General features: G+C 42.4%; 2 protein-coding genes across 3 annotated transcripts; both read right to left on the reverse strand.

Moving 5' to 3' along the window:
* Window positions 1-20,337: 20,337 nt before the first annotated feature.
* LOC147254460 (uncharacterized) lies at window positions 20,338-21,467 on the reverse strand. Its single transcript, XM_086215876.1, has 4 exons — window positions 21,454-21,467; window positions 21,279-21,372; window positions 20,614-20,985; window positions 20,338-20,362 (listed from the first exon to the last, which is right to left on the reverse strand). Exons 3-4 carry the CDS (start codon window positions 20,904-20,906, stop codon window positions 20,338-20,340), a joined length of 318 nt encoding a protein of 105 aa, XP_086072002.1. The 5' UTR covers window positions 20,907-20,985; window positions 21,279-21,372; window positions 21,454-21,467.
* Window positions 21,468-57,006: 35,539 nt separating this feature from the next.
* LOC147254461 (uncharacterized) lies at window positions 57,007-59,709 on the reverse strand. 2 transcript variants are annotated; one of them, XR_015118048.1, is made up of 4 exons: window positions 59,494-59,709; window positions 58,259-58,408; window positions 57,865-58,145; window positions 57,007-57,591 (listed from the first exon to the last, which is right to left on the reverse strand). XR_015118048.1 is itself a non-coding variant. In XM_086215149.1 (4 exons), the coding sequence occupies exons 1-4, from the start codon at window positions 59,615-59,617 to the stop codon at window positions 57,272-57,274; spliced, it is 753 nt and encodes a 250-aa protein (XP_086071275.1). In that variant the 5' UTR covers window positions 59,618-59,709; the 3' UTR covers window positions 57,007-57,271. The 2 variants fall into 2 exon arrangements, 1 of the variants encoding a protein (XP_086071275.1); XM_086215149.1 differs by having other exon boundaries at window positions 57,865-58,023.
* Between the last annotated feature and the right edge of the window lie 12,380 nt (window positions 59,710-72,089).

Genomic DNA, 72,089 nt, shown 5'->3' on the forward strand with positions numbered 1-72,089 from the left:
CCAGTGCTTTCAACACCATCAGGTCGGCTCTACTGGGTAAGAAACTGAGTGCAGATGGATACCCCCCTTGTGTCCTGGATTGTGGATTACCTGACAGGCAGACCACAGTATGTGCGCCTGCAGCACTGTAGGTCAGACAGACTAATCTGCAACACTGGGGCTCCCCAGGGGACTGTCCTCTCTCCCTTCCTCTTCACCTTGTACACCAGCTACTGCACCGAGACCTGTCACCTTCAGAAATTTTCTGATGACTCTGCAGTAGTTGAGTGTATCAAAAAGGGTGAAGAGACTGAGTATGGGGCTGTAATGGACAACCTTGCCACATTGAGCTGCAAATGGCTCTGCTCACACCATGTGACAAAGACCAAGGAGCTGGTCGTGGACATGAGGAGAACTAGGGCTCCAGTGTCCCCCATTTGCATACATGGGACCAGTGTGGAGAAGGTGGAGGACCACAATTACATAGGGGTGTACTTGGACAATAAACTGGACTAAAATCACAAACACCCTCTATAAGAAGGGCCAAAGTCTCCTCTATTTTCTGAAGCGGCTGAGGTCCTTCAACATCTCTTGGATATTTTATGAGTCTGTGGTTGGTAGCGCCATCCTTTATGCTGTTGTGTGCTGGGGCAGCAGACTAAAGGTGAGGGACGCTGACAGACTTAGTAAACTTATCCACAAAGCCAGCCACATTGTAGGAGGGGAGCTGGACTCTCTGACAGCAGTGTCAGAGAGGAGAATGTTATCCAAGATTAGGACCATTTTGGACAACACCCTCTCTATCACATGCTGGCTAGCAGGAAAAGTACTTTCAGCCAGAGACTCATACCCCCACATTGCACCACTGAGTGCCACAGGAAATCATTCCTCCCGGTGGTTATCAAACTGTTTAACTCCTCCCTCTACGATGCAGCCCATCTTATGGAGTGGTTTTTCTCTGGAAAAATTGTGAAATAAAACAAATATCTTATTCACTAGTGTAAAAATGCAAATATGTACAAAACACCTCCTTATCATCTTGATTGTCTATTTTTTTTTCTCATTATATATTGTTTGTATTCCTATTTTTAGTGGGAAGTCACCCCCTACTTCACTGGTGAACATCCAGGGAAAAGATATCGAGACAGTGGACTCGTACTAGTACCTGGGTGTTCACCCCAATAACAAACTGGACTGGTCCACTGACACTGATGTCCTGTACAAGAGGGGCCAGAGTTGACTCCACCTTTTGAGGAGACTGAGGTCCTTTGGAGTCTGGACTCTGCTGAAAATTTTTTATTACTCTGTTGTTGCATCCGCCATCTTCTATGCAGTAGCCTGCTGGGGAGGGGGATGCACAGACAGAGACAGGAACAGGATCGACAAACTGGTGTGGAGGTCTACCTCTGTGCTAGGTTGTCCCCTTGAGTCTGTGGTTGTGGCGGGTGAGAGGAGGATGTTAGCAAAGCTGACATCCATCATGGACAACCCCCATCACCCTCTGCATGAGACTGTGGGTGCGCCGAGCTGCTCCTTCAGTCAAAGACTGAAACATCCTCGCTGCAGGAAGGAGCACTTTCGCAGGTCATTCATCCCAACAGCAGTGAGACTCTACAATGCTTCATGACGCTGAGAGTCACTCGGGCACTTTGACCTCCTCCGTCACCTCCCTTATATATTTACTTATTTATTTATCTAAATACTTCTAACCCTCCACCCATAATTGCAAACTGTGTATATTTGGTGTCTTGTATATAGTGTTTTGTATATGTAACTCTGTATATAATGTTCTTCTCCTCTCTTTGATATATTTAACTTTTCTTTTTTTTCTTTCTGTAATTGAGCTGTGGTAACACAAATTTCTCTGTCATCAGATTAATTAACATTCTTAAAATGAAATGTGTCATAATTGAGTTAGCAAACTGAATAATATTTAACATTGCAAATAAAGTTAGAAAATCATGATGTAGCACTTAATCAAAACACTCATCAAACTGTCAGCAAATAACAGTCGTTAGTTCAACCTTAGTTTTTCTGACAAATCTAGCTGTTCAGAATTTCAGCAGCTGCATATAAACAGAATTACTGTAGGAATATTATTTGTACTTTCCTTGTTTCCTTAACCATGTAACCAGCTAAGATGGAATGTAGTCATTTTCAGAATAAGGGCAACAACTGGAGTAACATTGATTGACTGATTCGGCTCTGCTCGGCTGGCCTGCAGTGTGAAAAAGCAACCGCCATTGTCTCAGGTTTCCCGCGACCTTCCTGTTGCATTCTGATTTTGTCACTGTGCTGCCCGTCAGGCTGTCATTGTGGAAGCTCCAGAAAAAAAGTAAATAAATAAAAAATTGGGCTGGGCTGCACTGCGAGAGCTGCTCACTCATCTCTCAATAAAGTTTTGGCCTCTGCCATAAGATCAGTCTTCCTGTTGATGTCCCCAAGACTCGATTTCACTCCTTTTTTTCAAACAATTTACATGTGCATGATCTTACGTGAATTAATCTGTGCTTGGGAACTCCCACCAATCGGGAACCCTAACGTGAACTCCACAGGCGTGACCGTCTTTATAAACAAGTCGTATAGCGATGTTGCACATCTTTTTTATGGATCATGGCATCGCAGTGGCAAGATCATGAAGTCCTCGAGCTGCTCATCATCCGCGGTGAAGAGGAGATCCGGTGCCGGGTTTCTGGAACCATATGGGACACAGTGATTTATGGGAGCATCACCGGCATTTTGAGACACGGCCCATTTTTTTTGTGTAATGATGATATTGTCAGCGTGATGATGTACGAGAGAGAAAAACAGGCATGCCGCCCTCACAGCAGGAGCTCAGACTCTGCTGGAAGCTTGAATGTGCCCTTATGCCGAGCAAACGCGGGTACAAAAACCTGCTTTGACATGCATGTGTCAGTGTGAAAGGGGTATAAGATTTGGACAAGTGGTGGAAGAAGGGACCGGAGTCAAGCCTCACCTGTTTTTTTTCTTTTTTCTTTATAGTCAACATTAAAGTGCAAGTGCTGAAGTATTGTAGCACTGAAGCTAACACAACAACTCAAATACATAATCTGTATCCAAATCAGGAAATTAATTCATCCTTTCTTTCAATTTGTATTCAAATTCTTTGAAAATCATTTGGGGAGTTTCTGAGTGATTATTCATCGGAGAAAGCCAACAACCACAGGAAAAGGAAACAGCAGTAAGAGTTAAGGGTTTATTTCAGTGAAAACAGTCACACACAAAAGAAACATCCCCAAACAGAAAACGCCTTTTCTGTTTTCGACCTATTTTGTAACATTAAATACACCTGAAAAATGCACCTGAAAAATGTTCAAGTTCCTAAAACCACATATTGTCACCTTCTTAAAATAATTGCCTCAGTCATTTTTTGACATTTTTGTGCCTAAAACAACTACTTATGATGTTTTGTCTAAAGGTTTTTGTGTTTTTTAAAAAAAACTTGAGAAAATGACTTAGTTGATTATTTTCAGAAGACAACGATATGGTTACATAGATGCTGTCATGGTTGTGTTTGTTTTTCAGTGCTTAGTTTGGCGGTGGGCAGCAAAGTGGTGCAGTGTCTGAAAAGGCACAGGCTGAAGTATAATGCTTACATTGAAGTCTGTCCTATTTAACAAATTTAGCTACCCATCAGCATATGTTGTATACATAGTAATATCTTGCTGCAAGCAGGATATTGACATGAGCAATCTGGCACTCATTGCAGTCACGATAGGCTCAGCAGGGCAAGACATGTTTTTGCAACAGACATGTTGTTGTAAGTATGTTACCTCACTTCCTGATACCGATCCTGTGTGTTGCTGAATGTAGTGCTTTGTTGTGTGAGTTAAAGTCTTATCCATGTTGATTTGTAATTACACGATTATATCTACCAGTTAAAACAACATAGTTATTTACATCACTAGGCTGAAGCATAAAAAGACCATCTGTCTCGTTGTGACAGTCTCCATCCATCCATCTTCTTCCGCTTATCCAGGGTGAGGTTGCGAGGGCAGCAGCCGAAGCAGAGAAACTCAGACTTCCCTCTCCCTGGCTACTTTGTCCAGCTCCTTACAGGGGATCCTGAGGCATTCCCAGGCCAGTTGAAAGACATAGTCTCTCCAACATGTCCTGGGTCTTCCCCGAGGCCTCCTGCCATTGGGACATGCCCTGAACCCCTACCCAGGGAGGCCTCTGGGAGGCATCCTGACCAGATGCCCGAGCCACTTCATCTGACTCCTCCTAATGTGAAGGAGCAGCGGCTCTACTCCGAGCTCCTCCCGGATGACAGAGCTTCTCACCCTATCTCTAATGGAGAGGCCAGCCACCCTCTGGAGGAGACTCTTTTTGGCTGCTCGTACCAGCAATCTTGTACTTTGAGTCAAAACCCAAAGCTCAGGACCATAGGAGAGGGTAGGAATGTAGATAAATCGGTAAATTGAGAGCTTCACCTTGCTGCAGAGTCTGCATCACTGTAGATACTACACCAATCTGCCTGTCGATCTCACGATCCATCTTTCCTTCACTTGTGAACAAGACTCCAAGGTACTTGAACTCTTCCACTTGGGGCAGGCTCTCATCCCTGACAGAAAGATGGCACACCACCCTTTTCCAGCTGAACACCTTGGATTCTGACTTGGAGGTGCTGATTCCAATCCTGGCTGCTTCACACTCCGCTGCAAAGAGATCCAGCAAAAGCTGAAGGTCATGGCCTGATTAGCCAGCAGGACCACGTCGTTTGCTAAAAGCAGAGACCACAATAGTTGGAACACACCCTCCAGTCCCTCTTCTGAAAAAGGGGAAACACTACCACGGTCTACCAATCCAGAGGCATCACCCCTCTATATCCACACGATGCTGCAGACTTGTGCCAGCCAAGACAGCCCCACATTATCCAGGGCCTTGAGGAACTCCAGGTGGATCTCATCCACCCCTGGGGCCCAGCCACCAAGGAGGTTTTGACCACCTTGGCAACCACAGTTCTAGAGATAGGAGAGCCCATCATAGCGTCCCCAGGCATTGCTTCTTCATTGGAAGATGTATTGGTGGGATTGAGGAGATCTCCGAAGAATTCCTTGGTCCACAAAATCTTGATTCAAGGACAGCAGCACATCACCTGCACAATACATGGTGTTGACAGTGCACTGCTCCCTCCTTCTGAGACAGCGGATAGTGGTCCAGAATCTCTTTGAAGCTGTCTCAAGGTCGTTCTCCATGGCTCCATGCCAAAGCTGCACACCACTTGGCCTGCCAGCACCTGTTAGCTGCCTCTGGAGTCCCATTAGACCTACAGAAGTTTTTGAACCTAAAGAGTACGTAATTCCCAACTCAGGCATTTGAATATGCTACAGTGAATCACACATCAAAATCAAATATTTCTCAGAATGTCTGTAATTATTTCATTTTACACAAAATGGATTGATTAAGCAGCATTATAAACAAGTAGCTAGCTAAGCTCTGGAATACTGGTCGCTTGATAAACTCCTTTACACTTCTCTTGGGTGTTCTGCAGAAAAGGTATCTGCCTTCGTAACAAAGACCTCCGGAATGTGTAAAATCCAATGATGTTCACAATAATGAAAAAAAATCTGTGCCAGGTGATTAATTGGAATGCTGTAGCTAAAGATGCCACAAAAACAGAACTTTGATGCAGGAGATGTGTTTAATTCCTGCTACAATTTTAGATTGCTGTTTTATGTGTTGTCATAGATGGCTGTTCAGGAAAAAAAAAACACATACATGATCATCTGAGCGGAGGATTTTTTTGCAGCCTGGGAGTGACCTTGAAGTCCTTCCTTGAGCTGTCCTGCAATCACATCCCTGTTTTCTATAAAGATCGTCTTTCTGCACTGGAAATATTTGTATTAACCTGACAGAACAGATTGAATGATTATATGGTACATGCACAGTTTAAAAGGTCAACTCACTCAAATTGCTACAAAATATCACTAGTATATTTCCAGTTGTGGTTTCTCTGTATTCGTATACTTTGTTCCAGGCTGGAAAAGCCTGTGGTTTAAGTTAGAATATAAATATGAAATTGGATAGTGAAGTCATATAAAATAATGTAGTGTGGTTTATTAACCATAATTAAGGAAGTAAACCACCTGCAGATTAATTTTAATCTTTAATTTTATTCTTTTCTAGCCTTAATCTTCTACAATCTTTTGCCCATGAAAATGTCTCATTCCTCTCTATCTGCCAGGGTTTTGTTTTAAGGTAGAACATATTCCCCTGTGCCTGAATTCCAAGGAAGACAAATGTTGACCTGGCCCATTAACAAGTCTTCAGTATGATCGAGCTGGCAGATCACTGCACTATCACATCAGATGGAATATAAAAGGTCAAATAATAACTTAATTCAAGGACACAACATTCTAGGATTTGTATTACATACGAGGACCTACAGCCGCTATAAATTGTATACCTTCCCGCGATAAAATGACAGTTTTTTTTGTGAAGTACATAAATGAGACCAAGATAAATTATTTCAGAACTTTTTTCACCATCAATGTGGCCTATAACCTCCATCCATTGTCTTCCACTTATTCCTATTAAGGGTTGGGGGGGGGGGGCTGGAGACAAACACCTACCATCAACTTAGAGTATCCAATTAGCCTGGTTCCCAATTGCACGTCTTTGGACTGTGGGAAGAAGCTGGAGTACCCGGGGAGAACCCATGCAGGCACGGCGAGAACATGCAAAATCCACCTGAGCCAGGACTTGAACCCAGAACCTTCTTGCTGGGAGCCAACAGTGTGAACCACTGCACCACCGTTCAGCCTGGACTATAATCTGGAAAGTCAAGTCAATTTTATTTGTATAGCGCCAAATCACAACAAAAGTTATCTCACAACACTTTACAAGTAGAGCAGGTCTAGAACCACAACCCGTCAATGAATTTACACCCAACAATTCTCCATGAACTAGGCTTATTGGATACTCTAAATTGACCGTAGGTATGACTGTGAGTGTGAATGGTTGTCTGTCTACATAAATTGGCCCTGCGATGGACTGGCATCCAGGGTGTACCCTGCCTTTCACCCGAAAGCCAATGGGATAGGCTCCTGCCCCACCGCGACGCTTAACAGGATAAGCAGAAGAAAATGGATGGATGGATGAATTCTCCATGAGCACGCACATTCTGCAACAGCAGCAACAGCAATATTCCTTTTAACAGGCAGGACTTGATGAGGACTTGAGCATGTGATGCTAAGGGTGCCATCTTGAGCCTATTGAGGTCTGGAGCCTCCTCCAGAAGCACCTGGGATCTGGGATGTGGGGAAGCCCAAAGGCTCCGGAGAAGAAGACGAGTTCGTAACACATTTGGGAATGATTTATGTATTACACATTCAGGAGGATAGAGAGGAAAGACAGGAGGAGAGAGAAGCCCAGTGCACCATGGGACATCCTCTGTTTAACTCATTTGATAAACAAACTGAAATCTAGGGAAAATAGAAAATTAAAAGCTGTTTGCATAAGTCCACACACGTTTGCACACCCTTGAACTCATACTTTGTTGAAGCACCTTTTGCTTTTATCTCAGGAGTCTATCAGCATGGCACATCTTGACTTACCAGTATTTGCCACTCTGCCCAATAGCCCAGGCACATGAGGAATACAGGAGATTGTTGTCATATGTACTCCACAGCCAGCATTTGACAAAATTCCTGCAGCTCCTTTAATATTGCCTCATGGCAGCGTCCCTGACCAATTATGTTCATGTTTTTTTTCATCAATTTTGGAGGGACATCCAGTTCTTGGCAACATATGTGCCACATTTTCTCAACCTGATGATGACTACCTTCACTGTGTTTCATGGTATATCTAATGCCTGGGACATTCTTTTGTACACTTCTCCTGACTGATACCTTAAAAATGAGATCTCCCTAATAATTTGAAAGTTCTCTACAGAACATGGCTTTTGCTGTAAAATACAAAAACAAAAAAAAAGGAAAAGCCTTGAACTTCATTTGGGGTTAATCATAGGCCTTTTAAATAATGGCAGGCTGGTACTGACTCCTATTTAAAAGGACAATGAAAAGTCACATGGAATCTTGCATGGCTCGTTTAGCAATTTCAGACTTATTCTTTAATTTTCACAAATGTGAAATTGCTAAACGAGCCATATGAGTTTCCACTTGACTTTTCAGTTCAAGTTGCATAGCGTTCGACAATTGACTGGCGATGTCTAGTTTTCCAAGGTGGCCACTGCAGAAGCTGTGTACTGTCCCTATGAACTTGTTTTTTTTAATAAAATTCCTGTACACTCTAAAAGTTCTCAGTTCTTTGGTTTACATGAAGAGGCTGTACTTATGTTACCACTGAGGTGTTTTGCTATTTTGAGTGTACGTTATTATTAAGATTTGTGTGTTTACCCACTACCCCTACAACCTGCGTAAGGAGCCAATCAACGGTATGTGCCAAAACCGAGGTAAATTTGGATGCTGTAAAACCAAATCCTGTTTTAAGATGTGGAGAGGGGGACAGAACCACAGGCAGGCAGTCAGAAGTACACTTCAACAGTGTTTATTGAGGACAGAGCTAGGGGGGGAAGGTGAGGAGAGATGGGATCCAAGGAGGGGCGTGAGTCCAGAGAGAGGGGGGAAGAGAGAGAAGAGGGGGAGCACAACAAATCCCTACTATCGCTCAAAATCCTCATAATATATGAACACACCTTAGATTTGTTTTGCATGGGAATTGTTCTTTAACTGTAGAGTTAATGTGATTTGTTAATTCTGAACACAGCCACATGGCCAGTTATGAAAAAGTTGTGCATATTTATGCAACCAGGTTGTTGCATTTTTTTTTTCATTTTCCCCCAAAAAGATATCATTTTGTTATTCAATTGAACAGGTTATAGCTCACATTAATAGTGGAAGAGATCTGAAGTTATTTATCTCAGTCTCATTTTTTTTACATCACAAAAACCTGTGATTTTTAACAGGGGTGTGTAGACTTTTGATATCCACTATATATATATATATATATATATATATATATATATATATATATATATATATATATATATATACCATTTTTTATGGCTGGTGATTACTAACTCCCAACATAATGTGTTTAAGTTAATGTTATGTTCTTGTCTTTGAATATTTTCCTCCCTGTATCTGCATCACAGCAGTTCAGACAGCAATAAATGAACAGATAAACCAATGTACACTCAAAGAACTGATAAAAAAACAATAGGAGAGAGAAAGAGAGAAATGGGTGTGTGGGTGGTGTGATATCTCCCCAGAGGGTCCAAATAACATACAGCCTTCTGGATTCTGTTGCCTCATATTGCTGGTGAATGATGATAATATGCTTAAACACAATAGGGGCTCCAGACTTGGTTTCAATGAGGCATGGAGAGCAGGTTTTCTCTGTGAATGGAGAATTGTCCCCCAGCAGGATCTCCTCTGGTTAATCTAGTCATTCTCAGCCCCGACAGTCAGCTTCAGGGATTCCTGCCAAGAAAATAGCCAGGCAGACGCCTGGGGTGGAGCATTCTGCTATCGATCAAATGAAGATTTGCCCTTACACTGCAATATCTCCCAGAGGCTTGTTCTTTGTTCTGGTTAAACATGTGATGAGTTGCTGAAAGCACAACCTTTTAGTTCAGGCTTCTGTGTCCACATCATGCCCTACTGTTTCTTTTTTAACCCTGTCTCTTCCACGACACGAATCATCTGCTACCTGTCTTTCATCCATGGGTTTAATGAACAACCTGTAGAAGACTGTCATGTCAAAAAATTATGTCATTTATTAGCCACTGCTTCCCTGCCATTGACAATATATTCCTGAAATCTAGGCTGCATGTGATCTCCACATTTTGTGTGTGATGAAATTAAACCGCATCATCTAACAGCTTAACAAAGCATTAATGTATTCATGGCAACTACTTCAGCTTTTTATGTTGGTTGAAAACATAGATCAGGAATATGATGAATGACAAAAGATTGTAGAGTGGACGTACACTGAATTTCTGGCTTTTTATGAATAGTATAAGTATAAGCCTGGTTTTGTGGGTTTGTGATCTGAATGACTGCTAAATATTATCATGGTAAATTGACTTCATTAGATGCGCAGTTGCACTTTTTCTCCACAGTGCTTTACAGTTGTTTGCTCATTCACTCATACACTTACACACTGCTGGTGAAGACTGCAATTTTAGGCGCAGACTTTCTCATCAGGAGCAATTAAGGAAACTTTCTATGGGACATCAGATGAGAAAATTAGCTGCCTGCCAGTAAATAGACAGCCAGTCTACCACCAAGCTATGCCGCCCAGTTGATGAAGCTGATGAGCTAGATGAGGAAATTTGGTGTTGCATAATGTTGACTTCTGTGTGTTCCTCAGGCCTCTATTCAATAGAGTAGCTTGGGCACGGGATCTTTCTGTGTGGAGTCTGCATGTTCTTCCTGTGCCTGCATGGGTTCTCTCCAGGTACTCTGGCTTCCTCCCACAGTCCAAAGACATGCAATAGGATAGGCCGGGATAGGCTGCAGCCCCCCCCCCCCCCCCCCCGTGACCCTTAACAGGAATAAGTGAAAGAAAATGGATGGATGGATGGACTGATGTAGTAAGACACTAATAGACATTGCTATGTTTTATATGTGTTTGACACCTACCAGTGTTTCATTATGTACTGTAGGTCAATCTTTCCCTCCTTGAATCACTTTAAACAAATAATAATCTAGCTAGATCATCCAAAAAAATTAATCAGATGAAAATTAGATTAAATATCCATGTAGCTAAAACATATATGGACTTATTGGACTTTCCAGCAAAAATAAATAATATAGCAAGTAAAATCTCAGCATTTTTTGGATTTTCTGAATATGTCAAGTAACATTTTTTTAATGATTCTAAAACATAATCCACATGGTTTATAGTTTTCTTCAAGACGAAACAAAACAGTTTTCTTGACACTACAATTCTAAGAGAAAGGATTGTCACTGAATCTGTTTCACAGTAGTACAGCACTTCAGGAATGCGAAATGAAACCAGCCCTGGAGGTAGCATCACCACAGGTTACCTTGGCCAAAATCAGATGGGAAAATAAGGCTTGTGACAAATGATCATCACAAACCACTTATACTGCAGGCTGATGACTTCAGTGTTATCACAATAAAGCCTGGTTTATGCTTCTGCGTCACGGTGACGCCGTACCTGCGACGTTGACGCAGACCCCTACGCAGACCCTATGCTGTAGCCTGACGTGCACCTCCAAAAAATCCTGACTAAGCGTCGCATCAACGCATTGTGACGTGAACGTTAAGGACTTTGATTGGTCCGCTCAGTACGTAATTTCTGGTTGAGCACAACAACACCGCCATTTTTAAAATTTCTGTGGTGAGAGCTACACGCAAAAATGGACCAAGCGTAAGAAAGGGTTATCAAGGAGGTCCGCAAGTACGACCACCACTTCCTGCATGTGACGGTGCTTTTATGGTAACGTGTTTACCATCGAGGCTTCCAACGCAGTTTGGGAAGTTCCATAGCGACCAGTAATCTGCTGCCATGGCTTCCCACTGGCTGGTTGAAGGACACTACAAAAAGTCGGGCTGGAGGGCTGTCCACAATGCTTTGCAGACGTCGGACAAAACACTGGACACAGTGCTCAACGCCAGTTTGTAGCTAGCCACCACAGCCGCCACCTGAGTTTGTAGCTAGCCGCCACGGCTTCCACCCGAGGCTAAAATTCCTAATGTCACTGCCAGTCTCTGGGCGACATCAACAGGCCTGCTATGCGTTGTGTGGTGCCATATCAAAGGCTGTATACAGCGAAGAACATCAACAAATCGGTCCGTTGACATTAAAAAATAGTGAAAGTGCATTTCCTTATCGAGGCTCCCCAATTGGCGAACCAGTGTGGTAAATTCACCCATTCTCAACCTCGACTGCTTCAGTGGTCGGACAGACCACCTCCGCAAACGTCTTCTGCATCGCCTGCGCTTCAACATTTGGAGTAACAACATTTGTTGTTCAATATCAATGAGCTCCATCTTCAAAAACACCTGCTCCATCTCAGTTGCCATTATTGTCTCTGACCAGAAGAAAACCAAGGAATCTGACAAGAGCCCCCTGAAACCATACAAAGACATACCCCCTTAGCGGCTTGGCAGTGAATTGCAGAGCAACGCGTTCCCTCGACGCAGAACTTCAAATGCTCAATGACAGGGTAGGGTCTACGCCGTCGCTGCGACGCAGAAGCATAAACCAAGCTTAAGCTTTAAGTATCTTCTGTTTTTGCTGTGATGACAATTGACTGTCCAGACTATCTCTGTGGTGTTGTTTAGTCACCTGTTAGCTTCCTGGTATTTACTGACCCATTTTAGGCTCTACTGTCACATAAAACATTGTTTTATTTTTTGCCAGTGTGAACCACTGACCTTATTTCAGACATTTAATCAAAGGTCCCTTGACTTTGGGAAAAGTGACCCAGACGTTCAACAATACTAACTTGAGTTCAAGGTTTTAGGACTTATTCTTACACCACTTATCACAAGTTTTCATCCCAAATCTCCCTTGAGTGGCTTACAAATTTGTCAAAAATTCAATGAAATACTTGTGAAAATATGGTGTGTCTAAGATGAAAACAATCAACTGTTATATTACGTGGCAAAAAAACTAACAACTATATTCTACAATCCTAAAGGATTAACAGGAAAAAGGTAAAACAAAAAAAAAAGACTTCTGAAGGAGGAAGTAATATATCGTGTTAATGTGACTTTTTGGGGTTATTTATTTATTTATTTATTTAATTATTTTTGCATAGAGGAAGCCAATCCTATCTTGTCCCCTCTTCTCTGATCAGTGCCTTCAGTACAAATTTGTTTTGTATTCCTCCTTTCTTTTTCAGTGACTGCAGAAAAATCATCTGCATTGAAGAGTGTACCACAGTGGATTAAACTTCCAGGTGTAAACAGTTGAGGCCACATATTAGAATATTTCCCTACACTCTGAATTCTGAACAACCACATCCCAGCAAGCGGTAGTATGTCTAGCATAGATTTGCAGTTGTGAGTCTGACACCATATGTGGGGGGTGTTGAAGTGGCAGACACTCTGGTTTAACTAGCCCTGTGGGAAGCAAAGACTGAGCGTCACCTCCAAGCTTCATCTAGCAAGAAAGTGTCCATTTTACAGCTCCTTCCTGTCTAATTTATTTGCTGTCCAGGGAAATAAACTACTTTCCAGCACAATGGTGGTCACAAATACTCAGGGAGACTGACACATGGACGTACTTTTATTATAGCTAATCAGCTCTTCAGCCGCAGGTACTATGAAGTGGTAAACAAGTAAAGGCTGAGTGTAAATGAATGGTGATGATTCATCTAACCATCTTCCTTAGCTTGGTTGATTACAACTTACCTCTTTGTTTATTTATGGTACATATTATTGTAAGTGGCTTGTCATGTGCTTCATGTGATGCAGAGGGAACTCAAAGTTCAAAGAGTCTGAATAATCCCAAATGTAAAGTCTCAATAAATGTTCATAAATATATATGTCTATATGTCTAAAAGCACTTGTGATTCCCAAATGCAGAGCAGAGAGCAGGAGAAGGTTAGAGACACAATGAAATGGACACCATTCTGGACTAGCTTCTGGAAAACTCTGTCTGTCTCTGTCTCTGCCTGTTTTTAATGGCAGTTTCAACTTGTGCTAGAAGTCATCAACATCAAGAATATAACTTGCGGAGACCAAGACAAGATAAAATCTTCTCAGCCCTCTGAAGATAATATACAACGATTAACTGATATTTCTTTAATCATTAAAATTGTGGTTTCTGTAGAAATCCTTTAAGATCATTCACTTTTGAAATAAGACATTCTATTCTATTCTATTCTGAGTTCCAACTTGCATAGGGCTTGGATCCCGTTCATTCTTGTTTGCCATTGTAACTCTATTATTATAGAACCATTATTATATACAGCTCTTGGTATTTCATTAGTGATATATCAAGTCACAGTTGGGGAATGCAGTGGTTTGTACTGTTGTTTCACAGTATCTTGGTTTGGACCTGCTATGTGTGGAGTTTGCTTGTTCTCCCTGTGCCTGCATGGCTTCTCTCTGGAGCAAATGGATTTTAAAATGGCCATAAGTGTGAATGGTTGCCTGCCCTGTGATTGACTAGTGATCTGTACCTGGCCTCTCACCTCACATCAGCTGGGATACACTCTAGCTCCCTGCCACTGTGTACAGGATAAGAGTTCTAGATAGTAGATGGATGGATTTCAGCAAGGCTTCTTGTGCCTGTACAATTGCACCTTAGGGTCAAATAAGGCAATGTAAATTAAATATTAATCAGAAGTAACACTAAAATGGAGGGGCCAAAGGGGTTGGTGCAGTGTGGGAAGGGTGGCGCCCAAAAGTGGGGAGCTTAGCAGTCTCTGATCCTCAGCTGTAGAAGATGGCTCTGGGTAAGTGGAATGTCACCTCTCTCATGGGGAAGGAGCCTCAGATGGTGCGTGAGTTTGAGAAGTTCCAACTGGACATAGTCAGACTCACCTCAACACACGGCAATGGCTATAGAACCAGTCCTCTTGAGAAGGGTTGGACTCTTTTTCACTCTGGCATTGCTAGCAGTGAGAGGCGATGGTGAAGGGGTGGCAATATTTGTTCCCCCTCAGCTCAGTGCCTGTACGTTGGAGTTTAACCCAGTGGACGAGAGGGTAATCTCCCTCCTCCTTCAGGTGGGGGGATGGGTCCTGACTGTTGTTTGTGTCAAATAGCAGTTCAGAGTACCCCCTTTTTTGGATTCCCTAGAGAGAGTACTGGAGAATGCTCCCTCTGGAGATTCCCTTGGTCTGCTGGGGGACTTCAACACTCACGTTTACGATGACAGTGAGACCTGAAGAGACGTTCTTGGGATGAATGGTTCCTCAGATATGAACCCAAGCAGTGCTTTTCATTGGACTTATGTGCTCATCACAGATTTTCCATAACAAACACCATATTCAAGCATAAGGGTGTCCACATGTGCACTTAGCAATTACAGAACCCATGAGTGGACATCGGCAGTGAGGTATGCCATCAAGCTGAGGAAGGAGTACTATCAGGCCTTTTTGGCCCATTGGACTCTGGAGCCAGCTGACAGGTACCGGCAGGCCAAGTGATGTGTGGCATTTGTGATCACTGAGGCAAAACCTCTGAGAAGTTCGGCAACACCATGGAGAATGACCACCGGACAGCTGTGAAGAGATTCTGGACCACAATCCGCTGTCTTAGGAGGGGGAAGGAATGACTCAGGACTCAGGTGACTCTTTTCCTTAATTAGGTCTAAATTCTTGCTTGTGTTGTACATCGCTTTGGACAAAAGCGTCTGCTAAATGAAATTGTAGAATTGTAGAATTGTAGAAGGAGTACACTGTCAACACCGTGTATGGTGCAGACAGTGTGCTGCTGACCTCATCTCAAGATGTTGTGGACCGGTGGAGGGCAGTGGCGATTGCGCTAAGACTGCAAGGGAAGCTCAGCTTCCCCGACAATGTCACCAAAAAAAAAAAAGTGGTGAAATATGTACTGCTGTGTGTACATTTATTTCATTTACTAAATACGCTAGAAAGCCTTCATCTTTTGTTCAGAATCAGTTCCTTATCACAGGTAACTGGCGCAACTTCCTTCTCAGTAATCCCCGCAGCGCCACAGCACCTCACACAGTTGGACGCTCAGCTTCTACTGACTTCAGTGGGGAAGCATAGAGCAGGTTGTTCCACTGCAGTGAAACTAAACGGCCATTGGACAAATGCTGGGCTTTGTCCCGCCCATCGGACACTCAGTGTCTCTGGGGGTCTATGGGGCAGTGGGCTGGCCCTGACGCTCAGCTTCTGCATGATGATTGGATGAGCTGTCTGAGGCGGAATCCTTTTTTGATTGACCGCTAAATGAGCCAATCAGCGATCTTGAAGAATAAACATCCACTGGAGCATTTTCCAAGTTTTTCATTCCGTTGTTCTGAACTTATCCGGAGACTTTACCGATCCCCAGCAACTTTGTCTTTGTTAAAAATGACTAGCATTGTGTTTGGCGACTCTGTTCTGTCTATTATGATGTAGACCGGAAAAATGAGCTTCACCTCTTTGAAAGACCAGCAGCCGCCACTGGTGGAGGGAATACTTCGAAGACCTCCTCAATCCTACTGACATGTCTGGCAATGAAGAAGCAGTGCCTTGGGACTCTTTGGTGGGCTCTCCTATCTCTGGGGCAGAGGTTGCCAAGGTGCTAATGTGGCAGCCACGAGTGGAGGGGTACAATGCAGTGGTTGAGGGTACCGTACTCAATTATTTAAGTTGCAACAATGCCACATTGGGAATTTCACACAGATAATTTAAAAGATACACAGGTTTGTACTCAGGGCCAGAGATATGGTTCCACTCAAATAAATTTTATTGTTCACACATGATTAAAATGGTGAGTAAAACATCATTCACTCGGGGAGAGGAGGGGGAAAACAAATAAAACTGGATGGGGAAGCTAGTGAAGATGAGGAGGGATCCACCAAAATAAAACCAAACAAAATCCCCCAGGCTCATGTGACACACACACGGTAGTGAAGAACCAATCCCAGGGGAGCACAGCACACCGACAAAAAAACGGGGGAGATACCACCACCACAAGCACCACCACAAGCACCACCACTGGCCCTCAGTCACTGAAAGGGGGGTAAAACAGTTACTGCGGTCACACCAAATACACAAAATAAACCAGGGCAATGAAAATAACTAAGGAGAATCAGAAATTAGCAAACAAACCAATTCAAATGAAAGGAACTAAGTAAATGAAACCAAGAAAAACAACTTTAATTTAAACACAACAAAATGAAATGGAAACAAATACCGGTAACCAACAATCAAAAACTGAGCAAAACAAGAGAACTTTGGATGCGAACAGAAGACCAACTAAATAACACAAACAAAAGTAGCTCAATAACCAAAACAACTGAATTACTTAACACAAAGTAAAAAAAAGAAACAAATCCAAATTAATCTAACTCAACAAGAAAAGAATACAGCAGAACCCCACTAACGAATCACAGGTACACCATTAAAAAATGGGTTAGCATTAAAATGCAGTGTGTCTCCAGCCACACCAGGTGAAGATGAACCAACAGGGGAGCTGGAAACAAAGCAGTAGCAGTTCTGGTGACATCACTTCACGGCGGTGTTTTTAAAAGTGGATGAGTTATCCTGTTTGCGACATTAAAGTTAGCAATGGGGCTGATAATAATATGGCTGCAACCTGCACTGATGCTGTACATACTTTATCCTCGTTGGAGATCGACACACTTGTGTTTGTGTGCTCATGAGATTGATGAGTGGATTGGTGTGGCGTCTACAGTGATGCGGACGCTGCATCAGTCCGTCATGGTGAAGAGGTAGCTGAGCTGAAAGGCAAAGCTCTCAATTTACCAGTTATCTATGTTCCTACCCTCACCTATAGTCATGAGCTTTGGTAATGACTGAAAGTACATGCTTGCGCCCAAAATGAGTTTCCTCCAGAGGGTGGCTGGGCTCTCCCTTAGAGACAGGATGACCCGGCTCTGGATAAGTGGAAGTAGATTGATGAATGGATGGAAGTAACAGTAAAAAAAAGAAGATTTTAAATGGATATAGTATGGGAATGCATGTTAATATTCTCAGTCATTTCAGACAGAGTTATCCAAGGTGGGTTTAATCAAGTGCTGCTGGATTTATTGTAGATAATTCTCACCTTTCATGAATAACTCTGGTCAACCCTATATTAAGTGCATTTCGTCTTGCTCTATAATCTACAGCTGAGCAAGTATGACTCACTTGAGTTTAGGTTTCGGAAATGGCAGTTGCTAATAAATTGCTAAGCAAGATTATCAAGGTTGTTGTTGACATTAATTATCATCATGCTGAAAACAGGAGAATGTTGAAGATAGTTGCGGTGACATCTAATACATACCTCTGTTTTTTTTTTGCATCATGCATCAAAGTAGTGTTCGCCTCAGAGTTTATTTTCTGCAATAATCAAAAAGGGGAGTAAAAATCCAATTATTTTTTGTTTGAGGAAACCTAAGGGGATTTTGTTGTCCAGGTAGACCTGCAGAAATACATCACCTGCGGCACTGTATTTTTTTCTCCAGAATTTTTCCCCCATTTTCAAACTGACACAAATGAAGGACAACAATAAAACCTAATTAATGTAAATGGACTCAATTTTATATAGCGCTTTTCTACCTTAGCAGTACTCAAAGCACTTTACAGTGTCATCTCATTCACCCATTCACACACTGATGGTGGAGGCTACCATGCAAGGAACCAACCTACTCATCAGGAGCAACTATGGGTTCAGTATCTTGCTCAAGGACACTTTGACATGGTCACCGGGGTCGGGGATCGAACCAGCAACCCTTTGGTTGCTAGACTGCCACTCCACCCCTGAGCCATGCCGCCCACATGTATAATGTATAAAATTCACATGGATGATATACTTTAAAGTTCAAATAGCGCAGTACAATAGATAAATTATCTGTCAGTGTTTACAGTCTAATAAAAAGACAGAAAAATTTTATATACCTCTGGGTTAAAGTGATAAAACTGTTCAGCTGAAGCCTCAGGAGGACACACGAGAGAGGGAGAGAGGTGTCTTAAGGTGGTGACTTAGAAATGGGATCCATTTTACTAATGTCTTCTACCTTTGGAGCAGAGGAGATAGACAAAGGTCTGGATATGTCCTTCAACAGCCTCATGGGTATGGCCTCCATCCCTCCTTGGCTCTTGTTCATAATTTGAGCAACACTCATAAAGAGCTCTTCAGGGAGGGCAGCAAATGGCTGTTTTATCACCTTCAGTCTAATAGGATTCCATGATCCTCATTAAAATCCATACCAGAGCTTTCTCTCTGCCTTCGCTCTCTGTCTGGTCTTTCCCGTGGTCTCATCCATGTCCACTTTACATGTCCATTGATGCAAATGAATGTGCTGTGAACATTTAAATTAATGTAACAACCTCCTCTGTGGCTCACCAGGTACTTGTCACCAGCCACCACTCTGCCTGATCCTTTTACACACTCCTCCCATTTGCATTCATGTAGAATTGTCTCTACTCTCTTTGTCCATATCTGCTTTTTCATTTCATTTTCATGCCTCACCATATCTCTTTTTAAGACAGGGGGCAAACAAGGACTAAAGACAGGCAAGTTGATACCTCCAGTAAGCCACAGCCGAGATCTGTCACCACCTCCATAAATACTTCACCCCACACTTAAAGTGACAGCTTAACTGCATTTGTCACAGCCCCCCATGTGAAAAGGGAAGACACGAACTAGCACACAAAGTTCCATCCACCAACTGCCTGGCACATTAGATCGCTTAAATAGGGCCCAATATCTTTCTGCTGGTGAACTATGAGTCTGAATGTACATGCTTTTACCCTAAAGAGTATCATCAATGTTTCCTTTTGGCCCACAAATGCTGTAGAGGAACATATCTGCAGAAACCCGAGTTGTTCAAAATAAAAACCTTGTGAGGTTTTTTTGAATGATGCCATTTCATCAACATTTTCTGACGCCTCTCTCTCTCTCTCTCTCTCTCTCTCTCTCTCTGTATATATATATATATATATATATATATATATATATATATATATATATATATATATATATATATATATATACTTGAACAGGGTAGGCCGAGGGTTTTGAATCACAATTATGGCAAGGGGACATCCAGTAAGTGTCTTTAGACAAGACATGTAATGCTACACTGGCCTACCAAAGAGCATAAGTGATACAGATCATATGGTGTGTCCCAAATCGCATACTTCCATACTGCATACTTAAATTTTCAACTTGAGCATACTAAGAATACTATGTACTCAATCGCACAGTTCGCAAGTTTCGAAGGTGCAGTGCTGTCCCAAACGCATACTGCCGTGCTGTGCACTCACCAGAAATGACAATGGGATGTTGTATGCCGATTTGTGACTGCCTAGCACCACATCAGCATCAGCTAATTACGCCACCTGTTGCCTGCGCTACTTCGTCGATGTTTGGAGTAAGACAGCAAAATGAACGATCATCGCGCATTGTTACACCACAACGTGATGTCCTCCTTCTATTGGTTGAAGATGCAACGGCATGTAGAGTTTATTTGTGGGATCTATTTAGCAAAACATTTTGGTGACAAGTCATTTTATTTTTTGTAACCAGTGTCCACACAAAAATTCAAACCTGTCCCTGTAATTTAATGTAAAGATGACTCTGTGCAAGCCAAAGTACTAAACAGTAAAAATACGCAAGTCTTAAAAGTATGACTTATTTATAGCAATAGTTTGAGTGACTGGCCCATTGTTACACCAATTGCATCATGAATATTGATGCATGAGTGTTAGATCAGCATGTTCCTGTTGTAGCTGCAAGGGTTGAGGCAGTTAGACTCAAAGTACAACAAAATTTAACAAAAAACACACCACCATTAATATAAATCAAACAGATTTTATTTCACACTTTTTTTGTCTTTTCCTCAGCCTCCATCCCCCACCCCCTCTCTCATCTCCCTCCACATCATCTCCTCCCTTCAACCACTTCCCTGTGTCTTCTTTCTTCCCTCTCAAGATCCTCTCTTCTTCTTCTTCTTCTTTCCTCTCTCTTCAGGTCCTCCTGCCTTCTTCTTTCCCCTCTCTCCATGTCCTCTGGCCTTCTTCTTTCCTCTGTCTCTTCACGCCTCGCCTCCCTCTCTTTCGCCTCCAACTCCAGCTGGGCCTCCTTTTCTCGCAGCTCCCTCAAAGCCTCCACAACATCCTCCCGCTGTCTCTTTGGGATGGATGCTGTGGAGCTGTCCCCTCCTGGGCTGACCACAGAGGGGGGTGAAACAACTTCCGCATCATGGGCCTGGGACAGAGAGGCAATGAGGACAGGCGGTGTGATTGACGGCCTGCCCCCGATTGCCTCATCCATCAGTGAGTACCACTTCCAAGAAGTGGCAGTGGTCTCACCCCCCCTCCGTGCTGACCCCAGTTTTAGGGCACTTGAGGTCCTGTGCAGGAAGGACAGCAAATTGCAGAAAAACAATTAAAATTATGTGATAAAGACTGCGTACCAAGAGTGCATACCATAAAGAATCAACTTATTGCCACATTACATTGAACCTACCTTATAGTTTTGTTTTAGGTTCTCCCATTTTTTATTTATTTATTTTTTTAATAAAGGCTGGGGTTACACTTCCCTCCAGGCCCTTTTCTGCAATGAACGCCCTGGCAGGAAATTTTATAAAACATTTCATCCAATTTTTAACAATAGTTTAATATTATGACTTGAGCATTCACTTACTCATAACCATTTGCAGTGGTGTGGTTCCTCCCAGTGAACAGGGAGGCGTTCTTAATCTGCCAGGCAGTAAGGGTACTGGTTTCCTCATCTGTCCCTAGTAAGAGCAAAACATATAATGTTACAGACGAACGAAAAGTAAACATGCTAGTAATGACATGATATGCTCCAGACAAACCTCCATGGCTGACAATGCCTCTATTCACAGGCTATCTAGCCTAGCTAGCCAACAATTACTGCCATATTTTGCAAGTATTTACGATGAGGCAAAGGCTTTTCTGATATCGGTGCAGCAGACTGAGGTGACTGAGAAAGCACTGCAGTGCACTGCCGCAGTTAAAATACAAAGATAAATAAAATGTCGGAGCAGGTGCTTCTGGTCGTTTAGTCCCTGAGCAGACTCTGCTGGCCTGCTGGTAATTTTTACTTGCCATGGGTAACACCTCGGAACCTGGCAGCTACTAGCTAACTAATATTAGCATTTGTGATACCGTTCGCGGTAAATGACAAACAATAAAAACAGGTTACACCACAAATGTACTGTGAACAACAAGCATTGGCAGTGCTTGGTGGAAAGAAAAATTGTAATGGACAACTTATTGCCAACATTTGTACAAGGCTGACACGTTGGTCAACCGACCTTCACCGCTGTGTGCCACCATTTTTATCGATGAAATGTGTTCGGTGAGTGTCCACAGTCACTTACCAAAAATGTTGGCCAATTTGAGTCCATCATCTGGGTACTATTGCATTCTCAAATTTCGCATATTCAATTTGGCATCAGCAGGTGGCCTATGGTAATGAAGAGGAGAAAGGGTCCTATGCTGCATTAACCACACTTACGCAGCAACTGGCAAAGCAAGTGGCAAACATCCAACGGCAGTTAGCAGTACTAACAGCTAACCAGCATAAGGCCAAAACTGCTTTTCCTTCTAAATCATCTGCCAGTAAACAGGTTGATAGACCAAAATCAGAGAAATTTGTTAAGCATGTGCCTTCATCTCAGAAACCCTTAAATGTCAGACCAAAACCAGGCTACTATTTCAGGTGTGGAGAGGATGGTCACATCAAATCTTAGTGTGATCCTAAAGACTTTCTGGGAGCAGATATTGATGTGCCAACTCTTGCTCTTGTGGTTCCAGATGTGCCCCCCCCTCAAACCCCATCTCAAGGGACAAACACTTTGGATGTGCTCTGTGAGCAGTATGCACCCACTGCCCAGTTACTCCCCACTGGTGTGCTGGTACAGCCTGGTGTGCTCTCAGACGCCGATGTAGACAACAACAGTTTCACTGTTCTCATACAGAATGAGTCCAAAAAGACAACTTCCATCCCAGTTGGGACCGTCATTGCTGAAATGTATGCTGTGGACACAGTTACCCCAGTCCAGCCTTCGACCCCACAGCTGAAATCTTAGACCCAAGTCTCTTCAAGTTCGGGGACTCTCCCATTTCCGAAGAGTGGAAGAGTCAGCTTCAGCAGAAGTTGGCTGGGAGGCGGAATGTCTTCTCACTGCATGAGTGGGATGTTGGTTGCGGCAAGGGTGTTGAACAACACATATGCCTGCATGACTCCAGACCCTTCAGGGAAAGGTCAAGGAGACTAGCCCCTGCAGACATTGACGATGTGCGGCGGCACATACAACAACTACCAGCTGCTGGCATTATCACCAAGTCTCGTAGCCCCTACACCTCACCAATCCTCGAAGTCCACAAAAAGAATGCAGCTATAAGAATCTGTATCGACTACAGAACTCCTTACGACCGCACCACACCAGATCAGTACACAATGCCACGCATTGACGACACCCTGGATTCTCTATTAGGCAGCCAGTGGTTCTCAGTCCTAGATCTGCGCAGTGGCTACTATCAGATTGAGATGGCTCCGAGGGACAAAGAGAAGACGGCATCCATTTGCCCTCTCAGTTTCTATCAATTTGAGCGCATGCCACAGGGAATCACAGGAGTGCCGGCAACGTTTCAACGCTTAATGAAAAAAGCTGTTGGCCATACGCATCTTTTGGAAGCTCTTGTGTGCTTAGATGATATAATAATTTTCGGCAAGACACTTGAAGAGCATGAGCAACGTCTCTTCAAGGTACTGGATTGACTGGAGGAGGTCAGATTGAAAGTTTCCATTGACAAATGTCAATTCTGCCAGCCCGAGTTTAAGTATGTGGGTCACATTGTTTCTGCTAATGGAATAGCTACTAATCCAGACAAAGTGAAAGTAGTCTAGCACTAGAAAGAGCTCACTCACCTGGCACACCTGAAACCACGGAAGTCCTTCCTCAGATTCTGCAGTTATTATCAAAGGTTTATTGCAGATTACTCTGCCATCGTCCGTCCCCTCTCCGAGCTCAGCAAGGGCGATGCCCCCCCTTGGTCAGACCCCAAGTCCAAAAAAAGTGTCAACCCAAACAAAGTCTATTTCAAGCCATCAGAGCCCTTCTGATAATGGTGGACTCAGTCCTGACAGGAAGCTTTTGAGCGGATCCGTGACTGTTTGATCAATGCCCCAGTGTTAGCATTCGCTGACCCCACTAAGATGTACCTCTTACATGTAGATGCCAGTTTGAATGGTGCTATCTTGAACCAGGAATATCCTGAAGGCCTCAGACCAGTTGCTTTTGCCACTCGGAAGCTTAAAGACTCAGAGCACAACTATCCAGTCCATCAATTGCAATTTCTGGCATTAAAATGGGATGTTGTGGACAAGTTTTACGATTACTTGTATGGAGCTAAATTTATTGTAAGAACTGACAACAACCCATTAACATTATGCGTTGACCTCGCCACCTATGATTTCACCATCCAGTATCAACCTGGGAGGCACAATATCGATGCTGACTTGTTGTCTCGACAATATGCTCCAGAGGAGGCGAAAGAGTGGATTACTGTCCCACCTGCTGGCCCCAAAGCCCTCTGCATAAGAACCTGCATCAGTGAAGAGGCTGATGTGCCTGACACATTGTTGTATCCGCTGAGAGCTCCTGCTGCAGCTGTACCAGAAGCCTACATGTTCCCAGTGAACCTTAGCATGAACATGCTGGACCAGATAAGTCCAAAAGATATCCAGGCATCAAGATATGGACCCAACACTTGGGCCATTAAAGAAGGCACTGTAGAAGAATAAAGGGCTGACTTGCTCAAAAAATGACTTTCCTGAGACTGTGCTGCTCCTGCGTGAAAGCCGCAAGTTGGAATTAAAGGATGGATTGCTCGACAGAGTAAAAGAAAAGATGTGTGGGAAAACAGCTCAAAAAACTTGTCTTACCAGCAAGATACTGCCCAATTGTGTTAAGGTCTCTACATGATGAGAGTGGACACATGGGAATAGAACGCACCACCGAACTGATCAAAGACAGATTTTATTGGCACATTTTATTGGCATGGCACAGGTGTGGTAAAAAATCCCGAGACCACCTGTTGCCCATTGGGTACACGGTCAGGATGTGTAACCCATCAGATGATACAAACTCTGCTGGAAGACCTGTAACAGGAGCTCAACTTACCCGGAAATGTCAACCAACCAAGTCTGAAAAAAGTGACACAGAGTCCTCAGTTAGTTAAGATAACTGTTGGCCTTCATCCGGCTTTATATCAGTATCGAATGATACGATATCAATCAAATTCTGTAGAACTCAACTGATTCGGATTAATTGGCGCCTCAAGATATGTGATTCGTGAGCTATTTTATGGATCAGGGTGAATGATTCAGTTAATGAATGATTCTGACATCACTAGTGTCTCAGCACTAAGCCCATGACCTTAAGCCCTCTACCTATTTGTTATTTTCCAAACAGAAGCAGGTTCAAAGACGAATAAAACCTAAACAATGAACACAGATCAATAATAGAAATGAATCCTTTACACAGCTCAACTCTGTTTCTACTCGACAACGAGGAAATGTGTGCACCTTCCATTTGATGAAGGCAGACGCAGCAAGCAAAACTTAACTCCATGGGTGGGGTGGGGTTCTGAGTGTAGCTGACAGGCCAGCTGCCTGTCAGAGAAGGTTGTGGGATGCATTGACTGAGACTGACTCCAGCAAGTCTGTGGTATAATTCCAACACTAGGCAACTAAAGCAAGAGGTACGAAAATGGTAAGAATATGGCGCTACACCAAGCACGATGAATTGCATTTAGCCTGCCAGAGCTGCCTATTATAAATCACTAATAGAGGAAAATAAAAACAGTCCCAAGTTTCTTTTCAGCAGCCTAGTTAAACTGGCAAAGAGTCCTACCTCTGTAGACCCCTGTATTCCTTCAGCTCTCAGTAGTGATGACTTTGAGTTTCCTTGAACTGACCAGAGCACTACTCTCCCAGCATGCAGGTCTACTTGTGGTGCCTAGTGTCTCTAAAAGTAGAATGGGAGGCAGAGCCTTCACTTATCAGGCTCCACTCCTGTAGAACCATCTTCCAGTTTTGGTCCTGGGCGTTAGTGATGTGCAGATCGATACTGAAATATCGATACTTCCAATACCAGATCTCTAGGTTCTAAAATCGATTCTCAAATCAAAATATCGATCCTTTTGATACTTCAGTCATTTGAGATTATGTATATCATTAACAAGAACAAAGTGGAAAATATTTAAACTATCGAGATCTTGGATAAATGACATAGTTGGTGGGAACTACTTCCGCCTGGGTAAGAGCATAATGCAGAAGCACAGCAGCGCTCACGCGCTGCTTGCTCTCGCTCAGTCACTCACTCACTCGCAATGGCGGAGCGTAAGCGGAGTGCTGTGTGGAGCTACTTCAGCTCCACAAACAGCCAAGAGGCAGTGTGCGATATATGTGGGAAAACAGTAAGAAGTTGTGGCAACACAACAAACCTCGTGAAACACCTGAGGTTATCCCACAACACAGAGTATGACGCATATGCTGTAAATCGGACAGAAGGGGAGAGCGCAGCTTCAGGTGCTGCTGCTGGTAGGGCAAGACAGACGTCTCTGGCCGAGTCCTTCTGTGCTGCAGGCAGGCACTATCCAGGTAACAATTAAAAATATGGAACTTAAGCGGTGCTAAGCACTGTTGCTGTTGAAGTTGTTCAAATTAATATGGTTATGAAAAGTAACAAAATAAATACACACTTCAAAAAATAGTTGCATGAGTTCATCTTGGATTTATAATAGGGTTTATTATTTTACATATTTTCTTTTCTTCTTGAACTTGAGACTATTTTCATATATTTTATATGGCTGTGTCCTCTGTTTTTTCTGTTTTTCTGTTGGCTTGTATAAGAAGAGGGCTGCTGCCTCAAGTTTGAAATATATATATAAGAAATGACTTGGATTTCTTGTATTTTTGTGAGGCTATGATTTGAAATACACTACTTTTTTTCAGATTTACCAGACACATTAGGTGTAATTGCACAAAGTATCAGTATCGGATCCGTATCGCCGATACCAGCATGAATTTTACTCAGTATCGGATCGGAAATGAAATTGGTGGTATCGAACATCACTACTGGGCGTAGACACCCTATCTACATTTAAGAGTAGGCTTAAAACCTTCCTTTTTGATAAAGCTTATAGTTTTGGCTGGTCAGGCTTATCCTGGACCAGCTCTTAGTTTATGCTGCTACAGACTTAGAACATCGGGGGACTTTTATGATTCATTGAGTTTTCTCATCCTCTCTGTTTCTGTCCGTCTTTATCCACAACATTTGCATGCATCAATGCCTCCATTAACCGAAACTTCTTCCCCAGTGTTGTCTGTGCTCTCTTGCCCTGCAGGTCTCCTGGGGCTGTAGACATTGGGTTGATCGCTTCCTTCCCTGGTCCAACTACTTGCACCCTGGCCCTGTGTTTCTCTCTCATTTCTACCCCACCACTCTATCTCCTCTCCAACCACATTCCCATCTCTCTCCTGCCCCTCTCAAACCCAACCGGCCAAGGCGCACTCTGAGCACGGTTCTGCCTGAGGTTTCTTCCTGTTAAAAGGGAGTTTTTTCTCGCCAACGTCGCCAAGTGCTTGCTCAAGTGAGAATGTTGGGTCTCTTTCATCTGAATTAAAGAGTAAGGTTCTAGACCTGCTCTTTGTGTGAAGTGCCTTGAAATGGCTTTTGTTATAATTTGGTGCTATATAAATAAAGATTGATTGATTGAAGTGTAAATAAATAAATCAGATATGATTCATTTGCAGCATGAAAAGACGTGGCTCATAATACTCTTGGTAAAATAGATGTCTTACTCACACACACATGCACACACACACACACATGCACACACACACACACACACACACACACACACACACACACACATCCTGTGATCAAACATGACACTGACAGCACCTACTCTGCTGCTTTGATAGACTGTTGTGTGCATGGATGGAGCCCACACATGGTCATCTGTTGGGAGATAAGACTCAACAGGCAACTAATTTGCTGGAATTCCTGCCTATACCACTGTTTTAATGGCAAGACAAAGAGATGGCCTAATTGACGAAGGGAAGGTACTAGAAACTGTAAACAGAGAATTGGCACCAGAGAAAACAAGCCATTCTCAATTTTTTGTACAGAGCTGAAAACAGTTTTCTTTTCGCAGAGAAAAAAGATGTCACCACTGATAAATTAAATGTAAAGAAGAGCTCTAACACACTCCCCCATTGAGCTCCACGCTCAGTTTAATACATATTCTCTCTGTCTAATTGTGCATTGCAAGAGGACAGCCTCTTTATATCACAGAGCCTAATACCAGGGAATACATAGAAATGTGGAAAATGAAAATGTCAGGTTACTCGTTAACAAACTCATCAAGAGAGGACCACCATCTCAGGATTAGTTATTATAATTTGTTTTGACCTTAAAACAAAGCCCCAATGTATATCTTGTATATCCAAAATACTACTTTGACAAGTTAAATTTCTTTTCAGTATGTCTTGCAACAATGGTAGAGCGTAACTTCAACAGATGGAGTGAGAACCCTTTGAAAATGTTCCATAAAAAAACTACACTGACATTTCAGCACAATCAGAGCTGTTCCACAACAAGCTAGAAGCTTTAGCTGGTTGCTGGTTTTGACTGGATCCACTGAAAGAAATTTCACTGAATCTGAAGCTCTTATACACATTTATTGTATTTTCAGAAAAATGACCATAGAAATACAGGCTTATCATTTTGGATGCAGCAAACCTCATGATACAAACATCTCCACCATGATGAGCATCAAGTGTGGGCTTACCTGTAGCCAATTTAGAGAGAGCCTCAACAAACATATTAAGGTTCTACATGCAATTATTGTTGTACCTGTTACACAGTACATGAACAATGTAAACTTCTAGTTTTAACTCCTGTGCCTTTCATGCCTGAGTCAAAACATGTTAAATAACACATTAAAGACAAGTCCCATGGAAAGGGTGGCATTAGTGGTTAAAAGGGATGCAGATCTCCACATTCAAAAACAAAGTGAGTTGCAGATTCCGCTGCATTTGTATGACATGCTGGCCGAAAGGTCTGAGTCAAATATATCTTAATGGATAACTGAGGAGAACATTACAGGAGTACTTTGCAGATTTTCAAACCAGCTTTGCATTGTTGTAAAACCATTAGTATAATACAGTACCATTAGTATAATTTTTTTCTAGCTCAGCCTTCCTTTGGCCCAGCTATCCTAATTTCTTCAGCGAGAAAGTTTCCTCCATTGATGTAAAAAAGATGCATTTTTCATCATCAGACTTCTGGTGACTTCCGATGTGAGAGGACGCTGGCATGTTTGTCATTGCTTCTCAACCGGTCAATTTAAGTCTGTTAAGTCTGTTCTGTTTTGTTTCCTTGAAGTTCTTTTTTTTCCATTTAACCTTCACGTTATGTTCATTTTGTGTTAAACAATTTTGTGTTTCTAGTCAGAACACAAACCATTCCCATCAGACCATTCCACTAAGACTCACCATCAAAAACTGTATTAATACACATTATCACTACTTGTGTTAGATTTGTTATTGACTTAATTTCTCGTGAATATTACAAGTTTTGAACTTCTATATGTTTTTTGTGGCCTGTGTGCCTCATTGATCTGATCTTATACACTTGGAAGCAAGTTAAAAAAAAAATTCTGGATTATTTTGAGTATAAAAAATAATCAGATGACACATGGCATACTGTTATTTACAGAGTACTTTGGGTCAAAGTTATCAAGTACATTTGCTCTGGAACTATTTACATTTTTTATACATTCACAAAATGTAACACCTGTTGAATTCTCTGTCAAAGGTGACCATGAATATTTCAATTGTGTACAAAGGAAATTATCCCAAAACTGCACTTGAGATTTTCACAATATTTCCAAGAACAATGTCTTCATACATTAACAAACAACTAAAAAGAACAATAACATAACAACAACAAGAACAACCAATCTATCAGATATGATTTGCCTGCTAACAGAAAAAAATAACTGATGACAAAATCAGGCTAATCAGGTAATATGTTGACTCAAACTTAAGTGCTGTTTTTTTTTTTTTCTCATGCACATGTTGGACAATATGCCCATGTTGTTGTGTGTCTCTTACAAATACATGCATTGGATTTATGGCATTTTATCGTTTTGACATCTCTAGGTGAACACAGACTGCACCTCTTCCTCTTTTCACCTCTTTTTCGTGTAGCAAGTGATCTGGCTTCTTGCTCCTAGATCTCTGTTACCAATGCAGCCGAGGCTGGCATTCGGAGAAGGTATTGGGGTGGGGTGCCAGCATGGCTTTCCTCAAGAAATAGCCTCCACTTGAAAAATTTTCTCTGCTTCCGTCTCGGATTCACCTCCATTCACACCAGGAATGCCTTGTAAGCTGACACATCCTGAGATGTTGAAAAATAACATCATTGGCCAGCGTGCTGTCTTCCTTTGATAAGAGTATGACCTAAGTATTACCTTTTTCTGTCTTTTTTTTATATTCAACACACCAGTAGCTGGCATGGGATAACACAAAGTAATTTTAACATAACATAACCACACATCTTGTCTTTAACATTCTCACACATACCTGCATGTATGACAAAAAGGGCAAGGCAAGTAAAACTTTTCTCCACTCTCATGGGCACACTGGTCTCTACAGAAGGAAACAGCATCCTATTAAGTTAATACTGCGAGCTCCGTGCTACAAGGTTCTCTTGGCGACAAAATTTAACAAAAACACAGCGGCAGTTCCGGAGAGCATACAAAAACAAACAATAAATATACAGCAATTCAATACACAGTATAATCTGAATTTTAACATAACTCTGACAACCTTAAACAAAGTTTTTGCCCACGAGACTGTGAAACATGTTACCCCTTGTTTGAATCCTCATTACACTGAGGACCCACAATCCATTTTTCCTTACCCTTTCCAGCGACACACAATAGACAGCATAGGGCGCTTATCTCACATTTAGCTGGATTAACTCAACATCTTTTAACTGTTACACAAACAACTAATATTTCATGTTTTGGATAATGCATCAAAGCATCACATCTAATGATCTAATCTAAAACATTTTTCCGTATTCAAATGGATACAACTGACTGTTCATAAATTTTGTGCTCCAAGAAAACAAAGTATAAAAGAATAAGAACAACCCCAGGTTCCTCTTCAGCACCGTGGGCAGGCTCACCAAGAACCATAGTGCTGTTGAGCCATGCATCCCCCCAACTCTCAGCAGTAACGACTTCCTTTCTTTCTTTACTGAAAAGATTGTGAATATTAGAACGAAGATTGCCAGTAATGGAGGACAGACTACAGTCCCCATAGAAGCACCTCCCAGACTTGGTGCATACTTGGACAGCTTCGCCCCCATTGACCTGTCAGAATTAACTTCTGCAGTCGGTTCCTCCAAGTCAGCCACTTGTCTGCTGGATCCCATCCCGACAAGCCTCCTTAAGGATGCCTTCCCTCTAGTCAACACTTCTATATTAAATCAAATGAATCTTTCCTTAGTCACAGGTTATGTGCCACAGGCCTTTAAGGTGGCTGTCATCAACCCTTTACTTAAAAAACCTTCTCTTGACCCAGATGTGTTAGCCAACTATAGGCCAATATCCAACCTCCCCTACATCTCCAAGATCCTTGAGAAGGTTGTCCTGGAGCAGTTACATGAACATCTGCACAGCAACGAGCTCTTTGAAGCCTTCCAGTCTGGATTCAGGGAACACCATAGCACTGAAACAGCACTGGTCAGAGTCTCGAATGATCTTCTTATAGCTTCAGACAGAGGTCTTGTCTCTGTGCTTGTCCTTTTGGACCTCAGTGCTGCATTTGACACCATCGACCACAGCATCCTGCTACAGAGACTAGACCATGACATTGGGATTAAAGGAACTGCCCTAAAATGGTTTAAGTCCTACTTATATGACAGGTTTCAGTTTGTTAATGTTAATAATGATCATTCGGAGTATAGCAGAGTTACATATGGTGTACCACAGGGTTCAGTTTTAGGACCGATTCTCTTCACTCTTTACATGCTCCCATTAGGTGACATAATCCGGAAGCACTCGATCAACTTCCACTGTTATGCAGATGACACACAACTTTACTTGTCGATGGAGCCAGACGACACAAGCCAGTTTACTCATCTGCAAGACTGCCTGAAAGACATTAAATCCTGGATGTCTTCTAACTTCTTAATGCTCAATTCAGATAAAACTGAGGTAATCATTTTTGGACCTAAACACCACAGGGACACACTCTTGAATCGGATCTCTACTCTAGATGGCATCACCCTAACTTCGAGTACAACTGCAAGGAACCTTGGGGTCATTTTTGACCAGGACCTTTCCTTCAGCTCCCACATAAAGCATGTGACTAGGACCGCCTTCTTCCATCTTCGAAGTATCGCTAAGATTAGGAATATCCTTTCCCAGAGTGATGCTGAAAAACTGGTGCATGCATTTATCACTTCTCGGCTGGACTACTGCAACTCTCTCTTGTCAGGATGTCCTAAATACTCTCTAAAGAGTCTCCAGCTGGTCCAGAACGCTGCAGCGAGGGTTTTGACGGGAGTTAAGAAGAGAGAACACATCTCTCCCACTTTAGCTTCTCTCCACTGGCTTCCTGTAGGATCTAGAATCGACTTCAAAATCCTTCTGCTGACTTATAAGGCTCTCAATGATAAAGCTCCATCCTATTTGAAAGAGCTCATTAGTCCCTACTGTCCGACCAGAGCACTCCGCTCCCAGAATGCAGGTCTTTTAGTGACTCCCAGTATCAATACAAACAGACTGGGAGGTAGAGCTTTTAGTTACCGGGCTCCTTTACTGTGGAACCAGCTCTCTCCATGGGTCAGAGAGGCAGACACTTTAACTACGTTTAAGTCCAGGCTTAAGACCTTCCTCTATGACAGAGCCTTCAGTTAGGACTGGTTCAGGTAGCTCTGAACCATTGATAGCTATGCTGCTATAGGCTTAGACTGCTGGGGGACACATCAGGTTACATTGAGCCCTTCCCTCCTCTCCTCTCCTCTCCCCCTCTCTCCTCCTCTCCTCCCTGCACATTTTACTTGTTGCACTTTGTAGTTTGGCCTTGGTGTCTCGCAGTCTCTCTGTGTTTCCACAGATCCACCGGAGCCCCAACCGCCGCCTGCATCGCCCCCCCCCCCCCCCCCCCCCTTATTCCCTACTGTTACACCGGCCTGCGCTCCCCTTCCATGAACCAGTCTGCCATCCAGTCCCCCATCAAGCTGGCTTGCTCTCCCTGCCTCCCCTACCAGAAGCTTCCTTCTTCAGCTGTTATTAACATTTCCGTGTTTCCCACATTTTGTATTGTAAACTGTTTTCTTGTCTGTAACAACATCTACTGCACGTCTGTCCGTCCTGGGTGAGGGATCCCTCCTCTGTTGCTCACCCTGAGGTTTCTCAGATTTTTCCCTGTTAAAAGGGTTTTCTATGGAGTTTTTCCTCAGTCGATGTGAGGGTCTAAGGGCAGAGGATGTTGTTATGATGCCATGTGAAGCCCTTTGAGACAAACTGTTTGTGAAAACGGGCTATACAAATAAAATTGCCTTGCCTTGCCTTGCCTTGCCTAGTGCAGTTCAAACAAACTGATAATAGAGAAGAAGTACATGAAAATCATGTTGTAATCCAGCATGGCATTGGGCTCCTTGTCCTCTCTGGTGCTCACAGCTGCATCCCTTTGCAGAGTGTCATTGTTGGGTCACCTGCTTCTGGAGCAGGCGGAAGAGATACAGCTTGTCCTCAGCGTCTTTTGGCTAGCATGTGGACCGGCATGTTAAAGTTTCACCTCCCGCTGAATTGCCATGCAGGACCAGGTCAAGTGGAGGCTGAGAGCTCGGGAGGTGGTGTGATGGCTGATTGGACAACTAAATAGCCTGAGCTGTCCAGTCTGAGATCTGAATTCCACGCCATTGAGAGTCTCCTGGATGATGTCCTCAAACAGCAATCCCTGGTTGTCTCCTGACTGGATGCGTTGCAACTGGATGCCTCTCGCAGCTCTGAGAGTCAGCCAAATAGTGTTGCTCTCAGTCCATCTTATGTCCATCCTCTCCTGTGGATGTCTGTCGTGGAGAAAGGGAGACATGTTTCTTTTTCTCTATTCTCCACTGTGTGTTCACACCATTCACGCAAATTTGACGCCAGATCATTTTAGTAACCATTTGTGTCATTCGCGCAAATACGCAAATTCGCTCACCTGACCAAGTAGCGAGTATTTCCGGCAACGTTTCTTTCCGCCATTTCACCATGAATATTCACAGAACTGTTGCGTTGTACCTGCCGTGGAAGGCAGAAATACGTCGGAAAACTAAACGTCATCGTATCTGGGTTATCAACACTATCTAGAGGCGAGCTCAGCTCGGTGAATTTCCCCGTTCGGTGAACCAAGCTCCTCCAGGGGCTCCGTCTGGATAACCGCCGCCTCAAGCGGTATTTTCCAATGACGACTGGCCAGTTTGACAACCTGCTAGCTAGGATTGGTGACATTCACGAATGGACACCAATTTATTCAACTGGTTCTTGTAATTTTGACACGTAGTGTGATATAGAACCGGGTTTCCACACATAGCCACAATCCGCCATCTTGTCAGTCACAGTCAGTCACAGTCAGCCGTGACGTCGAGACATCCTCAACACTGATTGGCTGTCTTGACATGAATTTTTCGCCAAAGTTCAATATTTTCAACTTGTGCGAATGCCACACATTTCGCCTCGCGAATATTTCACCTCATACGCACCGTCAGACTGAAAATTCGCGTCATTCGCGCGTTTGCATAGACTTTGAATGGAAACTGTTCGCGCGAATGCGCGTTCGGTGTGAACGCACAGTCTTCAACTTCTTTGTGCTGCTTGAAGAGCTAACTGACATAGCAGCTACATGGGCTTTGACTTCTCTGTGACAGAGACTGCTCTTGATTGGTTCAAGTCATACCTCAGTAACAGAACCTTCTCTGTATCTCTTGGCAATGTCTTCTCCAGTCATGCAAATATTACATGTGGTGTTCCTCAAGGGTCAATTTTTGGCTCTTTACTCTTTTCTCTGTACAGGTTACAACTGAGTCAGGTCATTCGCAACTTCAACATGTCTTTCCATTTTTATGCAGATGATTCTCAAATATACCTCTCTATAAATTCTCAGTTAGATTCTCACAAACTGTCTTGCAGACATCAAGGCCTGGATGTCAATGTCTTATCAATCTGGGCATCATTTTTGACACTGATTTAATTTCATTCCATACATCAAAAATCTTACAAGGATAGGTTTTTTTTATTGTCTTAAGAATATAGCCAGACTCCACCTATTTCTTGCTCAGGCTAACATGGAGGTGGTGATGCATGCTTTTGTACTCTGTGTCTTTTAGACTATTGTAATGTCCTGCTCTCTGGTCTTCTCAAAATGACCATCTCTAATCTTCAAATACTCCAAAACTAAGCAGCACATGTGCTGCACACGTTGTGTTGTTTTCTGACCTGCTTAAATCATATCATCCATTATGGCTCCTGAGATCCTCTGGAACTGGCCTTTTAATCATTCCAAAAGTTAGGAAAAAAAAACAATTTTTAATTGTTTTTTGATCTGTTTTCTTCTAAATAATTTTCTGTATGTTTTTAATTTGTGAAGTACTTTGTGCTACATTTTCATAAAAATGAAAAGTGCTACATAAAGAAAGCGTCACTGATAGATACTGTATGTTACCATAAACTGCACTGCTACATTTTATAGTACAGTATATACACATATTATATACAAATGTGTACTATGTACACATTTTATTATGACTTATTAAGCTAGGTCTCAGTACTATATAGTTTCTTTCCACTCATTGTATTAGCAAAGATCAAAGTTTTTTTTTTGGGCTAACAGAGCGCCACTCCGCCCTACAGGTCTTGGATGGCCTGAAAATTTATATTTACAGTTTAAGACATTTTATTTTATTTTTCATTATTTGAGCCAATTCTTCATTTTTGAGACTTTGGTCAGGATACTCCAATAGAAGCCGAGCTAAGGTGAGCTAGGATATGTTCCTGCCACTATTCTACGCATGAGAATTATGAGAATTATTTGTATAAAACATTATAATATCATGCAAAGTGTCCTGCATTTTGTCTTAATTTCAATTTTATGGTGCATGATGTCAAATCTAGATAAACACTTCATAGTACACTGAGAAAATAGGATTACTACTACTACTTAGCCCCGATTATCCCTTTTGGGTAAGGGATGAATTACTTTATCACATCAGGACCTGTTTTTCTACCTTAATTTAAAAAAGATGAACTGTCATGGTGAACAGAAAATTAATTCAAATTACTATAGTTACTTTGAGTTGACTAGTCAGAGGTTGTGTGTGCATCTGATTGGGTTGCCTTATGGATTGTCCCTGTGGAGGAATTCCACAGTCATGCACTGCTAAGAGGAGAGTCTGGGGTAGAATATGTTGGAAGAATTACACCCTACCTGGCCTTTGATTACCAATGCGTAAAAGTAGCCAGAGACACATATGGGCATTTGCTTGCAGCTACTTTGACTTAGATATTTTTTTGAGAGATGGATGGGTAGATATCTTGGCATCTACTGTAAGAAAAAAGTTATTGGTGAGCATTCTGTCTAACATCTTTTCATATGGGGAGTATTTCTCTTTTGGCATCTTACTTTGAGGATTGGGTAGTGCAGTTATGAGCACTGTCACCTCACAACAAGAAGGTTCCGGATTCGAGCCCTGGCTCGGGCACAGAGTCTTTCTGTGTGGAGTTTGCATATTCTCTCTGTGCCTGCGTGGGTTCTCTCTGGCTTGTTTGGCTTCCTCCTACAGTCCAGAGACATACAAATGGGGACTAGGCTGATTGGATACTCTAAATTGACCGTAGGCATGGCTGTGAATGTGAATGGTTGTCTGTCTATATATGTGTTGGCCCTGCGATGGATTGGTGTACCCCGCTCTAGGCCCCTGTGACCCTTGAAGGGATAAGCGGTAGAAAATGGATGGATGAAATCAATTCCTTTTACCTTTTAAGGCAAGGCAAGGCAAGGCAATTTTATTTGTACAGCCCGTTTTCACCAACAGTTTGTCTCAAAGGGCTTCACATGTCATCATAACAACATCCTCTGCCCTTAGACCCTCACATCGACTGAGGAAAAACTCCATAGAAAACCCTTTTAACAGGGAAAAATCTGAGAAACCTCAGGGTGAGCAACAGAGGAGGGATCCCTCACCCAGGACGGACAGACGAGCAGTAGATGTTTCTACAGACAAGAAAACAGTTTACAATGCAAAATGTGGGAAACATGGAAATGTTAACAGTTGAAGAAGGAAGCTTCTGGAAGGGGAGGCAGGGAGAGCAAGCCAGCTCGATGGGGGACTGGATGGCAGACTGGTTCATGGAAGGGGAGCGCAGGCTGGTGTGACAGTGGGGAATAAGAGGGGGTGGGGGGGGGGGCGATGCAGGCGGCGGTTGGGGCTCTGGTGGATCTGTGGAAACACAGAGAGACTGCGAGACACCAAGGTCAAACCACAAACTTAACTTGCATGTTTTATCTTGCTCAGACGCTGCCCCATCACGTACCTTACCTAAGACATTAAATATATTAAGATAAAATGAAATACTAAAATAATATTCTGAGCTGTATGTATGAATTTATATATTTAGATGAGCAAGATAATTATTATATAGTTAATGATGAGTGAAGTTGTTTTGTTCATCTGTGTTGTCTGATTGGTGACGTGTTTTTGCCATGGGGCACAAAAATCTTTGGCCATAGACTCTCATTTAAAGTTGTCCATGCATAGTAGCTCATCTTCAATACACGAGACAGGAGCATCTTTGGGTGCACCTTTCCTTTCCCTCCCACCATGGGGCTGACGTCACAGCCATCTGCATAAAGTGCGGTGATTGACAGGTAGTGTCACGGGAGTTGGAGACGATCAGACAGCGATGTAAAATGGAGAGAAAGAGATTAGATAATTCAGTTAAATCAGAGGAGAACATATCAGGAGAAGATTGACGTGAAAGAGTGCGGACCTGATCACGCGACCATCACAAACAATCAGCAGTCAAAAGACAGAGGGATTCAATACACCCGGTCTTTTTCCAGGACCTGATTTAGCAACAAGGCTTGGTTAACTGCGTGTTGTGAAGCTAATGCTTTATTCTGCTTTCCCAGCCTCCTTTTTGAAAAGTCAGGATCTGACCTAGCATGGATTAATACAGGTATCACTTGAGTTGTGAGGGAGCATCATTGGAGAAATCAGGAACGCAAACTTTATCTCCATCCAGGCTGATGAAACAATGGACATGTCCCCTCAGAGTCAGCTGGTGCTTGTGATCCACAACACTGACAAAGCCCATGATGTCCAAGAGAGGTTTTTTTGAGATCATGCCTCTCAAAACTGCCATAGCTGATTCCATTGTCACAGCACTTCTGGATAGGTTGAGCTCCATTCTCCCTGATGACCAGGAGAGCAAGCTCCTTTCCCAAGCATACGATGGAGCCGATGAGAGGAACCGCAGATGGTGTGCAGAAGAAGGTCCAGGATGTTAATGTGAATGCACACTATGTCCACTGCTATGCTAACCAGCTTAACCTTATCATGCTGCATACTTCCCGTATCCCAAAATTAAGGAATTTCTTCTCAGACCTGGCTGATTCTCTGGCTTTTTTTCAAAATCTCCAAAAACCCAAGAGCAAGCACAGTGAGGTGGAACTTCCACAGCCGTGCTGTGAACACTGTTTTTGAGAACAAAGAAGACCTGCCCCAGTGTTTTGAAACCATCAGGGACTCAGGAGAGTTTGATCCTACCACTTTGAGAGGAGCTGGAGGATTTGTGAGGCTACTGGAGGATGACCGTTTCAGCTTCTTCCCCTAAAATCAATCAATCTTTATTTATATGGCACCTTTCATTCATTAAAAATGCAACACAAAGTGCTTCAGAAGAATAAAAACATACAACAAAAATATTAAAAATATTAAAAACACACAGGACATGAAATTGTTCAACCTCATCGTGCCTCACGTGGACATTCTCTACAGCCAGCTCCAGAAGCGGACCATTTACTCAGTGTCTGTTTCAGGAATCATGCAGCAGTTCCCAACATAAAAAAGATCAGGTAAATTAATTTGTATGTTGTGCTGTTTAATATTACTGATATTTAAAAAATCTCAATGATGCTTAAACAACTTAACATTTCTTGTTATCTTATCTGGCAACTAAAGCTTACCTTTTCTCTTCTGGTTCTGTTCAGAGCTTCCCTCCCTGCTCTCTGTGGAGAACACGGTGGCAGTGTATCTCAGCTGGCCAAGAAACGCTGCACACTGGACCCAGGTGATCTTCAGAGGGTAGTAACAGAGGTGAGATAGAAGCAGAATGTGTGGTATAAATCTTTTACAATGTTTTTAATCATAGTAGTGTTATACTGTAGGAATGTAGGGAACACACCTTAGAATAGGCCCAAAATAATACATTAGTCTTCCCTATGCAGATGCTATGTTTATTTGTGTTGTTGTTATTCAATGAACAGATATATTAATACAATAAACAGTTTTTTATATTGTTATTAAGTCATGTATATTGGAAAGCTGATTTATGGCCATCTCTATGTTGTATTAAAATAGTGCACTCATTTTTTAGGTGTAACCAGGTGAATAGGGGTGACTGTGGTTATTTGTTACTGGTGATGTTTCTAGGTGTACCACCTTAAGACCTGCCCTGTAACTGTAATCTCGCGAGAACACGTAAGTCACGTGAGACTTCATGTGCCCCAAGAACAGCCTCCCTGAAGAATAGAGTAGCTATCGGAGGTCCGTCAACGTCGCTGTTGGACGGTCCGCAACCGGGTTTGTCAGTTGTGGTTGGTGCTGAGAGCTGATTTTATAACGGCCTGTGAATGAGGAACGTTGTCAAACACAAACTCTTACCTGGGTAGACGGCTTGAGGGAGATACTGAGAGAGTAACTTGAGTTGAGGGCTCATTTCATTTTCTCGGCGGGGAGAGAGTTGCCGTCCACTTCTGTTCCATTGCGGAACTTGCTTCCGCGGGAGTAGGGCAGTGTCAGTAGTGTTAGTGGTAGGTTGTTAGTGGTAGGATTTAGAGATAGGTGTTAGCGGTAGGCTATTAGTGATAGGTATTAGTTAGTGAGGGAGTTTGTTAGGGTTAGTAATTTTGGGGCGCCGACCAACGGCTGTCAGGTCCCGACCGGCTCCCCCACTTCCTTTCTTTTACTTTCTTTTGTTTGTTGGTAGGGCCAGAAGAGTGTAGGAGATATAGGGACATGACTAAACAAAAGGGTATAAGTGGAGGTAGGAAAGGAACAGGGGGAAAAGAGGGGGGTGGGTCTGTGGAGAGTCTGGTTCAGAATAGGGCTGAGGGGAGCACAGGTGGAAGGGAGCTGAGGAGCGATAGACGGGTAAGACAGGGGCAGGGAGAGCATAAGAGGAAGAAGACAGAAAGTGAGAGTGAGTCAGCGGAGGATATGCAAAGTGAGGATTAGGGGAGAGGAGGTAGGGAGGATGAGTGCTTGAATGTAGTGGTGAGGTTTGTTGAGGCAGGTGGTGTGAGCAAGAAGAATCCATTCGGATTGACAGGGGCACTGAATGGCTCGGTAGGGGAGATTAAATTTGCGTTGGTTCTGGGGGATGGGAACTTACTGGTGGGGTGCAAGAACCTGGGGCAGGTGGAGAAAGCAATTCAAGGAGGGAATGGAAGGAAGGTAATGGGGTGCACAGTGGAGAGGGTAGTGCAGGTGGGGTTGAAGAGGACAGCAGGAGGGGGGTGTAGAGGGGTGATTACAGGGGTTCCAATGGAGGTGGGGGAGGAGGAGATAAAGGAGAGAACAGACACTAAGGGAGGTCCAAGGGTGGTGAAGGTGACAAGGATGAAGTGGGGCCCACAGAGGGAGATTAGTGAAACGGTGGTGGTGGAGTTTGAGGGTGAAGTTCTTCCAGCTCGGGTATTTCTGGGGTGTATGTGTTTTTTTGTGAGGGCCTTCATTCCTCTGCCACTGAGGTGTTTTAATTGTCAGTCTTTTGGGCATACTGCACAGGGTTGTAAGGGGGAGAGGAGATGTCCACGGTGCGCAGGGGAGCACAAGTTTGGAGAGTGTCCTGAGGATGCCCAGCCCCGATGTTGTAGCTGTGGGGGCGCGCATAGTGTAGCTTTTGGAGGATGTCAGGTGATGAAGCGGGAGGTTGAGATTCAGAGGTGTTAGAGATGGTGTCGTATGCTGAGGCGGTGAAGGTGGTCAGGCAGAGGGAGGAAGGGCAGATTGCAGTAGAAGGGTTGGGAGCAGTGGGTGGGGCAGGCTTGGGAGAGTTGACAGGTGTAGTAGGGCAGACGGTTGGGGGTAGGGAACAGCCGGGCATGGAGGGTCGGGAAAACAGGAGTGGAGGGCTGGGGTGTCAGTGTAGGGAGAAGGGGTGGGTGGCTAGTGAGCAGGTTGTAGCATTCGTGGCGGCAGCTATTACCTCCACTATGGAGGTTTCTTCAAAGATCGAGAGGATTAAGAGGTATTGGGCTAACCTGCAGGGTCACTCAAGGGTGCATCCGACCAAGAGTGTGTTAGATGAGTGTTGGAAGTACGGGGGGGGGGGCACAGGGAGCACTTTGGGAGGATAGGGAATGCACTGGCAAGGGAGCTAGGAGTAGGGCAAATTAGGGTGAGTCAATCAGTGGTGTACCCAGAGAAGGCACCGTGGAGGATGGAGTGGCCAGAGGTGGACTGGTGTTTGTTGGAGTTGAGGAGGAAGGGGGAGGGGGAGGACTTGGTTAGGGCTCACAACAGGTGTATGACAAGGGTGTATGGTGGATGGGAGAGGGTATATACTGATGGATCGAGGGTGGAGACTGGGGAGACAGGATTTGAGGTGGCAGTACCGGGGAGAGGGATAGGGCTAAGTAGGCACACAACAGATGGGCTGGGGGTTTACACAGTGGAGATGGTAGCTGTGCTGGTGACACTGAGGTGGGTGGAGTGTACACAAGTGGGGAGGGTGGTGGTCTGCTCAGATTCAGCAGCAGTCCTAACTAGCATCAGGTCATTTCACACGGGTAGTCGTCAGGATGTTTTGTTCCAGGTTCTTCAGGCAGTCACGAGGACAGTTCAGCGGGGGGGGGGTCAGGTTAGGTTTTTATGGGTACCAGCACATGTGGGGATGGAGGGGAACGAGAAGGCGGATGAGTTGGCAAAGGGGGAGTTGGTGAAGAGGACGGTGGAGATGAATGTGAGGGTGAGTAGGGCTGAGGTGAAGGTGATAGTGAGGGAGAGGGTGATGGACATGTGGCAGGGAAGGTGGGACAAAGAGAAGAAGGATAGGCACTTGTATAGGGTTCAGAGGAGTGTGCGGGCTAGAGGGTGTCGGGGTGGAGGTGGGCAGAGGAGGGAGGAAGTAGTGAAGGTGAAGCTGAGGCTGGGACACTGTGGGCTGAACGGGACTTTGAAGGTGTTAGGGAAGCACGACACTGGGCTGTGTGAGGGCTGTGGTGAGGAAGAGTCAGTAGAGCACTTACTCCTGAGGTGTGGCAGGTATGAGGTGGAGAGGAGGGTGATGAGGGACAGGTGGAGGAACATGGGGAGGGGTGAGATCAGTCTGGAGGGAGTTCTGAGGATGGAGGATAGGGAGAGTGTTAGGGTTCTATTTGATTATTTGAGGGGTACAGGACTGTATGATAGGATTTAGGTATAGGGATTATGTTTAGGATTTAGAGATAGGATTTAGTTGTAGGGGATAGAAATAGGGAAAGATGGTGTTCTGCGATTGGACAGAAGAGGGCAGTAATGCTCCATCTGGTTGGTTGCCAACCGCCGTAAAAACCGAGGAAGAAGAAGAAGAACAAGCGTCCGTGTGTGGTCAGAGTCCGTGTGTTGGAAAAATTTGCATCCCTACTGTGCCAAGAGCAGGCCTAAACGGCAGCGGTTCAGCGTGAGTGATGATGCCAAAGTTAGAAACTTCGTACTTTGTTGTTTATATGTTGTTGGTAATGTTCAGTGTTAATACCCATATAGAGGGGAGATAAGGAGGTGTCTGTGCCCATCCTGGAGGAAGCAGAGCTCTCAGACGGCAAGACTGAGTAAGTTTTGTTGTGTTTGCTGATTTCTTTTGTATTTAGAAGTACATCCTGGAACAAAGACATAATGCTAGTTGATTTATGAGTTTATGATGTTATGACATTCGTGAAGTCGTGTTGATTTGAATAATGAAAGTGTATGAGAACAGTGGCTGACAATTTGTATTTTGTTTTATTTTCTGCCTGTATAGGAGAATACAGCCACTACTGTTGTCTGTTAGGTACAGAAAGATTGTTAGTTGGTTATTAGGAAAGAGAAGCCAACAATATATGTTTTTTTTTAAAATTTATTTATTCGTATGTGTTAAGTCCATCTCAAAACCAAACTAATTAATGCTGTTCTCGGCGGAGGACAGTCGGGGTAATAAAGGCCCAATGAAGTATATTTCAGGTGTCCAGTCTCGTCCCTTTTGATCTGGTCACATAGGGTTTGTAACTTTTTCTTGGGTCATGCAACAGACAGATTTGCCTTCACAAAGCATCTGATCAGTGCTACACTGCTGCAGGCAGATTCCAGCATTACCAAAGCCAGTGCCCAAGAGCTGCACTGGACACCACAATGGAGGCTTACCCACTGCTTAACAAGAACAAGCTGAAAACTGAACTGGCTCTAATCTACAGCAATGATGAGTTGAGGAGCTGCAGTGGGGCTGTGGATCTGTACCAGCTCTTCATGGGGAACAATCTTCAAGACACCTCAGAGACTGTGGCTCTGCTGAATATCCTCATTGCAACTCCTTGACCACAGCTGAAGCTGAGAGCTGCTTCTCAACACTGAAGAGAATCAAGACCTTCCTCAGGAACACAATGTCACAGGATCATCTCAATGCATTGGCCATGTTGTCGATGGAGAAGAATCTTGTTAAAACCATCCCTGACTTTAACTCCGTGGAACTATCTTTCTGTCATTATCTCTAAATCACCACTTTCTTATGGCAGACAAAGGACTAACAAGGCAAGGAAGTCCCTGTGTTGACTTTTCTTACAATGAGGTACAATCTCTCGCTAAACTAACCAGAGGATGAGTACACTAGCAAGCAAAATCAACAGAAATTAACATTTGCTACACTGCTAGAACCTCGAGTTAGTAATGATTGACAGCTTCTGTTAGCAGTGGAATGGCAAGCAAACATGGTCATGGAAACCAGGTTCATCTATGTTAAAGTATGAAACAAAACATTATCCTCTTCAATTTTGGAATAAATAGCAATATTCCTTTTGTGGTGTGATTATACAAAAGCAATATGATCCATTACAACACTCAGACTATACAATTATGATGGTTCCCACAACTTGTAATGTATCAAATTTTGATACTTGCCTAACATGGTTTACAATAGCTATTTTAATCTTTTCTGTTTCCAACAGTAATTTAATTTTTCCAGTAAAAGATATTTCCATAGACAGATTATCATGACCACAGGCCCTGGACACAAACTCGCCATGGGCCCTGCTACACACCCAAACGGTACGCGCTCAAAGGCCCTCTTCCTATTACGCACATTACAACATCGAGCAACAAACAACCACACAAAATTACTTTCATTTTAGGTCTTCAGCATAGGTGACATTTAGGTATGGCGAGGTATGGCAGATACCATACATTGGAATCGGGAGAAAAAAAAGGTTTCTGTAGTCGTAAATGAAAGCACTCAGAAATTTATTTTTTTCTTCATTTTTTTTCCTGAAAGTTGTTCTAACAGAGTGGCTCCTCCTCACTAGGAGCTTTTGTTGGGAAACATGCCTGATATGTTTTCATACTCCAGAGAGCAAGGAAACAGCATTGTTGTGTCTGATACCTTACGCCATGACACAACAAACTCCGCTCCGAATACAGACTTGAATGAACACTTCTATGAACTGAGAAAACTGATGGAAAGAGACCTCAGATTACACTGTTGTACTGTTTCGCTGTCCGATTATTGGAGAGGGTTACTGTATATCCCCAGGGGAAATTCCACACATTCGGCAGTGAGGACATTGTCTTCAAGAAAAAATGGGAAAGCATATTAAACAAGTACCGTAAATTCCGGACGATAGAGCGCACCGTTATATAAGCCGCAGATGCTTATTTTAGGGAAAAAATCAACTTTGTACACGTATAAGCCGCACCGGTAAATAAGCCGCGGTGCACGGCGGAAACACCTCGGCCGCCCGTTCTCGCGTGTTGACCCAGTCTTCCAGAGCGTTTTCAAGTCCGGGCCATCTGCTATTATGACCTCTGAAAGCTTTTGTATCTTTTTGTATTGGGTCAGTTCGTCATGTTGCCGCCTCCAGCGTCTCACCATCGATTCGTTTATGCCAAACTTTCATGCTGCAGCTCTATTTCCATCTTTAACCGCCAGATTGATTGCCTTTAACTTGAAAGCTGCATCATAAGCATTCCTTCTTCTGCTCTCCATCTTGAAGGTGAGTACAAATGACTGAAAATATCGTGTGATGCTCTTTTTACACTGCACCGCGGCATGGACTGGACGCTCCAAGTACAGTATTTAGAGAAATTACCATAACATTTGGCTAGGAATTTCCCTAAGTACGGTACTTGGAGCTGCCATCAGGAACAATAGGGAATTACTGCCCACTGCCGCTGCCCGCCACACCCCAGGGTGAAGGTAAAATCCTCGTATAAGACGCACCGGAGTATAAGCCGCGGGGCATGAAGCGTCGAAAAAAAGTCCCGGCTTATAGTCCAGAATTTACGGTACTCCATGGATTTAATCATGTTACTGATTGAAGAGGCCAAAACCGAAAGAGATATTTTAGAAAAGCAAATACAGGATTTAAAAACATCTATGAGCCATGAGAACAGCTAGCAACTCCCCTTTGAAGATAAACTTAGCAAAAAACTTGAGACTACAATCAAATGAAACTGCGAAAATTCAAGAGAGATCAAGAAGATTACAGCCATGATCTGGTCTACTTCTGGGATAAGCGACCCAGACGCACACGCTCTCACCAGCGCTCTCAACCCCAGGCATGTGACATAAGGGTCTCCTTTACTGTGACCAGCAGCCACCTCCTCAGCCTACTAGATCGTCTTTTTTGGAGGACGAGTGGCCAAGTCTCCCAGCACGACCCCCACGTGCAAGACGCATAGAAGACAAAAGAAAAAGAGGTCCCCCGCTGGAGCGGCCCTCATGCAGGACGGGTCTGCGGAGCGGGACTCTTGAGGCACAAAACACTGTACTCAACCTCTCCCCTGGAATACTGACCACACATCAGATTAAGGTACTGTCTAAAGGTTTATCTTTTGCCCCTACTTATCATGCCAGACACTTTGATCCTAGAATCCATCTATTCAGATTCTATAGGAATCTACATCTCAAAGTGTGGTTTTCACAAAGGCCACCTGGTGACCATACGCCCCAGCCTCCTTCTCCTACATCTGAAAAAACTTTTAAACCTAAGTCTCAATTTTTCCGACTGAGCAACAACCCCAGTTTGGTGGCGTTCCCAAAAAAAGTTGAATATGATGTTAAAAGACTATTTGACAAACCCCTCCCACCTCCACGTAAACACAATCTGACACTCCCTGAACGTACAGCTTTAAATGAACTTCAGAACAATAAAGACATAATTATAAAAGGAGCGGACAAAGGTGGAGCAGTGGTGGTGTGGTGTTATGATAAATATGTGTTTGAGGCAAACTGCCAACTGCAGAAACACCCAGTATATGAGTTTGAATCCTCTCCTACACATGAAAGAGGAGCTCACAGCTCTTTTAAATAGAGCTAAAGACTGTGGTTGGATCAACACCAATAAATATGGCTTCCTATCATGTGAAAATGACAGCATTACAATTGATTGTTTATTATTTAAAACCGTATGTTCATGAGTTACCTTCATATGTGAGGGACACTACTATGTTTTAAATAAACTGAGCCAGGTTGATAATGTTGTATGGGACTTTATGGCCACTTTAGATATTGAAGCACTTTATACTAGCATTGATCACTCTGATGGACTGAGAGCTGTCAATCACTATTTATGTGACAGAAAGGGATTAACACCCCCTACAGGCTTTATAGTAGAACTGACCGAATGGGTATTGAATAATAATGTGTTCTTGTTTCAAGATAGACTGTTTAGAAAATGCAAAGGAACCAGTATGGGAGCCAGCTTCGCCCCTTAATATGCCTGCCTTTATTGAGGTCTCTGGGAGTCAGAATATGTTTTCAATCATGAAAAGAATCCTAACTGCGATAACGTTAGAATGTATTGTAGATTTATTGATGACATTTTTTTTCTATACAAAGGCAGCCATAATGAGCTTATAGACTTTTACCAATATCTCAATAATACAAATAAAATATCAAATTATCTATGGAGCACTCTACAGAAAATATTAATTTCTTGGATTTAACTATTTACAAAGGGAATGACAATAAATTAGGCTGCACGGTGGTGCAGTGGTCAGCACTGTTGCCTCACAGCAAGAAGGTTCCAGGTTTGAGTCCCAGCTCCATCACAGGATCTTTCTGTGAGTCTCCATGTTCTTCCCGTGCCTGTGTGGGTTCTCTCTGGTACTCCAGCTTCCTCCCACAGTCCAAAGACATCAAGAGGGGACGAGGCTGATTGATACTCTAAATTGACCGTAGGTATGAATGTGAGTGTGAATGGTTGTTCGTCTCTCTATGTTGACCCTGTGATGGACTGGCGACCTGTCCAGGGTGAACCCCGCCTCTCGCGCGTTGACACTGGGGTAGGCTCCAGCACCCCCGCGACCCTTAATGTGTAGGAATAAGCGGAAGACAATGGATGGATGGATGATAATAAATTACACACCACTATTTAGAAAACCCACTGACCGCAATTCTTTATTGCATTATGGGTCATTTCATCCCTTTCACCTTAAAAACAATATTCCATTTGGTCAATTTCAAAGACTCAGAAGAATATGTGATCTAGATTCAGATTTCAAGACACAGTCTCAATATATGACATAACGCTTTATGGACAAATCATACAATAAGACTAGCATTGCCACAGCTCAGATCAAGGCAGCCTCCATCAGGCGTGACGATCTCCTACAACAGTCAAATAGAAAGAAAAAGGATACAGGAGACCATCTCAACAAATTATTACAAAGGGAAACATTTTGGATTTTCAAATTTGATGCCTGTATATATCCCGGTCTTAATGAAGAGATACATTTTAGACCATTTCTAGAATTATGCCAAAGTGGGTTGAAGATTAGCCCTATCCTCCACTCCAGGATTGAAACGTATATATCTTCTTTATGGGTTCATCACAGCTTAGATTTGATTGTTTGTATGATAATGGTATGCTCTGAAACTGTCACATTCTCTCAACGCTGCACAGTTTTGCGACTATTTGAAAAATCAACATGTTTTTTGAAAAAAATTATCATTTATTTCTGTAATTGTAACTCCTGTCCTGCCTGATGATTGGCTGTAGAAGTATTTTATGCTGGTGTTATGTGAGGACTGACTGTCTGACGCTAGTGACGTAGGCGATATAAGCAATCAGTGCACCTGACTCGGGTTCTTACTTGTCTTTACGCCCTGACGAAGACCCGCTGTTTTTGAAACCGGTCGGCGTTCAGAATATTTTATATCGACATGCCCCAACTCAATAAAGTCTTTTTAACAATATTCCTCGGCTCGGTCGGAGTGACTGAAGAAAGCTTTATTCTTTTTCATTTATCTCTACGGAATCTCTCTACTTCAAGAGCACCTGACATCCAACTGGAGTCTACCATGTCTTTACTTGTGAGCACTCAGAAATATAATTTTTTTCCCTTTGTTTGCTGAAGGTTTCTGTAGTCATCTTAATTGTGTCATGGAAGACATGTATGTGAAACAGTGCAGTGCACACTGGCTGGTTGTTTTCATTGTATTGCACTAAAATAGGTCCATAACATGCAATGAATACGAGTGTTGTGAATTGTAGTACCAGCACTGCTGCTATGTCTCCCATCACCTTGCTTCACTTTTCTGGTGAATAATGTTGAAATTGTGGGAATTTGCTGCACCAAAGCAGCATTTTTGGATTCTTTTTCTTTCTTTCGTTTTCATTTTGCGGATCCACTGAGTGCCCACTTCTCCATTTTGTAACACGCTGTACGTTTGACTCCCAGCTTATATAGTACGTCATTGTACTACACAGATAAGTGATTTAATTTGACAATTTCTAAAACATTGAAACAATTTTATAATCACTCGACATTTTCAAAACCACATTCATTCCACTTTTTTTTAAGTTGTGATAGATCAGATAAAATGTGATAACATACTGGGTTACCAAAAAAAACAGCCATTCATCCATCCATTTTCTACTGCTTGTCCTGTTAAAGGTCATGGGGTGTGTGTGTGTGTGTGTGTGTGTGTGGGGGGGGGGGGGTGGAGCCTATCCCAGCTGCCTTCAGGCAAAAGGCAGGGTTCACCCTGGACAGGTCACCAGTCCATCACAGGACCAACACTTAGAGACAGACAAGCATTCACACTCACAGTCACACCTACAGCCAATTTAGAGTGTCTGATTAACCTAGTCCCCTCTTGATGTCTTTGGACTGAGGGAGGAAGCCAGAGTACCTGGAGAGAACCCACACAGGCACAAGGAAAACATGCAGACTCCACACAGAAAGAATCGTGCTCGAGCCGGGAACCTTCTCACTGTGAGGCAACAGCGCTAACCACGACACCACTGTGCCACCCCCAACATAAATAGAATAACTGTTGAATCAAGATATTAGCAGTTTCATTGATAGCATGATAGCGTTGGATGCTAAAATTCAATGCTATTAAAAGCAGTATAAATTGAGTCTCACAGAGCCCCAGGGTAGTTGAAAACACTTCATCTTACAAGCCAGTGATATCCAAGAGTGAACGCAGCGCAAAGACGACATCAGCCACAAAACTTCAATTGAACCCTCCTCAGGGGTGGTATCTGACCATCAGATTGATTCAGCTAATAATGGCTTCAATCAATACCACACATCTCTGTAAACCACAAAGATAAAATGTGAGGATTCAGTGAATGTACAAAGACCGAGAAAGAGTTGTGTCAAAGGAGAAATTTCAAGCTCTTGCACATTCTGGGAAGACTTTTGAGGCTCTAAATGGTGCCTCGACTCTTTCTTCAGCCACTTCACCTTCCTTTAACTGATCTGTGCTGGCAGGCTGAGGAGACTGTATTGACCTTTCAGTTCTTAATCTATACTGACAAAGCCTGCGGGTATGACTCCTCCTCCTGGACAAACTCTTGCACATGAGAGAAAGAACAAACCAATGCACACACTCATCTCAACCAGTCCAGTAAACAGTTGTCTTTGAAGTGAGTTTTCTCTGGAGTGTTTCACTGAAGTGTTCTGTGATAGTTCAGCTAAGGAATGAGAAGGAGGGAGATTTGACAGAATGGAACAAAAGCCATAATTTTATTGTTATTCTGTCACTGATAGGATTTTATGAGCTTGTAAATGTTTTGCAAGATGTTAGAGAATAGGATGAGGTCTTATGAATAAAACATCCCTTCTGCTATGTTGATATTAGGAATGAACTTTTCATAATGATGGAAACATTTTATTCTATTAAGCTGTATTTTTTATTTTTTTTTAGATTCTCACCATGTTTAGAATGGACAGCAGGTCACCTTCCCCAGTACCATTCCTTTAATGCTGTTTCTGACATGACATTTTTTTCTAAGTGTTCGTTACTCATCACAAAGAAAGCGTTTCAATTGTCTGATCCTCATGTGTCTTATGGATGAATGATGTGAATTAATTTTATCTTCTGGACTTTTTTCAATATAAGCTGTTGTCTTATGTCTTCAAAATAAGAAAACAGCTTACAAATTTAGATGAGTGGTTGATCTATATTTTTGGTCAGGCACAGACTTAGATTCTGTTTGCTAAGAACACAGAAAAACATGTTGTTTTTGCTCTTATAATACGTTTTTTCACAGCATTAAACAGAGAATGGTCTGCTTCTTAAAAATGATTAAATCTCCCCTCTGTGTACACTACTTGTTCCCACTTGTTCTCATCAGTATCCACGCCTGCTTCATTTGGGTGGGTGTTTGATTTCATGGTGTGTGGTTCAGATGCATCACAGTGGTTGGGCATATCATCGAGATTACAGCAGTTCTAGTGGCCAATAATGAAAACCAGCGTTGTTGTTATTATTACATGCATCCTTCATGAGTCCACAGAGAGCAGTGGGATGAAATGAAGAACAAACACCATCATCGTGGCATTGCTGCAGCCAACAGGCTGCTGTTGTAGAGTTTTCTGAGCTATTCTTAGCAGTCAGTGGACAGGATGAGGTGGAGATGTGGCTGACAAATGCATCCAGACCATAGATTGAGAAAATTAGTAACTTAATGTCAGTATGAGATTGCTCCCTACCACAGGAATGAGGAGAATTTGCCAGGTGGTGTGAGAAATTTACAGCACATCCTGGACATTCATGGAGCTCTCCGTCTCACAGGAAATTATGCAAAAAAACAAACAAAACTAACAAAAGTTTTTCTTTTGGTGTTGTTTTTTTTTTTTTGTGTGGTGTTTTTCCAGTATAGAACATATACAACAATCTTTATGACTAGTGATAACTTGAGTCACCTGGTATCCATTTTTTCCACTCATTTATTTGTTACATATGACACCGCTGCTTTAGAAAAGCCAAGACATGTTGTTGTCTTGTAAAGGCTTAAACCTCACCAATACCCTCACTCACAGCCATCACCCTCATTGACATCACATCACACATCAGGGTCATTCCTGGTAACACATTCATGTTGCCAGCAAGAGTGCAAATGCAGATGATGTTGTACTTTTATGTATAGCGCAGTACCCTCTATCGCTCAAAAAAATAACTCATTGCATGAGCTCAATTAAATTGTGGGCAGGATTTTCATCCAATAAATATATATAGCCCCAACCCAAACCAAGTACATGCATGCATTATCACGTATTTGAGTTTGTCCAACTTGCTTTTCTTCTGTTGGTCCAACTCAAACTAAAAACATCTTTGAAATATGCTTTAATCGAGTTAGTTCTTCTCATTTGTGTAAAATAGAACTGAAATAAAATAACGAAATGAGTCAAAAAGATTTGTGTTTGTTCAACCTAAAAATATATAATAATTGGAAATAAAATTAGAGCAATTAACCCTTCACCCCTTAGGAAACACATGAGATTATATCTGTTGAGGTACTTTTATTTAAAAGCAATAAAAAACTTTTGTTGTAAAACACATCAAGATAAACAACACTTCCAAAAAATGATCATCAACTATCTTGAAAATAGGCCAAAACTGCAACATTCTTAACATTTTGTAAAATGAATGTCTATCCTTAATGACCCATAGTGAAGACATTTTCAGCAGCATTCTCAAAACAGGATACTATTGGCTGATTTTGATATCACAGTCTCTGCAGTTACATGCATAACAAACTCGACATTTGTAACAAATTGGAATACTAACTGAAGTACAATTAAATATTAAATACAATGCAACTAGAAAATAAATAGGCATTACAATTTTTGGAAAACACATCCCATTTTACACATGCAGTTCAAAAACATAATAGGGTCTTCGCCCCGGAGTACCTCCGGGCTCAGGCCCTAATAACAAGTTGAGACAACTGCTCCAGGCAGCAAAACACCAGGGATACTCCACTCCCACTGGCTCACTGTCCAACCAATACCACATCTCCAAATTTAGTGGGAAACTGAAAGACGGTGTGTTCTAAGAAATTCTCAGAGTTGTTTATCCAAAAAACAAATCTACAATGCCACTGAATCATCTGAAAAATATCTATAGTGGCCATCTAACCACAAAAAAGGCCACTGGTGGGAGTCAGAAGTCATTTCCAATGTGTGGTGTATCCAAAAACGAGGTCTGCCTTGATGTGCCGTTCAACACTTTATTAATTGACATTATTAATAATAAAGGATTGAAAACACCGACAAAAGACCGGGTGCACTTATTTAAAAGACGAGCTCATGCAAAAAACATACAAATTAATTCTGTTGCACATACAGACCCACACACATACGGTTGAAAAACTGTGTGGCTTCCCTGACCTAATTTCCATCCGTGGATCACCTGTGACTCCCATATGTAGGTCAAGTGATCGTCACAGACGACCCTAACATGAAAAGTCAGTCTTTTATTCAGCTTCCTGGAGAAGACAGATCTTAGTGATTGGTCGCTCCAGTATGTTGCACTTCGTCTGGACCTTGACAATGATGGCGTTCACTGTAACCTCTCCCTTGACCTCTGGGTCATCATTACTGATAGGAGCAGGCTCCACAATGTTCACAGGCCACTCTTTTTCGTCCATAAAAAGAAAGTCAGGGCCATGAATCCATCTGCTACATGCAAGAAAGTACTCAGCTTTCACACCACGAGAAGCCTCATCCGCCGGGTTCTGCTTGGTGCCAACATACCTCCATTGTGAGACATCAGTGGTTTCTCTTATGGCAGAAATCCTATTGGCTACAAAAGTGTGAAAGCGCTTTGTTTCATTCCTGATGTACTTCAGCACTGTTGTGCTATCTGTCCAGAAAGTTGACGTTCTCAGCTCTAACTGCAGCTCTGCTCTCAGCAACTTATCAACTCTGACTGCAAGCAGAGCAGCTGTTAGTTCCATCCTTGGGATTGTAACCTTCTTTACTGGAGCAACTCGTGCCTTTCCCAGCATGAAGGCTAGATGAGTCTCCTTTCTTTCATTTTGCAGCCTCAGATAGGACACTGTGCCGTAACCATTTTCACAAGCGTCGGAGAAGTGATGTAGTTGGGCGCTGGTGATTTGTCCAAATTCTTTGAGTTTGATACATCTTGGCACACTGAACACGCTGAGTTTTCTGAGGTCTTCCAGCCACCCCACCCACTGCATCTGGTATGTATGCGGAATTTGATCATCCCCACCGAAACTCAATCTGCAGAGATTTTGCAGCATCAATTTCGCAGACAGGGTGAAAGGTGCAAGAAAACCAATGGGGTCATACACTGAGCTCACCATGGACAAGATACCCCGTCTTGTGGGTGGCCTTTCCTCAATTGCCAGTTTGAACTTGAAAGTATCAGTTTCTGCACATCATAGCAATCCCAGAGTTCTTTCAACAGGGAGACTTTCTCTGTCCAAATCAAGCTCTTTCACCTCCTTGGCCCTTTTATCCATGTCAATGGACTCCAGAACTGACCTGCTGTTGCTGATCCATTTTACCAGTTGAAATCCTCCCAAGTTGCATACAGCTGTCAGGTTTCTCACTTGGGCTTTGGCTTCTGCCTCTGAAGACACAGACTTCAAGCAGTCATCCACGTAGAAGTTGTGCTTAATGGTGTCAATCACATTTGCTGGGAAATTTGGTCTGTTGTCCTCAGCAGTTTTCCTCAGAGCAAAAGTAGCACAGCTGGGTGATGATACTGCGCCAAACAGATGAACAGTCATTCTGTATTCAGCCGGATGTTGTGTCAGTTTGCCGTCTGGCCACCACAGGAAGCGTAGAAAGTCTGCATCCCCTTTTGCGACTTTTACTTGGTGGTACATTGCTTGAATGTCAGCCATCACTGCCACTGGCTCTTGACGAAACCTTGTGAGGACTCCAAGCAAGGAATTTGTCAAATCAGGTCCCTGTATTAACTGCGTGTTCAGTGACGTCCCTTTAAAACTGGCACCACAGTCAAACACCACTCTCAAGGTTCCCTTTTTAGAATGGCGCACACTGTGATGAGGAATGTACCAGACCTTTCCTTCATCTCCTTTTAGTTGATGTTCTGGCACCCTTTCTGCATAGCCTTTGCTTATGACGTCGTTCAAAAAATGTACATACACTCTTTAAATGTAGCAGTTTTCTGCAGTTTCCTCTTCAGACACAAGGCCCTTTGCTCAGCAACCTGGCGATTGTTGGGCATAATGACGTCATCATTTCTGAAAGGTAATCTCAGAGAGTAATGGCCATCATTGAGGTCAACTGAAGTGTTCATAATTTCCAAAAACTTGTGATCCTCTCTGGACATTTCTGGCTTTTCATCAGCTGATTTCTCATTGAAGTCGTGATTGTACTGCTTCACCAACAATTCCTCCAAGGCGCTTATTGAAATTCTATTAGCTGTAATGGTGGGACAACTGTTTCCAGCCACATCCTCTTCTCTCAGCAGTCCATTGATAACCCACCCCAGCAGGGTTCTCACGGCATAAGGTCCATCACCTTTGCTGTTTACAACCTCCCATGGTTCCATTAATTTTGAAACACTGGTTCCAATTAGCAGCTCCACATCAGCATCTATAACAGGAATTTCAACTGAGCTTAAGTGCGGCCAAACATCTATCTCTTCCTGTCTTGGGATGCTGTCACGTGTCACAGGCATTTCATTTTGTGTGAAAACATCAGGCAACTCATGGTAGATATTACTGTTGAGCGCAGAGACCTCCAAACCGGATATGATGTAACTATCCACAAACCTTTCTTGGTTCATTGTTCTCAACAAGAACTTGGCTTTTCTTCCTCTTACCTTTAGCTCTTTCATCAGTCGCTCTGAGCAAAAGGTTGCTGTGCTGCCAGGATCTAGGAATGCATATGTCTTTAGTGTTTTACTGCCTTTCCTAGCCTTGATTTGAACAGGCACAATTGACAAGGCACAATCCTGTCCTCCGGCCCCAATATGGCCACATGTTTTGGGAGAAATTGCTTGACTCTCTCTTATTGCTTCCTGCTGTGTGTCCTCTGTTTTAATTTCCTTCTCCTTTGAATGGATATGGAGGATGGTTGGATGTTTCAAATAACATAACTGGCAGGACAGACGACTACGGCAATCTTTACTCATGTGTCCAACAGATAAGCACCCAAAACAAACACCTGTTTCCTTTAAAAAGTCAATTTTCTCTCTGTGGAGCTTCTTTTCCAGTTTGGGGCACATTTCCAATTTGTGACCCTCTCCACATAACAGGCAGGACATTTTCATGGGCTTATGAGATGAGTTTTTCTCCTTTTGCTTTTGAATTACAGTTCCAGGATTGACAGCTGCAACAGAGGTAGCAAAACTACTTCCTTTTCCCTTGATACGATTCTGTGATACTCTGTTTCCACTCTTATAGTTTGGTGAGGTACTGGATGTGTCCTGAATATTTCCAAACAATGGATCAGAAGCAATCGACACTTGTCTCTCTATGAAATTAACGATGTCACTGAAACCTGCTTGACGACGATGCCTCTCCTGCAGCTCATAAGCAGTGTTCCTCCATTTTTCTCTCATCTTGTAGGGTAATTTTGAGACAATAGCACGCATGTTAGATGGCATATTCATGTATGACATGAAGCTTATGTCCTCCATAGCATTGCAGCAGACACGCAGAAACAAAGCAAAAGCTGGTAACGCTTTATATTAAAGTGCTTGTATTAAGCGTTAATAAGCGTTAATAAGGCCCTCATAAGTCCTTATAAGATGCTTATTAACATTATTATGTGTTTCTAAAACTACATAAGCGTTAATATTGTCATTGTAGCATAGTTAATATCAGACTATAAGACACTTAAAGTGCTTGTATTAAGCGTTAATAAGCATTCATAAGGCCCTCATAAGTCCTTATAAGATGCTTATCAACATTGTGTTTATAAAACTACATAAGCATTAATATTGTCATTGTAGCATAGTTAATATCAGACTATAAGACACTTGTGAGAAACTTAACTCACCCACTGTGTCTTTGTCATTGCCTTTACAAATTCTTTGTTTGCTTTATTAATATTAAAATATACTTCATTGCTCATCTATTATCAGTTAACTAGGCACTTGTTAATAGTTAATTATCCTATTTGCAGCTACTGGATCTAAAGTGGGAACAATGCCTTATTAAGACTAATAAATCGTTCATTATGCAATATAATAAACAGTTAACTATGCTTTTTGCAGCTACTGGATCTAAAGCGAGAACAATGCCTTATTAAGGCTAATAAATCTTTTATTATGCATTTATTAATGGTTTATGATGATTTTCACAACTTCCACTTCTGAAATGAACTCTACATGTGGTCAAGGTTGATAAACTGGTTAGAAAAAATACGCAATAATACAAATGTTACAATTTTGAAACCCAAAATTGTCATTTATTGCTGGCTGTGGCTGTCAAGTAAAGAGGACATTTACTAAAAATATATAAAAGTCATCTAAAAACAGGCATTTCAGGAATGTACCTTTAAACATTGAAGCATTATACGAAACCTCAATAAACGCAGACAAGTTACATTTTTTTAAAATGCAACATAAAGCTGGGCTAGATTCATTTTTTAAAATTAAATGTATAAAAGTGACCTAAAACAGGCATTTGGGGAAAAAAAAAAAAGAGTCCACTTTCTAGCACCTTTACACATTGAGGCATATTATACAAAACATTCATTAACGCAAAAAAAGTGCAATTCTGTAAAGTGCAACATAAAACTGAGGTGGATATATTTATTTAAATTCCATTGAACATTTAAACATTTCACAAGGCAACAGCTCTTTTGCGCTCAAACGTGGTCCATTTGTATTAAAAGCAATTCAGTAGTTCCCTTTACCAACAGGCAACAGTTTCCCTGATTTCTTAAGTGCTGTAACTGTACTGGCAATATCTGGACTGCCACTGATGGCATCAAGACATTTCCCCGCAAAATCACCAAGCTTGTGCTTTCTTGTATGCTGATCTTTGAACTCTGCAAACTTTTCTGGGGCAGCAATGGAAAGCTCTGCAATTGGTGCATTCAAGGCAATTGTGTTGTGATCCACTCCCACTATTTTGCAAGCAGCAGTGATGCTATGCTTCTTCTTGTAGACCTTCAACACTTTCCGGTAACGTGCAATTACCTCATCTGGACCACATGCTGATGGTGAAGAAGAAAGAGAGTAGATATAGTCTCAGTGACACAAAGGACCTTTCATTCAATAATGTTAAACCATTCATTAGGTAAACTAGGCACACTAATAGCATTCAGCAGGAATAGCCGAACAGTCACAACAGTGTCCTAGCTTACTTGCACATAGTTGGACAGCATAAAGCATCAACTTCATTCAAACTGACAACATTAAGTGACACACCCAAAAATAAATAGCCAGTAACAATCTTCTAAATCTTAGTTTTTATTTACATAAATTACCCCTTAAAACAGTGCTCCGTCCAAACTTTTTGCTTCCTCTCTCCCTTGTTCCTTTCTGTCTCTTCTTCTTCTTTATGTTAGTTGACCGCTTCCTCTTCCGCTTCTTCTTCTTCTTCTTGCCATCATCTGAGGTTGCAGAGCTTGAGGAGACTGAGGAGTCTGAGGAGGAGTTGGTAGAGAATGAGTTACTTGATTCAGACGATCCAGAAAAATCAGAAGCTGCTGCAACAGATGCCTCAGGGGATGGCTCATCATTTCTCATGTTGGTTGGTTTCTTAATGCTGTATAAAGACAACACAATGAAAAAATAAAATAAAATCACTATTATTTGTGTAACAAAAGATATAAACATAATACTCAACATATTTGTGAAAAACAGTCATTGTTGACTTACCCTGAGACAGTTGTTCTTTTAAGAAATCTCTCTCCTTGGTTAGCTCTTTGATCAAGTCTTCCTGACATGCTATTTTCATTTTAGACAGCTCCAGCTCATGTTTGTGCTTCTGGAGTTTGGCAGTGGGAGCCAATTGAGCAGCACCTGACACTGGCACAGAAATAACAATGCAAATGAAATTTTAAATTTTCAAGCATTTTTAAGAGAGTCCATGTACAGAGATGTGCAATGAACATATCGGACAGTGCACAACTAAAGAAGCTTTACATTTCCATAATGTTAACTGCATTGCTGGAGACAAAATTAGTTGTGTTTTTTAGGAGGGAGGGCAACCGAAGAATTTTTTTTTTTCCGGAAATCAACGTGAATGTTGAGATTGAAATGTAAGTTCAACCTTAAATTAACATATTGTGCAGAAAAACTGCCAAGTTTTAAGATTTTACTGTGATTTATACACTGTTCTATTGACTTTTAAACCTGCATTTTCCTAAAGTTCTATCAATGAAAAGAGTAGGACTCCGAGGCACCGAAAACGGCACTAGAACAATGAAGTGTTCCAATTGACAATTCTGAGTATTCTGGAACTTCAGTCACGTGTATGCGAATAAAGATATTAGTTATTGCGTTGGCTGATCATGAAGAATGTCATGTTTAAACATTGGCTACGAAAATGGTTAACATGTTCTTGATACAATCAGTCTTAAATGCATAGCTACGATCTTTCGGTGTTAAAATAATATCTTCCCATTGACTACAATCGCACTGCACATGAATGAAAAACTGCTTTTATTCGTATATTGCTGGTTTTAAGGGAGTGCTTATCACAGTTTAAAAAATCTATGGGGTCCACATTCCCTCGTCAGAGCAGTTCTGTGACACGTTAAAACAGGGAATTTCATACGAAAAGGGCACTTCAATTAATCAGAAAACGATTTAAATAATTAAAAAGTCTACGTTCGCCCACACCATTGAGATGTAGCCGGTTATTATAGCTATTACTGATACTATCCACGTTAACTATTAACTATTTTAACATGACAACATTTTTAATGTAACCAGGTATCCTACATCATAGCGCCATGAAAGGTGTTTCTAACAAAGAAAACTGTAAAAATCAGTTGAGATTCAATAAGTTTGATGAGGCACTTCACTCCTCTGCTGCGCTTCCGTCGCTAGCTAAGTAGCTCGCTACGTGTTAGAGTTAGCACTAACTACTTAGTAGCAATTAAACTTACCAGCAGACTCATCCTCGGTCTCACAACGTTTCCTCTTGTCACTTGCTTCTTTTCGAAGTCCAGAACGGGTTTCAATTCTTCTTTGGGGCAAAGATGTTGGGAGTGGGTCAACTGCCTTCATCATGCACACTGGGATCAGAATCGCGTCCACGTTGATTCGCGTGCACTACACTACCGAGAGGCACCTGGCTGCACACCTCCACTGCGAACCCGCCTCCACTGTCAGGACGGGAAATGCACGGCATACATTTCAAAATAAAATCGCGAGGACATTTCCGGTGGAATCGCTTTTCTCACTTATGCATTCATTAATTTGAATATATATGTATATATATATATATATATATATATATATATATATATATATATATATATATATATATATATATATATGTCCTTGTGCTTATAACTAATAGCCGCTAGATTCAGTCGGTACTTCCGCTTTTAACGTATGTCTTCTAAAATCTCTTAAATGGACGAGATACATGAGAGGCGCGAGAGGAGGAAGAAGAACCACTCCGGATGTCAAAAAAGCGGCCCGCCAAAAACCACCGAAGGAGAAGGAAGAGGAAAAAGAAGTGACTATGGCGCTACAAAACAAACTCATAAAACTGATTTCTGAAGGAAGTTCGCCCAGAAAAACTTTAAAGCTCATAAAATACCTTCAGGAAAAAAAAAATTCTCATGAAAAAGATCAAATGCCGCATCTGTCACCAGAGGATGAAGCTGGCAAAGAAGAGGGGCAGTGACCATTACAACTGGTAATAACTTTTTCCTTTGGATAATGTCAGTTAGTTAGCCTCTGGGTCCTTCAAGAATGTGTGTCTGACTAAACAGTTTTGTTCTTATTCATGAATTATTTGGCAGCCATCAGAAAGGATGCAAAATGTGTTTGGACGATGGTTCCTAAACCAACCTGTTTGACAGATGCATTTCTAGGGCATAAAATTCAGTTCAGTTCAGTTCAATTAAACCACACATCAGCTACATTTTAAAGTGCTAGATAATTACTTAGGAAAAGCTTTTTGAAAAAGAATATAAGTAAACTCATGATGTGTTATGTATTCTGGAGATTTGCACAGGGCTTACGTCTCAGACAGGTTGATATGATGGAAGACCATATTGCTGCAAGTACTGCAACCCTCTCCAGGATGGCCAAAAAACTAAGGAAGGTCTGTAGAGGGGCTGTTGAACGAATGAGAAGACGCCGAGGACAGCTGATTGGTGGACAGCAGGAATTCGTTGTAATTGATGAGAGTCATTTCCGCCATAAGAGAAAGGTGTGTAGAGCTCCAATAAAGGGCTTGCTGTAAATGGTTTGTGGTGCGAAGTGAGTGATTGGTAAAAGTTAAAACACCATCTCAATAAGTGGGCTAGACAGAATTAGGCATCTGTTGGCTTTATAGGCTTTTGGTTACTTGTACCATAAAGATTAAAATCTCAGCCTACGTTTAGATACTTACGTGTCTGCAGTTACTTAAAGTATTATATTATATATATTATATTATATTATTATCATGTCATTTGTAAATTATCACATTATGTCAGTTAGTTTTATTTACACATAATGTTAAAAAACAGACAGTAGGCTATAAAATTAACAAGATTCAAAAGGAAATGTGCCAGAGAGGTTAGAAGAGAAGGTTTATCAAGGAACCTCCCCTTGTCAAAACATCAATGAAATGTCACAATAGAGCTAGAACTAGAAAAGTGAAAATTCTTTGTATGGATCATATTTCTGAGATTAAATGTAGTTCAGTACAGGTCATCATTTAGTTTGCCTGAAAGTTTCTTCATTACAGCACAAGTTATTTCTGTTTCTTTTTTTGTTTTCGCTTTATTGGTCATCATCACAACAGTATGGAAGAGGAAGAATGGGTGGCACTTGGAAAAGACGGAAATGGGTCTTCGGCATGCTTGGTGCGCAGCAGCAGAGGAGCAAGAGAGCAAAGCCAGTGCTACGCCTTGTCGAAAGAAGAAGACGACAAGACCTTGTCCCACTGATTGCACATCATGTCAGGATAGGATCAAACATCATTCGTGATGAATGGCGCGCTTATCGTTCCCTCTCTGCACTTGGCTACAATCATATGACTGTGAATCATTCAAGGTGGTATGTAGATCCCCAAACAGGTGCCCACACACAGCACATAGAGAGAGCCTGGCGTAGCATTAAGGAGCAAGTTTGGAGACAAAGAGGTAATCATACTGAATCCTTACTGTCTGACCATCTTTGTCTTATTGAGTGGACTGAATGGCTAGGCAGGAAACACAAAGACGGTCCTCTTGGTAGGCTACTACATGACGTGGCTAAGCTGTACAGGGAAGGCTACAATGAAGGCTAGAGAGCAGCTGGGGAGTTTCTGGCTGAATAATGAAGCCAGTGAAGAAGTGCATTTAAACCTGCATTTTTTCTAATGACCAGCAAGGAGCAACTCCAACTCTGAACAGATTCCTCATGAGTTTATGGTGTATAGCACTGGTTTACACACAAGATCTTCAATACAATAGTCCACTATTTCTTCATGGCACATATTCATGTCGATTCATCATCTTTGCATTGATATTGATAAAACCAACCTCTGTTTTTGTGTTACAGTTGCACTATTTTTGTGATTAGTGATGTTTCATGTCAAATTTTCAGAATGTTTTATCATATATACAGACCTGTTGTAGGCAATGTTTTATAAAATGGTCTCTTGTGCCTGCATATCTGCCTTTCAAGTACAATGAAAAAAATGTATGCTTTTGAAGCAAATGGACCATGTTTAAAGAGCAAAAGAGTGGTTGCTTTGTAAAATGTTAAAATGTTTAATATTCAGTGGAATTTAAAAAAATGAATCTAGCCCAGCTTTATGTTGCATTTTAAAAAAATGTAACTTGTCTGCGTTTATTGAGGTTTCGTATAATGCTTAAATGTTTAAAGGTACATTCCTCAAATGCCTGTTTTTAGATGAATTTTATATATTTTTAGTAAATGTCCTCTTTACTTGACAGCCACAGCCAGCAATAAATGACAATTTTGGGTTTCAAAATTGTAACATTTGTATTATTGTGTATTTTTTCTAACCAGTTTATCAACCTTGACCACATGTAGGGTTCATTCCAGAAGTGGAAGTTGTGAAAATCATCATAAACCATTAATAAATGCATAATAAAAGATTTATTAGCCTTAATAAGGCATTGTTCTCGCTTTAGATCCAGTAGCTGCAAAAAGCATAGTTAACTGTTTATTAAAGGCATTATATTGCATAATGAACGATTTATTAGTCTTAATAAGGCATTGTTCCCACTTTAGATCCAGTAGCTGCAAATAGGATAATTAACTATTAACAAGTGCCTAGTTAACTGATAATAGATGAGCATGAAGTATATTTTAATATTAATAAAGCAAACAAAGAATTTGTAAAGGCAATGACAAAGACACAGTGGGTGAGTTAAGTTTCTCACAAGTGTCTCATAGTCTGATATTAACTATGCTACAATGACAATATTAATGCTTATGTAGTTTTATAAACATTATAATGTTGATAAGCATCTTATAAGGACTTATGAGGGCCTTATTAATGCTTATTAACGCTTAATACAAGCACTTTAAGTGTCTTATAGTCTGATATTAACTATGCTACAATGACAATATTAACGCTTATGTAGTTTTATAAACACATGATAATGTTAATAAGCATCTTATAAGGACTTATGAGGGCCTTATTAATGCTTATTAACGCTTAATACAAGCACTTTAAGTGTCTTATAGTCTGATATTAACTATGCTACAATGACTATTAATGCTCATGTAGTTTTATAAACACAATAATGTTGATAAGCATCTTATAAGGACTTATGAGGGCCTTATTAATGCTTATTAACGCTTAATACAAGCACTTTAAGTGTCTTATAGTCTGATATTAACTATGCTACAATGACAATATTAATGCTTATGTAGTTTTATAAACACATAATAATGTTAATAAGCATCTTATAAGGACTTATGAGGGCCTTATTAACGCTTATTAACGCTTAATACAAGCACTTTAATTTAAGGGTTACCCAAAAGCTTGCAGAGCCTTGACGTCCTCTGATTTCAATGGTGACCATCCAAGAGCTTTCTCCATATATGCAGTGGCTATTCTTTGCTCATTGCCAAAACGTTCTTGCAACAGAACCTTTGCTCGTTGATAGCCCCTGTCAGGTGACATGTGTTGACAGCTTTTGACCAACTCTCTGGGTTGCCCCTTTGTATACTGTTCCAAAAAATATAGGCAATCTGCAGTGCTCGTGGCCTTTGCCTCCACTCCATGCTCAAATGCTCTTATGAATGCTCTGTACTCCAGAGGGTCTCCATCGAAGGTTGGTATATCCCTTGGAGGCAATGACAACGTGGACTGCTGCTGTACTAGCAAGGCTGTGATGTCATTTTGCCTCTTCATGATGTTGAAAAGATTGTCTTGGCCCTTATTGGCTTGCATTAAATTAACATATTGGTTGGTTTCCTGCACAAAATGAGTGGCAGCTTCCTGAGTGTAATCTGCAGTATAATGTGTTTGCTGGCATTCTTGAAACAGTTTAGGTTCATAAGCTTGAGATCCATTTACTTTCAAAGTTGTTTCTTTTGTCGCTGCCTCCATTGGCAGTGTGACTTTGCTGCCACCTACTGATGGATGATGGAACTGATGATTTGAATGCTTCGGCCGTGCCCCCATTGACATAGCAGCTTTACTGTCTCCTGCTGCTGGGTGACGGAATTGATCACTTGAGTCGTTACGATGCTCTTCCATTGCCATTGCAGCTTTGCTGCCTCCTTTGATGGATGATGGAACTGCGTGCTTGTGTGTTTCTGCTGAATCTCCACCGAAAGTGTAGCTTTGCTGTCTCCTTTTGGTGGATAGTTGAACTGATGCTTTGAACTTCGTGGCACAAATTCAATGGCAGAGGGTCTGAGAGAGGATTTCCCTTTTGAACTTTCCAGATAAGAATTCATTCCATCTGAATGAGCTCTGGAGCTCTGTACATCAGAACCTCTGTATTTAAGCACAGTAATCTTTGCTGAGTGGGCAGCGATTTTACTTTGCAACTCAAGCATTTCTCTCCTTTGCCTGATCTGGTCCTCTTGAGCCTTCAGGGCGTGTTTTTCTTTAAGGGCAGCTGCCATAGCATTGAGAGCAGCCACTTCAGCCTCTGCCTTGAGGCATGCAGAGGAGGTTGACGACTTTGAAGACTTGCGGCTGGAGTGGCCAGCTGATGAGCAAGTTTTACCACCAACATTAGAAATGCTGTCATTAGGATCAATATCATCAATGACCACAGTTGTATTTGTTGCAGCATTAATATGAGCCACTGCATCATCATCACCACCACCACCATCATCATTTACAACACCGTCATCATGTTTAAATTGCTCCTTGGTAGTTTGCAACCATTTTTTCATTGTATGCATCATTTCTCTGTTGCCGTGCATTCTGGTATCAAACCATGTATTTTGTTTTGCCATTTCCTCTTCAGACATTAATGGTTTTAAAGACTCATGCAACTCCGTTGTTTCCACCATAAATCTCAAAAACATTTCAGACATGGATTGCACTTCAGACACATTTTTATTTGAAAGCATCAGCTGTTCAATATTCTTTGTTAGGTTGTAAAGTTTCTTTATCCTGGCATTTCGTTCCTTTTGAGTTGATATTATTTTTGCTTCCAACGCTTTAACGGTGAGTTTAGTCGGTCTTTTACCGAGCGCATCTTCTGCTTCACTTTTATTGACAGATGCGTTACTCTCCACGTGACTCATTTTGATAATGATTAATTGCTGCCGAAGGCTTTATTTAGAATTGTAGCAGGATTTACCTGTATCCTGATGCGAGAAGGCCAATCTCTTCCACAATTAACAATTCTGAAATGATCCTACCGTGATTCCTCGGTTGCTTTAAGCAGACTCTCATTTGTCGGCATTCAGCCGGAGCAGAGCAAAGCGTTGTCTTCACGTGTCGTCAGATCAACGTCATTCATTCATTCATTGAAGCGGAGTTTTTCAACAAGACGTAGTGGCCATCTAACCACAAGAAAGGCCACTGGTGGGAGTCAGAAGTCATTTCCAATGTGTGGTGTATCCAAAAACGAGGTCTGCCTTGATGTGCCGTTCAACACTTTATTAATTGACATTATTAATAATAAAGGATTAAAAACACCGACAAAAGACCGGGTGCACTTATTTAAAAGACGAGCTCATGCAAAAATCATACAAATTAATTCTGTTGCACATACAGACCCACACACATACGGTTGAAAAACTGTGTGGCTTCCCTGACCTAATTTCCATCCGTGGATCACCTGTGACTCCCATATATAGGTCAAGTGATTGTTTACCTGCCAATCACCGAGTGAAACGACAACATTCACACAACCTATCCCACACCCATACACACACACCATGCACAACACACACAATTAGCCACAACAATATCATTGGCACAAAGTTGGCTGTTAAACTTTCCTCATAAAACATTTAAACTTTCAAAGATAGGTGGTTTTGCTTGATAATAACAGTTATTAACCATTCAGACCAGGTTTGGTTCAGTTCAGACTTTTGTTCAGTAAAAACTCAGTTCAGTGAAGACAAGGTTGCCCCAATTGCATGTCTTTGGACGGTGGGAGGAAGCTGGAGTACCAGAGAGAACCCACACAGGAACAGGGAGAACATGCAGACTCCACACAGAAAGATCCCGTGCTGGAGCCGGGACTCAAACCTGGAACCTTCTTGCTGTAATATGACAGTGCTGACCACTGCACCACCGTGCCACCAGCCTATGCTCCACAATCTCTAAATGTCTGTGGGAGAAGGTCCTCTCATTTTTTTCCTTTTATCGCTACTTCATTGTCACGCTTTTTCAGTTTTGACAGTAAAGTGATTCTCTCCTTCTCCAAGCTTTCTGCAGTTTTACCTTTTGGGTGCAGAGGAATGTAGTTAACGTCAGCCTTTCTTGTTTTTATGTTGGCTGCAGCTTTGCCCCGGCCTTCACATTTGCGCTTCAAAGAGTTTACATGGATTTCAGGATGTCCAAATCATCCAGGTTTTGTTCGGTAGTTTTTCATTTTATTCTTAAATGACTGGATGCAGCTATCCCAAACAAGGATGGGCTCTCATCAAAGCTTCCACAACCTCTTCACATCGATAGTCTTTCAGGTATTTTGTATACTTCAGAATTTCTTGAGTTAGGTCATCGAGGATGATTCCTTTCAGCTTGAATATGGGGTTGATGTGCAGAGGGTGTGCTTACAGCAGGATGAGACTATGGATGAATGTGAAGTTTGGGGCATTGAGTTTTCAGAACTTAAGGTTTGATTTGGATCTACAGGGTACAAGGTGATGTAAGGCTCCTCAGGGGCAAAGACTGGAGTAGATATTACCTTCACTGTGCTTTTATTCTGAATTTCAGACACTGAAGTTAGGTTCATGAATGTATTGGATGTATTTAATCCAAAGGAGAAACAAAGGAACCAAATACAAAAAAAAATAAAAAATTGTGTTCCATTTCAGATGAAACAGAGCACTTCACTTTACATCGTGGTACTAGGATGGCAATAGAGGGTTAATAGCCTGATAAAAAGGGGGATAAATTCAATTGTAAAAACTAGCCTAAATCTAAGAATAACAACAAGGAAACAGATTTACAGATGAACAGGTCAAACAATTTGTCAGTGACCCCTCTGATCCTCCAATCATTTGAGACATGTCTTAGTGGTCTTTAAAACTTGGAACTTGATGTTGACATGTTTACACAAGATTGGACACAGAAGTCTTTCCTGTTTCCCAAGTTCCATGACTCCACCCACCAGCGGAGTTATATATGGACTGACCGAAGGATTATGATCACTCAAAACCAACAAGATGACATGTACAGAAAAAGCAGTTAATAGTCTGCTGTACACCCTGCACATTTCTCTCTCTTTGTATTTGGAAATGATTTATGTTTTCGGGTCCCTCTCTCTCTCCCTCTCTCTGAATGTGTGAGTGTGTGTGTATCTCTCTCTTGCCCTCAAAATCAGAAAACAAGGTCCAAAGCAACAGATCATTTGAAGATAGTACTCTTTGTAGTGATGTTTCAGAGGGTTTTGATTTGTGGAAAGAATTCAAGGTAGCACTGTCTGGGATCATAGATTTTAGCCTCCAGATATGCAGTGGTCTCGTCTGTATGAACAAGGGCCACTACCATCTCAACTATGTCCTTCAGATCTAGAATTACCCGCCATACTGGCTCATTTTCCTCAGACAATTTGTCCAATAATTGAGGGAAACAATCTCAGTTGGTTACAATTTTTGTGTGCATTATCCCCTATAGTTTTGTTTGATGTGAAAGACTGTGGTGGTGGTGAATGGGGTGATTAGTTTTGTCCCTCTATTTGTATGGAAATGTCCGGATCAATGTGTTGAGGTGATTGAGAGTAAAATAATTTTTGCAGATCAAAAAAGGAATACAGTGCGCAAGTTCCACTGACACAACACTTTCAAAGAGATCTTGTATAATGTTTGGAGGATACCCATTGCTAATATAAAATTGTGAGAAGTGCTTCGTTAAAATACACTGTCTTTTGACACCACAGCAGAAAGTGTCATTCTCCTGAGCAGACCGAACATCACAGATATCTCTGGTTCTAGGTTGGAAAGGCCTGGACTTTACATCTTTAATCTGAAATTCTGATTTATCTCCTGTACAAAACCGGCACATTGACCCACTAAAAAAAAACAAACCTCTCAACAAATCCACCTATCCCATGGGCTCAAAGATTGTCAGCTATTAAACATTGGACAAAACCCTTAACAAACAGACAATCCAGACATCTGAATCTGAATAAATACCATAGCTTTTTTACAGTTTTTAATAGTATTTTATAAATGCATCCATCCATTTTCGACCGCTTATCGTGTTAAGGGTTGCAGGGGGGCTGGAGCCTATCCCAGCAGCCTTCAGGCGAGAAGCGGGGTACACCCTGGATGGGTCGCCAGTCCATTGCAGGGCCAACACATACAGACAAACAACCATTCACACTCACATTCATACCTACGGTCAATTTAGAGTATCAATCAGCCTCGTCCCCTCTTGATGTCTTTGGACTGTGGGAAGGAGCCAGAGTACCTGGAGAGAACCCACGCAGGCAGAGGGAGAACATGGAGACTCCACACAGAAAGATCCCGTGCCCGAGCCGGGGCTTGAACTACAGGATAGTTTCATATTAAAACTGCATTTAAATACTGGACAATACATAGGCTACATAAAAACAATAACATTATGAGTAATCTCATTTGTAAAGCATTTCTGAGACACGTCAACCAAACGTTACTCTTTTTTTCTGTTTGTATTTGGGTCAATGTTACATCGTGTGCATTAGGAATATTATTAACAATAATCATGGGGTTGGTCAATATTGAAATAATAATTATTTAGATGAAAGTATTGAGGTCTCTTAAAGTGAAAAAAAACATAAAATATAGGTTCTAATATACAAACAGATAATACTAAAGACAAATACACAAGAACCAATTTGTACATTGACACACACAGGTACACCTGTATGTGCAGTTAACTGCTCAGGTTCAACCTCTCAAACCGTGTTGAGGTTGTCTTGTCCTGGGTTTGTTTTGTCAAGTCATTTCCTGTTTTATTTTGAAAAGTAACTCTCCTCTTGTTTCAGGTCACTGGCCCTTCCTCATGTGTCTCAGTCTGACTGCCCTAAGTGTTTCCACCTGTTCCCTATTTCCCTCCGTATTTAAATAGTCTGTGTTCCCTTTGTCTTGTGCCAGAGTGTCTTCGTCCTTGACTTGCAACTGAGCCTTTGTTCATGCCCGTAGCAGTAGTGTCCATTAAATTAGCCATTTGTACCTCGTGAAGAGTGATTTTTGGTTTGTAATTTTTTGCATTAGTTTCGGTTCAGAGCCCTTTTGTTTTCCTTTATAAAGAGTGAATATTTGTTCGTAAATTCATTCCTTGGTTTATCCTCGTTATGAGTGATTCGTAAAGTCATTACAGAATATCCTAGATCAGCTGACAGCTGCACTGTGTGCACAAGAGGCCCAACTCTCCCGGCAGGAGGAGTTTCAGGTGCCGATGGTCACACAGTTGGGTCAACTTTCGTCCCAAGTGCAGGATCTGCTCAGACACCTGCAGCAGACCCACAACCCACCCATTGTGCCAGAGCCTCCAGTCACGGCAGTTGCTCCTGTTCAGGCTGACACCTCCGGAGCGCTTCTCTGGAGAGCCAGGACTTTGTAAGGTCGTTCTCATAGACTGTTCCATTCATTTTGAACATTCTCCCTGTGCATTGACCACAGACCGGTCCAAGGTTGCATTCATGGTGTCCCACCTGACTGGGAGAGCGAGAGCATGGACCACAGCAGAGTGGGGGTGTGACTCCCCACTCTGCTGCTCGCTTCCCGAAATTCAAGCTGCTCTCCAGAGGACTTTTGATCTGGTGTCTTCAAACAGGGAGAAGGCAAGAGGGTTGAGTGGGCTGATGCAGGGCAATGGCTCAGTATGTGACTACGCCATCCGCTTCCGCACCTTGGTGACGGAGAGCGGATGGAACACCACAGCACTCTATGATGTGTTCCTGAAAGAACTGTCTGCTCCCATACGGGAGCTATTGGTGCCCTTGGACAACCTGGACTCCCTCATTGCCCTAGCAATCCAGACAGATAACCGGATTCATGAACTTCATCAGCATCAGAGAGGCCGACCGTTGTTGGAGTGGTACTGGTGCCCGTTGGCTTTGGACAGGCAGAAAGCCGGAGGCTCAACTCCCGAACGTCTTTCTCTCTTACCCGCGGCAGGAGAGACCAAACCCATGCAACTTGGGAGGACACGGCTAATGCCAGATGAGCAACGATGACGTTAGCGGAGTGCCGATGCTTTTACTGCGGGGAGTCCAATCACCTCGTCGCTGCCTGTCCTGCCAAAAGGCCTGTGCTGGTGAGTCCACACTTGACTCCTGGTCGTGCTCTGTGCATCCTCACGTCCGTCAAGGTAACTCACCACACCACCACCACCAACCATAGGGCACTTAGAGAGATCCTACGATGGGGGAAAGACTGTACTGAGCATCTAGAGTATGACCCAAACAGGGAAATAACCTATCCACCTTTAACCATGTTTCTCTCCATGTTGCCACAGAGACTGACCTGAAGTCTGTGCCCTCCTGCTACCACCACCACCAGGAGGTTTTCAGCAAATCCAAAGCCATGTCACTGCCACCACATAGACCATATGCCTGTGCCATAGACCTAATACCTGGTTCAACCATCCCTAAGGGTCGCCTATACTCTCTCCGGGCTGGAGAGAGCAGCCATGACTAAATACATTGAGACCTTGAGTTACTTCCTTGAGCACTTTGTATGTTTACCTTGACGACATTCTCATCTACTCACCTGACCTAGACACTCATAAAAAAAACATGTAGAAGCAGTACTACAAAGGCTATTGGACCATAAACTTTATGTCAAAGCCGAAAAGAGCGAGTTTCACACTGATACCATCTCCTTCCTGGGCTTCATTGTAGCCCCTGGAAGGGTGCAGATGGATCCGGCTAAAGTTAGTAGTCAAATGGCCCACACCTGATAGCCTCAAGAAGGTCCAGCAATTACTTGGTTTTGCTGACTTTTACGGGCTCATCAGAGGCTTCAGCGCAATAGCGGCTCTTCTGCATGCACTCACCTCCTCAAAGGTGCAATTTTCCAGTGACTTGGCAAATAGAAAATGAGGTTAAGCAAGTTATGGGTGAGGCTCCGCCACCTAAAGGGTGCCCCGAGAATTGATTGTTTGTTCCAGTCAATCTGCGCTCGAAGGTGATTCATTGGGCCCACTCCTCACTGCTTTCCTGTCATCCTGGAGTTCGGCGGATGATGTTCGTCATCTCTGAGGCTCTCATGGCCATCCATGGAATCGGAGGTCCAGGAGTACGTCAGGGCATATTTTGTCTGTGCAAGGAACAAGATGTCCTCCAGGTCACCAGAACCCCTCGACATTGAGCAAAAACCTGGTCTGGGTCAAGTACGCCCACAACTCCTGGCCCACCTCTGCCACAGGCTTTTTGCCCTTCAAGTGTGTTTACAGTGATGAACCTCCTGTGTTTGCTGCCCAGGAGCCTGAAGTCACGGTCCCGTCCGCCCACACCATGATCCAGCATTGCCGACGCAGGTGCTTGTCCGCCAAGGGGACTGAACCAAGAAAGTGTGGACTACAAGATAATGGCTATATGTGATAAAATCAGAAGCATGTTAACTAGAGTTTGTATAATTGGTGTTGCAACACTGGCAAACCGGGAGAGGAGCTGATCAGTACTAAGCTTTGCCTCTCAGTGTCCGTTGCCTCTTGTGAACAGTGACACTGTGTGCATGCATTCACAATGTTCACAACACTCATTCCGGTACACAATAGTAGCACATGAAAACAATGTTCTGTCTGTGCTTGCCCTTAACTATAATTAGAAACGTTGGCTGAAAACTCACCACCAGCACCCTCCAACCTAAAAACAAACCAAGTGAAATTTCTTCTCAACTGTATCACGACAAGTGTACACATGTCCATCTATGTCATGCACAATATTTCACA

Source organism: Aulostomus chinensis, chromosome 10, assembly GCF_037954235.1.
Source record: "Aulostomus chinensis isolate RoL2024-O1b breed Wild chromosome 10, RoL_Achi_v1.0, whole genome shotgun sequence".
In the NCBI taxonomy this organism is placed as follows: domain Eukaryota; kingdom Metazoa; phylum Chordata; class Actinopteri; order Syngnathiformes; family Aulostomidae; genus Aulostomus; species Aulostomus chinensis.

Bases quoted from the DNA above. Each gene is read 5' to 3' on its own strand.
- LOC147254460 (XM_086215876.1), bottom strand. From the start codon at position 20,906: ATGGATGAGGCAATCGGGGGCAGGCCGTCAATCACACCGCCTGTCCTC. The intron at 20,363-20,613 runs GCAGGAGGACCT...CAACCCTTGCAG, and splicing joins GAGAGAGGGGAAAGAAGAAG to CTACAACAGGAACATGCTGA.
- LOC147254461 (XM_086215149.1), bottom strand. From the start codon at position 59,617: ATGATGAAGGCAGTTGACCCACTCCCAACATCTTTGCCCCAAAGAAGA. The intron at 58,409-59,493 runs GTAAGTTTAATT...TTTCTGTGCCAG, and splicing joins GACCGAGGATGAGTCTGCTG to TGTCAGGTGCTGCTCAATTG. The intron at 57,592-57,864 runs GTAATTTATGTA...CTTCACCATCAG, and splicing joins ACGGAGCACTGTTTTAAGGG to CATGTGGTCCAGATGAGGTA.